The 69,550-nt window shown below is 59.0% G+C and overlaps 1 protein-coding gene and 1 long non-coding RNA gene across 2 annotated transcripts in view; one reads left to right on the forward strand and one right to left on the reverse strand.

Moving 5' to 3' along the window:
• Window positions 1-476: 476 nt before the first annotated feature.
• On the reverse strand, window positions 477-21,067 carry LOC101946627 (protein jagged-2-like). The gene is made up of 13 exons (XM_065571473.1): window positions 20,765-21,067; window positions 18,186-18,488; window positions 10,443-10,506; window positions 9,906-10,160; window positions 9,610-9,670; window positions 8,652-8,782; window positions 8,058-8,177; window positions 7,025-7,138; window positions 5,887-6,000; window positions 5,041-5,087; window positions 3,941-4,117; window positions 3,328-3,430; window positions 477-2,660 (listed from the first exon to the last, which is right to left on the reverse strand). Exons 1-13 carry the CDS (start codon window positions 21,038-21,040, stop codon window positions 2,347-2,349), a joined length of 2,079 nt encoding a protein of 692 aa, XP_065427545.1. The 5' UTR covers window positions 21,041-21,067; the 3' UTR covers window positions 477-2,346.
• A 42,030-nt stretch (window positions 21,068-63,097) lies between these two features.
• The window catches only part of LOC122173062 (uncharacterized), an 8,763-nt gene continuing 2,310 nt past the window's right edge, over window positions 63,098-69,550 (forward strand). Inside the window, exons 1-2 of the long non-coding RNA XR_006173592.2 lie at window positions 63,098-63,475; window positions 66,965-67,145. This is a non-coding gene — a long non-coding RNA (uncharacterized LOC122173062). The remainder of the gene's footprint in view (window positions 63,476-66,964; window positions 67,146-69,550) is intronic.

Here is a 69,550-nt window from a genome sequence, read left to right on the forward strand (position 1 = left end):
TGAGGCAGTGCTTTCCTCAGCATCGCAGGCCATCTCTGCCCACGTTGGGCCTTGTGGTGCTTCATGTGCCATGGCTGCAGCTGGGTTAGAGCCCAGATCCCTCAGCTCGGAAAAACCTCTTGAGCCACCGGCGAATCCCCATTTGCAGTACAGGGGCTATGACACGCAGCTCAGCAGTTCTGATGCTAACCAGCAGAGGTCAGTGGGGTACCATGCTGGACCAAGCCATCAGCAAGACAGGCCCTTGGCTGAGGCTGCAGCTTGTGGTACAGTTGAATCTCAGCCTTCATTTTAAAAAAAAAATGTTTTCTAGCCACAACAGTTGGGATGAAAAGCCAGGAGTCCTGACTCTCGGGGGCTAATCCTCTTCTCTCTCCTTTTCCATTGTGCTCAGCCATCTCTCAATCTTCCTCCTGTTTGAGTGTCCCCCTCCCCCCCCCCCGCCTCAAGACAAAAAGTCTCACAGCCTTGGGGTGAGGCTTGGAAAATATTTATTCGTGGTTCACACTGTTCACCCTGAGCGAGCTCGTCTCACGCCGGGGGGCGGGATAGAACCTGGTACAAAAAAGCAAAGAGGTCACAAAAACTCTACGAAGGAATCTGTACATATCATACAACATAGATACATTCAGCACATGCACACACCTGCCACCAGGGGGTGCTGCAGTACACACCCCCTCCCCTCAATGCTGGGGGATGCGCCTTGACTCTGGCACAGAATAATTTATTTTTCCTAATCACAGGCCTGGTAGGAAGGCAAGGGAGGCCGTGTGTGTGTATGTCGGGGTGGGGCTGGGGAATCTCCAAGGGGTCCCCTAGATAAAGAGCTGATTGAAAATGGGGTGGGGGGTGTTTCCCATGGAAAATGTTGATTTCTGGCAGAAACTCCAAATACTGCAATAGCGTGATTTGGAAATGTTGCTGCGGTGCATCATGGGAGATATAGTTCTGTTGCTACATGCTCCTATTTACCTCTATGGCCTGGGCTCCCCAACTGGACTATATCTCCCATGATGCATCATGGCAACAGATTCCCCATGATACAACCACCTGGCCAAGAGGAGAGGTCATGGTGCATCATGGGAGATGTAGTCCAAGTGCCATAAGCTCTCAATCTCTATTCTCCAGACTCCCCAGCCAGACTCCATCTCCCATGACACACCATAGCCAGGGGCTCCTCAGATGCAACTGTCTCTCCATGAAGGAACTCTGTGGTGCATCATGGGAGATGTAGTTCCCATTGCCTCATGCTCCCTTCTCTGTAGTTGTTGTACTACCTCTCCTATGATGCAGTCCCTGGCCATGGTGCATCATGGGAAATATATTCCAATCGCAAAGCCCAGCCCATAGAGAAGAGAAGCATGAGGCAACTGAACTACGACTCCCATGAGGAACTGGGGTGTCACATCTAAATTGAAATATTTTGGTGTCTGGGTGTTTAATTTTTGTGGCATCTTCCCTGGGGAGCAGGTGCTTTTCAAGACAAATTTCCTTTGGTCGAAAATCCAATTTCCTTCCCAGGTGGGTGGCTCGAAGATAGAGGGGCCTAGCGCGGGACCAACGCACTTCTCAGAACAGAAGCAGACGGGGCTGGGCTGGGTGATGGGCGGGGGTGGATGGTGGGGCTCAGAGCTCCTGGGAGTGGACAGATCTGGTCTCCGTTCATGGAGCACAGACACCGGAGTGAGGGCTGAACAGGAGGGATACGGAGACTGGTCCCGCTAGGAACAGGGCTGAGTCCTGCAAACTTGCTTCACGCTGACAATGGGAATGAATTTCAGGGGGAACGGAGCTGGCGCCTCTAGAGGGGAAAGGCCCCGTGTCCCATCCCCCAAGCCAGCCAGTTGCCCACAATATACCAGTTGAGTTTCCCTTGCGCCCATTCCACTTCCATCGTGCAGCTCACTGGCCAACGCAGGGAATCCTCGCCAGCCAGCCTGTTACCTTGCGCTGGAGCAGCTGGCAGGGGGACAGCGCCCACCCCCGGCTGCAGATCGCTGGCAGGCCAGGCTCCTTCGAGGTGGTGACCCAGCTACCACGGGCATCCGGTTCCCCTCCCCGGGCGAGCTTCCACCTGTGTGATGAACTGGGGCGCCTCAGCTGGCTGATCTGAATTACCCCCCCTCCAGGGGGCGCCCCTCTGGGTTTGACCCACGCTGGCCTGGTGGGGCGAGGAGAGCGAATGTGCTCCCCTGGCACGGAGGGGCGGTTAAGGTGCTTTAGCAGAGCTGGGGGGAATCAGGGGGCATGAGGGTCCCCAGTGCAGGGCCGAGCCCCACCCCGGTCCCCTTATACCGCGGCATGGGGGGGCAACGTGGGTCCAGCCCGCTCTCCCCCCACGCTGGATCAGAGCTTGGGCTCCAGGCCGGCCGGCACGTTGAGTCCGTTGAGCTTGGCTCTCTCCAGGTTGGAGATGTCCGTCTTGGGGAGGCCGCGGGGCGGGGGGAAGGGCAGCCCCCCCTTGTCCAGGGACTGGCCGTGGTCCCCCCGGGTGGCATTGTGGATGAGGTGGGGGGCGTTGTTGGCCAGCAGCTCCTGCGGGGGCAGCGCCCGGCCTTTCCGGCGGGTCCACAGTGCCAGGGGGGCGCAGAGCAGGGCGGCCAGGAGAGGCAACAGCACCAGGGGCAGCAGGGCATAGAGCAGGGTCTGGCCGGCGGCCTCTGCGGGAGGAGAGAGCGGTGAGCAGGGAATGCCAGGCCCACAGTGCCAGCCGCCCCCTGTAACCACAGCCCCGGGCCTTTGCCCCATGCCCAGCCTTCCCCCCACCCTGAGATAGCTCCTCGATCCATCCCTCCCTGCCACGGCACCAGCCGGGTCCTGTCGTCCCCTCCCCAGCCCCCACCCCCTCAGGGCCGGCTCCAGGGTTTTGGCCGCCCCAAACAGCCCCCCCCCCCCAAAAAAGCCGCGATCACGATCTGCAGCGGCAATTCGGCGGAAGGTCCTTCGCTCCCAGCGGGAGTGAGGGACCGTCTGCCGAATTGCCGCCGAATAGCTGGACCTGCCGCCCCTCTCCGGAGTGGCCGCCCCAAGCCCCTGCTTGCCAAGCTGGTGCCTTGAGCCGGCCCTGCCACCCCCGGCGCCAGCCTGGAGCTCCCTGCCCCTCTGCCTGGCATGGTGCCCGCCCTCCTCCCCCTGCCCTGGGATGTGCCCTGGCACCATTCCCAAAATTCCCTGCCCCCTCCCACATCCGAACCTCCCTTCCCCTCCCCCGCCTGTCACGAACCAGAACTGCCCCTTCCCCTCCCCCCCCCCCCCCCCCGCACCTATCCCCATAGTAGCTGCCAATAAGGAGCAGGTTAAACCCCCACTTCCCACGCCCGGCCATACCTGCGCAGCCCCCCTCCGGGCAGGAGCACACGTAGCTGCCTGCCCCACCCAGGCATGAAGCCCCTCTGGGGCAGGGGTTCGGGGAGCAGAGATCCAGCCAGACCTAGGGACAGGGAGAGCAGAGCTAGCACGACCTGGCTGGCACCACGCTGCGGGGTGGGGGTGGGCAGGGAGATTGCCAGGCCAGGGGGCCTGTGGTCGGTGCAGCCCAGTGGCCTGATCCAGTTTCCCTCCCCCCACCCCAGACTGGATTTGGCCCACTGAAGCCGTACAGCCTGCGTGGGACCAGATCACGGTCCCCGATTTGTAGAGGGGGGAAACAGAGGCACAAAGGCGGGTTTTTTGGGGGTGGGAAGTGACTTGCAGAGGGTCATGTGGGGGAACCAGCGGCAGAGCAATAGAACCCAGGAGTCCTGGCTCCCAGCCAACGCCCCCGCCTCCACACATTAACCCACCAGACCCCACTCCCCTCCTAGAGCTGGGAATGGAACCCAGGAGTCCTGGCTCCCAGCCCCTCCCCCTGGCTCTAACCTCTAGCCCCCACTCCCCTCCCATCTCTGACATGGCTCCTGCCTCTCCTCACGGCACCCCCGCGAATCCCGACGGCCCTCACCTCGCAGAAGGGCCCGCTGAGGCCAGGCGGGCAGCTACACGCCACCCCCTGCCCTGGCGTCTCCTGGCAGCGGGCTCCATGCTGGCAGGGGGTGCTGGCGCAGCCGCCCAGCTCCGTCTCGCAGGCCGTGCCCGTGTAGCCAGTGGGGCAGGAGCACACGTGCCCGGTACCCACCGCCTGGGGGGGACAGTGGAGAGGGGGGAGGAGGAGCATTGGCATAGCAGAGACCAGCTCCCCATGGCGACGAGACTCCTCAGCAACATGGCAACGGAGCCTCCCAGGCCCCAAGGGGCAACCGGACAGTCACGGGCCACTAGGGCAGGAGGGGACTCGGGGCGGTGGCAACACCCCGACCTCAGGGGCTGGGGGGTGGCCAGTTCAGGGCAATGCACATTCACGTTCCCACCCCCCAGCAGCAGGGGGATGGGGCACCATGAGTATCCACGGCCATCAGCCTTTGGGGTCCCCCCAAATCCATCCCCTCTCCCCCCAGCCTTTGGGGTCCCCCCAAACCATCCCCTTCCCCATCACCATTTGGGGTCCCCCAATATCCATCCCAACCCCCCACCAGCATTTGGGGTCCCCCCGTGTCCATCCCCTTCCCACCCCAGCCTATGAGGTCCTTCATGTGTCTGTGCCCTCTTCCCCGAGCCTTTGGGTTCCCCCATGTGTCTATCCTCTCTCCACACCAGCCTCTGGGGTCCCCCCAAATCCATCACCTCTCCCCCAAGCCTTTGGGGTCCCCGGTGAGTCCATCCCCTCTCCCCACCAGCCTTTGGGGTCACCCCCAATATCTTTGCCCACCCCCCACCAGCCTTTGGGGTTGCCCCTGTGTCCATCCCCACCCCCCACCAGCCTTTGAGGGCCCCCCAGTATCCATGCCCCTCCCTCATCACTGTTTGGGGGCTCCCCGTGTCTGTCCCCTCCCCACGGGGGCTCTGCACATTCTCTGGGGACTCTCCGTTTCCCTGGCCCAGGCTGCAGTGGGAACATCGCTGTTCTGCTCTTGGGGTGGGGAGCTAAGGGGGGAGGTGCTGCCTCCAGACTGGGAGGGGAGGGGTGAGTCCTGCGGCCGGCGCGTCCGAGGGGCGCACACCCACCTGGCACTGCCCCCCATTGCGGCACCGCCCCTGGCAGCCGTCGTCTCCTGCAGGTGGAGAGGAGCCGGGGGTCATGGAGAGACAAGGCAGCGCTGGGGGGGGGCATCCTGGAGAGCACCCCATCTGCCTTGCAGCCCCAGCTCACCATGGCAGGGGTATCAGCTGCAAGCCATCATCATGGGGCCCCGGGACCCACCCCCTTGGTCCCCAGGCTTCCAGCAGGGCTCTCCCACTGCATCCCAGCCGGGGGCGGGGGGTACGGACCAGCCGGCAGCTTTGGGCCCCTACCGGCTAGGGCAGGATTCAAACCGGCAACTCACACGCCCCATCCAATCCCGTGTGTGTGTGTTGCTCTCTAGTGGTGGGATCGATTAGCACCAGCCAGGGGCAACGGCCTGGGGGCTTGGGAACAAGGGGCCCGATTCTCGGTCACGCTCAGGCCCCCTCCCATAGCGGAAAGGAGGTGGGAGCGGCCCCCTGGAACCCCCTGAGCTGGTGAGGAGTGGGTGTAATGGCTCTGATCCTAGCACCCTGGTGCAGGGGGGTGGTTGCGGCGCACGGCGCTGGGGCTATTCCCTGCCCCCCAAGGCCCATAGGGGCTGCTCCAAATAACCCTGAGTCCAGGCAGGACCCAGAATACGGGGAGAGCAAAGAGGGAGTAAAGCCCTCTGCACTTTCATGGCCCGGTCCTGCCCCCTCCTGGCCACAGCCCAGCTCTGCCCTCTCTTGGCCACGGCCAAGTCCCAGCCACCCTCTCCTGGCCACACCTAGGCTGTGCCCGCCCCCCCGGCTCGGCCCCTGCCCCCCGCCCCCACTGCAGCCAGGACCCACTGGTCGCTCTCTTACTGGTCTCGCAGTTGGGGCCACCCCAGCCCTCCAGGCAGTCACAGAAGTAGCCCCCGATGAGGTTTTTGCAGCCCCGGGCGTGCACGCAGGGCTCCCGCTCACATTCGTTGGCATCTGTGGTCAGGGGGCTGGGGTCAGGGCAGAGCGCGGTCGAGAGGGGGCTGCTGGCCCCTCGTGGGATCGGCGTGGGAAGGCGGGATCAGTGGGTCGGGCCAGACGTGTCCCTCCCCCCCGCCCCCACTCCTGTCCAGTCCTTGGCTCGGGGATTGGGGATCGTGGGTCCTTGTCCTGCTGGGAACCCCCGACTCAGTGGGCATTGGCTTTCAGCCCCCCAGGGCCCGGCGCCCGGCTCAGACTGGCCACCATGAAGTGAGCAGCCCCGTGTGCCAGCCACGCGGCCCGTCTCCCGCCACAAGGCTGCTGCAGCTTCCCCTAACCCCCCCCACCCGCGCCTCTATGGCCCTGGGCAGGGTCGGAGCTGCCAGTGGTCGTGGGTCCTTGGATCTGCATGGCTGGGGGCAGGGGGATGGGCACATCCAGCCCTGGGTCCCGTTTCTGGGGAGAGTTCTCTGCGCCCTGCTGCACATTCACAGGAAAGGGGGGGGGGGCAGTACTCACAGCACAAGGGTATGGGGGGCAGAGGGGAGGTGACTGGGGGTGGAGGGCTGTGTCAGCATGTGGGGGCAGGAAGGGGTCCAATGGGGCAAGGGACAGTGTCAGGGCATGGGAAGCAAGAGGGGGTGCCATGGGGCAGTGTCAGGGTGTGAGGGGCAGGAAGGGGTGCCACGGGGCTGTGTCAGGATGTGGGGAGCAGGAGGGGGTGCCATGGGGCAGTGTCAGGGTGTGGGGGGCCGGACGGGGTGCCATGGGGCAGGGGCAGGGCATGGGGGGCAGGAGTGGGGTGCCATGGGGCTATGTCAGGGTGTGAGGAGCAGGAGGCAGGTGCCATGGGGCAGTGTCAGGGTGTGGGGGGCCGGACGGGGTGCCATGGGGCAGGGGCAGGGCATGGGGGGCAGGAGTGGGGTGCCATGGGGCTATGTCAGGGTGTGAGGAGCAGGAGGCAGGTGCCATGGGGCAATGTCAGGGCATGGAGGGCAGGAGGGGGTGCCCGAGCTCAGTGCCCCGGGCTGAGCCTCACCCAGCTGGCAGGTTTTACCGGTCCATTGAGGCGGGCAGGTGCAGCTGAACCCGTCCGGGAGGGGGTGGCAGGTTCCGCCGTGGGCGCAGGGCTCCGGCAGACACTCGTCCAGCCCTGCCAGGGAGGGAGTGGTTAGGGAGGGCGGGAACCCGGGGACCCCCGCAGTGAGTGGGGCGGGCTGAGCCAGGCCCACAGGGCCCCCCCGCCGGGCCGGTGCCCTCCCTCCAGCCATGGCATCATGCCAAGCGATGCTGCATGTCTGGCTGGGCGGGGGGCCCCTGGGAGCAAGGCCCGGTCCTGAGGCAGGAGCCCCTTCCCTCCCAAGGCCGGTCAGGGACAGGCTGGGTCAGGGATCCTGCCCCACGGTGCTTTGGGGCAACCTGAGCTTTGGGGGGATCCAGCGGGGTCAGCCCTGGCCCCCAGCCCCCCAAGAGCTGCCTCCACCCCACCCCCACAGCTTCCTCTGCTCCACTCACCCCCAGTCCCTCTTCCTGGTCCCCTGCCCGCCAACTGAGCCCATCACTTCCCCCTCTCCCCAGCCACTCGACTCCCCACAGCACCCCAGGACCCCAACAGGACCTCAACCCTTTTCCCCTAGGGCACCCTCAAATCCCTAGCAGCATCCCTGGCCCCCATCTCCCTTTCCCCATGGCCTATAACAAGGCCCCTTTAACCCCCAATATTACCCCCATGCACCTTGTTTCCCTCCCCCTGGCCTCCCTACCTCTGTAGCTCCATCCCCCCCAGGCCTCTTTTAAGCCCCTATCTCCTTCTCCCCTGGTCCCCACCAGGGGACCCTCACCATCCCCCCAAACCCCAAATCTTTCCCCTGCAGGTTGCCAGCCACTGCTGCTGGGCCCTAGAGCCTTCCTCTCAATGGGGCACCCAGGGACCAGCTCCCCGCACCCCGTGGGTGCCCCAAAGCTCACGAGAGCAGCCGTGGGGACAGGTGGAGAAGCCGGGGTCCTCCCCAAGCCATTCCCCTCCCCCTCACCTCATCCCACCCCCTGTCCAGCACCCGCTGCCCCCTCACCCCTCTCGCAGTCCCGGCCCCGGAAGCCCGCGGGGCACAGGCATTGGTACTCGTCCGGCTCTGCGTTGGTGCAGGTGCCGCCGTTCCGGCAGGGCCGATGGGAGCCGCAGTAGTTCAGGTCTGCGGGGGGAGAAGGGCTTGGCTCAACTCCAACCAAACTCCACTGACCCCAGGGCTGCCCCACCATCCTGCCAGGGAGAGAGAACCCAGCCAACCCACCACAGGGGGCGCTGTGGGGAGCGGGGCAGGAGCCGGCTATGGGGGGAGCTCCCGGCTACTCCAGCCCTGGCCTCTCCCAGCAGGGGGCGCTGTGGGGAGTGGGGCAGGAGCTGGCTGTGGGAGAAGCCCTCGACCACTCCAGCCCCGGCCTCTCCCAGCAGGGGGCGCTGTGGGGAGCGGGGCAGGAGCCGGCTATGGGGGGAGCTCCCGGCTACTCCAGCCCCGGCCTCTCCCAGCAGGGGACGCTGTGGGGAGTGGGGCAGGAGCTGGCTGTGGGAGAAGCCCCCGACCACTCCAGCCCCGGCCTCTCCCAGCAGGGGGCGCTGTGGGGCGGGGGCTGTGGGGCAGGGCACACCCAGCCACCCAGCTGCTCACCCTTGTCACACAGCAGCCCTCCCCAGTTGGTGTCGCAGTCGCACTTCCAGGGCTCGGTGCAGGTCCCGTGCAGGCAGCCGGGGAAGGGGATGCACTCGTCGCAGTTGGAGCCCGTCCAGCCGTAGTGACACCTGGGCAGACAGACCCGGGGTGGGGAGAGATGGACGCACATCGGGGGCGGAGGGGGGCAGCCTGGCACGGAGCCACCCTCAGCAACAGCCACAGGTGTCTGGTCCTCTGGGGACCCCGGGGACGTCTGTGTGGGGGGAGGCTGCCTCTGCTCATGACCAATCCCCTCCAGCAATCTCCGCCCCTGGGGGTTCCTGGGGTTTGGGATGGGCGGAGCAGGGGGCAGCTGGAGCCCCAAGGGGGCAGCAGAGAGTCAGACGATGCCATATGGGGGGTTGTTGGGGAGGGAGCTGAGCAGGGAGACAAGGGTAGCTCGCTGAGTGGAGTTGAGTGGTTAAATGGCAGGGGCTGGGAGCCAGGACTCCTGGGTTCTATCCCCAGCTCTGGGAGGGGAGTGGGGTCAAGTGGTTAGAGCAGGAGGGCTGGGAGCCAGGACTCCTGGGTTCTATCCCTGGCTCTGCATGGGGTGGGGCGGGTTTGCCTGGGCTGTTTCCCTGCCCTGCAAAGCCCCCAGGCCTTGTCAGCGAAGGAAAAATGCCTTCCCTGACCTGACGCGAGCGCTTCCCCCCTCCTGGGCCCGGCCTAGACGACTGCTCCCTTCCCCAAAGGGCAGGAGGCAGCGGGCAGCCCTGGCCGCTAGTGCTTCCTCCAGTCCTGCCCAGGGGAGAGTCTGCCTGGCAAACCTGGGCTGGGAGGGGACCCAGCAGCCCCTGCCAGGGAAGCCACACAATCAGCCCCCCCATCCCTCTCCACTCTCCCTCCATCCCATCCCTGGGGTTATGGGGGGGGGTCTGGGGAAGGGGGCAGATGGGGGCCCCCTCTCACTCACTTGCATTCTCCAGGCTCCTCGCAGAAGCCGTGTAGCTCGTGGCAGCCCTGGTGGCAAACGGCTGTGATAGAAATAACGGGGTGTGGGGGGGTTAGGGGCAGGGAATGCCCCCTGTCACCTCCCCCTTCCTCTGTCTGTGGGCACCATGCCCCCCTCCTTGGCCCCCTCCCATTCCCCTGGGCACCGTGCCCCCCTAAGCGCCCCCTTCTGTTCCACCTCCCTCCCATTTTCATGTGCCTCCCATCTCCTGCCCTTCCCCGTGGGCACCGTGCCCCCCCACCTGCCCTGGCACGTACCCCGAGTGCACTCCTCTCCCGTCCAGCCATCCAGGCAGACCTTACTGCCAGCGGCGTCGCAGCCGTGGTGGCCGAAGAAGTCGTCGCGGGGCCGGCACAGGCGGTTGCAGGCGGGGCCGTAGTAGTGGTGGGCGCAGCGCACCCGCAGCCGGTACTCCAGCGCCGTGCCCCGCCCGTGGTGCCGGAAATCCTGCCAGCCCTCGCCCGGGTTCAGCATCCCCGACCGCGTCACCCGCTCCACCAGGGACCCCCCGCCTGCCAGAGAGGGGAGCCTGTCACTGCCCTGCCCCAGCCTAATGCGCCCTGCACCAGCTGCACCCCTCCCGGGCGGGGAGCTCCAACCCAGGCTGGCTCAGAGAGCCCAGGGGCGTTTCCTCTCTAGGGGGCGCTGGCTCCGATCTGGCCCCAAAGTTGGGGACTGGCTGGCTCAGGGAGTTGGGGAATGGGACACGGGGCCTTTCTCCTCTAGGGGCGCTGGCTCTGATCTGGCCCTAGGACAGGGGGGTGGGGGGAGCTGGCCAACTTGGGGTGCCTCACCCGGGGTGCCAGGGCCGGTGATGTTGTCAGCATCCCAGGCTTCCAGGATCAGTGAGTACGAACGCTGGGGGATCAAAGCACAGGGTTAGAGGGGCCAGGTGTCACTGACCGACCCCCACCCCCCAACTTGTGACCCGATTGTTCCAGGGCTGGGGAAGTGGGCAGGGGGTGAGACTGACCAGCTCTGCAACCTAATGTCTCCTGTTTCAAGGTCTATGAGCTCTCATGGGTGGGGAGCCTTAACCCCACTGCACGGTTGGGGAAACGGAGGCACACAGAGCTGGCATCCTGACTCCCAGCCCCCCCCCTGGCTCTAAACACTACTAGACCCCACTCATCTCCCAGAGCTGGGGATACAACCCCTGACTCCCACCCCCCCCTGCTCTAATCTGCTAGACCCCCACGGTCCCACCCCTGAGCTACGGCTACCACCCAGGAGTTCTGCCTCCCATTTGCTGCAGGGAGGCCATGCCGATGAATTCCTGTCCACTGTGGGAGGAGACTGATGATTGCTGGGCATTTTCAGAGTCCCTTCCCCCAACCCTTTGTTGTACGGCAATTGTCTCCTCTCCTCCCCAGAGGTGGCTGCACTGTTACTTAGGTGCCCTGCCTGCTGTGTGCGGCGTGGGAGCGCAAGGTGCTGCACGAACGGAGGACAGCATGGGAGACAGCCAATAAACCACAACAGTCCCCAGGGGGTCAGCGTCATCATCCCCATTTCACTGATGGGGAAATTGAGGCACGGCGGGGGGGGGGGAATGGGACATGACCAAGCTCTCCCAGCAAGCCAGCAGCAGAGTTGGGAGCAGAGCCCGGGTCTATTCATGCCAAGTGGGGGGTGGAGGGGTGGGTTAGCAGATGGAGGTTGCCATTCAGGTCCGGCATCCGGGAGATGTCTCAAAGGGGCGGATCCTGGAGTTCAGGGCGCTGGCGAGGTCCGTCTTGGCTCTCCCATGCCACGCCCTTGTGCCAGCGCTTGGGCCCAGAGGGGCGGCTTAAAGGTGTCTGGCTGGGGCCCGGGCACTGAGAGGAGACGGGCAAAGAGGAGGGTCCCCCTCGCCACGCCAGTCTGGTCTGGAGTCGCTCTGGGGGCTTTTATTCGAAGAAATCCCCGGCTGCCTCCTGCCGCTGCTGCCGCCTGCGCCAAAACATTCCTTCTGCCCACGTAATGTTCCAGGCGTGGCCCACGCCGGGGGGCTCCCTGCCCCCACCCCTGCCAATGCCCCCCGGGGCCCAGTGAGGGCGTCAGCCAGAGACGCTGCCTCCTTTAGCCAAACTGACTAAGCGGATTTCCCTTCTCACAGGCGGCTGGGCACCGAGCCACCACCCCCTCCCGTGGACACTGCATGTTCCCAGCCCGACCCACCCTATGGCCCCATCTATGCTTACGCTCAGAGGCTGGGGGGGGGGTCCCCCGTCCCCTTGGGGCTTCTGTAACACTTGGGGGAACAACCACACTGGGGACAGAGGTCAGCTGCTGCATATGCCATCCAACTAAAGGAGACTCCCCGCGAGCTGCTAGCAGTGTAGGGGCTGTGACACGCAGAGCAGCGGGTCTGATTGAACCCAGGAGAGGGCAGTGATGCATGCGCACGCACAGGCGGTCTCCCTGGTGTTTCAGATCAGAGCAATGGGTCCATCCAGCCTGGTATCCCCCCCCCCCCCACTCTCTGAGAGTAGAAGGGGTGGGAGCACCATGCTCCCTTCCCCTCACCCATACCCCAGGGACCCCTGGACCAGTCCCCTCCCCCCACAAACATCCCCTTCCAACAGCATCCTGGCCCTGTAGCAATCCTGCCTGACTCCCCCGTCAGTGCCTGGTGGGAGGGGGGAGCCCTGTGTATGGGGGGGCTGCAGCAGACCCCCCCCCCAGGCTCTTCCCATGCCCAGCAGCCTCGCCCCAGACAACTCCCCTGTGGATCCAGCCTAGCCTCTTCCACCCTGGAAGGAAAGGGGGCTGCCCCATATGTGATCACCCCTCGCACCAGCTGCTGCCAACCCTCCTCCCTGGGGTTCCACCCCCCCCACCTCCCCATGGATGTGGGGAGACCTGGGATGTGCCTGTCCCCGGTTGGAGGCTGGCAGGGGCACGATGGGGGCGGGCGTGAAACCCCTGCTGGGGCAGGGCTGGGGCGGGGAGGCGGCTCCCAGGCCTGAGGGCTGCCTGAAGGAAAGGCAGGGGTCAGGCAACCCAGGGGCACAAGTGAGACGAGCTGTCAGGGCTCAGCTCCAGCCCAGCAGGGAGCAAGAGCCCCCCCTCCCCTTCCCTGGAGCCGGGACTATTGGCCCGATGGCGGCACGATGCCAGCGCAACTGGGTCTGTGCGGCCCAGCCTCAGGGAGAGCCGCAGGCAGAAGGATACAAATGGGGGGAGGGGGCAGTGAAAGGCCCCTAGAGGAGGACGGATATGAGCGAGGTGAGTAAAGGGGTCCCTAGAGGTGGAAGGATACAAGGGGGGGGGGGAAGTGAAGGGTCCCTAGAGGTGGAAGGATATGAGGTGGGTGGGTGATATGGTCAACATGTAGGGCCAAAGCGGGTGCAGTTTGTCCTGGGCCCCTCCCCCCGATGAGCCCCCTTCCCCCCACGTCAATTCTCCAAACACCCCTGCTGCTGAGGCAGCCCCTGCCCGTACTGGCAGAGATCCCCCCCCCCCCGCAAAGGGGGCATGTGACAGCAACCAGCAGGGTCCCCACCACCGCCCCAGGCATACCAGATGGGGGCCCAGGGAAGGCTGGAGCAGAGGATGATGGGTAGCTGTAACCCACTGCCCTGTCAGCGCCAAACTGGGGGCTCCGGTGCTGTGAGCTTCCCCACAGCAGTGCCCTGTCCACGCCCAACCAGGGACTCTGGTAGTGTGAGCTTGTTTCCAGTGAGTCTTATCTGGCATTTACCAGGGCGCCGCTGCGGGACAGCTCACCGCACCTGAGGCTCGGGCAGGGGCACTGCTGCGGGGAAGCTCGCCACACATACTCCGCTAGCCCGGCCTATAACAGCTGGTACATCCGCGCCCCTGCCGGCTGGCTCGAGGGTGCGGGATGGGTGCAGGGTTAAGTGTCTTCCTCGTAATTAGGGAAGTTATTTAATTAAGTTATTTACCTTCTGCTTCCCCCCTGGGTGTGGGCGAGGGATGGGGGCGGGGCCACAGCCCCACACTTCCCGGGCAGCATCTGGCACACAGGCCCCGTGGGCTAGGTGTGACGGGCTCCACTTCCCACTGCTGGCATCTGCCAGAAATCCTGTTTCATGCAGGGCCGGGCCTGCCTGGCGCTGCAGAGGGCCCCGGGCTCCAGCCCCACCCAAGGTCCATCAGCAGCCCCCGCCACAGTGGGGTGGCTTAGAGGCTGGGGGTGGGGTGAGGGGCATCATTCTATGGGCAGGGAGGGTCTTCTGCTCCCCCAGGGCAGGCAGATCTTGCAGCTTCTGTCCTCCCAAGGGATACCCCTCCTAGCCTGCTGCATCCCCCCGCCAGCTCTGCCTATGCCCCCCAATCCTGACCTGCAGCCCCCTGCTAGCCCAGCCCCGGGCTCCCCTCCTCCAAGCTCTGCTGGTGCCCCTCGGTCATGATGCAGAGAGGACCCTGCCTCTGGGAACGAGAGGGGAAGTCCGTCTCCCCAGCCCAATGAATCCCTGGCCCCTGCTAAGTCTGCCAGCGGTGCAACCCCCGTTACCCCAGCTGAGACACCCGCTGGGAGCCGCTCGACTGGCAGAGTCAAGGAGGGGCCCTCGCTCCGGATGAGCCCCACCCCCTCCCTGTGGGGCGTGGGCAGCCTTGGCCTGTCTCACACGCGTGTGCGCTGACATGCGTGTGCTCACAGGCTGGCCCTGCACTGAGCCGTCACAAAGGGACACTGTCCTACGGTGAGGTAGCAGTTACTGCTATAAAGGCAACCTCCAGCCGGGCACTAGGGGGTGCTGTCCCCCCTCACCTGGCCACACCCCATGTCTCAGCACCTCAGCCGGGCACTAGGGGGCACTGTTCCCCCTCACCTGGCCACACTCCATGTCTCAGCACCTCAGCCGGGCACTAGGGGGCGCTGTCCCCCCTCACCTGGCCACACCCCATGTCTCAGCACCTCAGCCGGGCACTAGGGGGCGCTGTCCCCCCTCACCTGGCCACACTCCATGTCTCAGCACCTCAGCCGGGCACTAGGGGGCGCTGTCCCCCCTCACCTGGCCACACTCCATGTCTCAGCACCTCAGCCGGGCACTAGGGGGCGCTGTCCCCCCTCACCTGGCCACACTCCATGTCTCAGCACCTCAGCCGGGCACTAGGGGGCGCTGTTCCCCCTCACCTGGCCACACCCCATGTCTCAGCACCTCAGCCGGGCACTAGGGGGCGCTGTTCCCCCTCACCTGGCCACACCCCATGTCTCAGCACCTCAGCCGGGCACTAGGGGGCGCTGTTCCCCCTCACCTGGCCACACCCCATGTCTCAGCACCTCAGCAGGGCGCTAGGGGGCGCTGTGCTTCTAGGCCCCATCTCCGGCTCTTCTCCGCGGCCCCCTCCAGCCCATGCCCCCCATCTCAGCCTGTAAACATCCGTGACTCAGCGCTGGGACCTGTGGCATGAGGGCGCCGGGCAGCGCCGCCAGCCAGTATCTCGGGCACACGCTAAGGGAGGTTGGGGCCCCGCGCTAAGCAGCGGCCATGGCCAAGTAGACGGCGACGAACTCAAACCCGCGCCGGGGGCAGGAACCCGGGGCACAGCTAGGGCTGGGTGCTGGAAGTGGGATGCAGAGGAGGGTTCTTTGGGGAGGGGGTATTGGGAGTGGGGTGTGGGGGGAGCTTCTGGCTACTGCAGTCCCAGCCTCTCCCAGCAGGCGGCGCTGTGGGGGAGTCCCTGGCCTCTCCCTGTGGCGGTGGGGAATGGTGGGGAATGGGGATGGCACGTGGGTGCTGCGGGAGCCCGGGACCCCTTCCCGGCACGCTGGGATCAGCGAGCGGCGTTGGATCGCAGCCCTGGGAAAGGTCACGCAGGGCGAGCCGCTGACCCGCTGGGGCCGAAGCCCGGCCAAGGCTCCGGGAAATCCCATGCCACCAGGGCGGGTCACGGGCTCCCAGAGTCCCTCGGCCGGAGGTGCCTGGGCCAAGTGAGTGGGCAGAATGGGCCTCTCTGCATACAGATCAGCTGGGCCCTTTGTGTGCATTCATCTCTGCCCGGCCCTCTGCCCACAGCTCCACCGAGGGTATCTGAGAGAGCCGGATGGAGATACCAACTCGGGGTCAGGGGGGAGTGGGGTGTAGTGGTTAGAACAGGGGGGCCGGGAGCCAGGACTCCTGGGTTCTATCCTCAGCTCTGGGAGGGGAGTGGGGTCTAGTGGTTAGAATGGGGGGGGGAGGGAGCTAGGACTCCTGGGTTCTATCCTCAGCTCTGGGAGGGGAGTGGAGTCTAGTGGTTAGAGCAGGGGTGGGGGCTGGGAGCCAGGACGCCTGGGTTCTGTTGCCACGTTTGCAAGTACAAGATGGTGTCAGTGGCTCCCCTAGCCCAGTGCGAGGAGGATGCAGAGAGCTTGGGGGGGGGCGGGGCGGAGGGGGTGTGTGTGTGTGTTCATAGTCTGTTCCTTTGGCAGCTGCAAGTGTCTTGGGGGGGGGAGGCTGAGGGGAGTCCCAAAGCAAGGGTAGCAGGGAACCCCCCCAGCTTCCCCAGAGAAGGGGTGAGGGCAGGCAACGCACAAGCAGAGAGATCGATCCAGCCCCTGTGATGGGGTTCAGCTTCTCTTGGCCCAGGGAATGGGCAGTGGGCTGGGAGCCCTGGGTTCTGAGCCACTGCCCTGCTGTGCCTTAGTTTCCCCTCCTCACTCTTTGTGCATTCAGCCTGCGAGCTGCATAAGGCAGGGACTGTCTCAGGCTCTGTGCCGGGGGCTGCGTGCGACACCTGATAACGCTGCCCGACGGAAGTGGTTTTGGAATGGAAGCGGGAGAGCGAAGGGCTGGGATGCCCAGGGAGGCGGGAGCTGGACGGAGCCCAGGATCGATAAATCACAGAGCAGACGGGGCCACCCGCTAATTCATACAGATGGAGAGAGATTTAGCATCTGTCACAGTCTCCCAGGGAGCCGGGCGAGACGAGAGACCAGACACAGCACCGTCCGCAGCTCCACCCCACCCTCTTCCTGGGGGCCTCCTCGCACCATTGCCTGAGAGCTGAGCGACATGGCCCCGCAGTCCTGATACCCAGCGCTAACCACTAGCCCCCACTCCCCTCCCAGAGTGGGGATAGAACCCAGGAGTCCTGGCTTCCAGCCCCCCTGCTCTAACCACTAGACCCCACTCCCCTCTCCACATCTGTTGCTCCCATGACAGCTCAACAGGCACCTTCTGTGAGCCCTGGTCGGCTTATAGCAAGGATCACTCTCCCAACCTGTCCTTGCTCTGAATGGAGCCTCTGGAGGGGACCCCAGGCCTAGGCATGATGGGTGGATTGGGGCTGGCAGGATGGCAGCCCAGGTGGAGAGCTTGGGAGAACCCCAGGGGCTGTCTGCATCCAGCAGCCTGGATAAACCCCGCCCCTTCACACCCAGACCAGATACCACCCTCAGCACACCCAGGCCAGATAAACCCCGCCCCTTCACACCCAGACCAGATACCACCCTCAGCACACCCAGACCAGATAAACCCCGCCCCTTCACACCCAGACCAGATACCACCCTCAGCACACCCAGACCAGATAAACCCCGCCCCTTCACACCCAGACCAGATACCACCCTCAGCACACCCAGGCCAGATAAACCCCGCCCCTTCACACCCAGACCAGATACCACCCTCAGCACACCCAGGCCAGATAAACCCCGCCCCTTCACACCCAGACCAGATACCACCCTCAGCACACCCAGGCCAGATAAATCCCGCCCCTTCACACCCAGACCAGATACCACCCTCAGCACACCCAGGCCAGATAAACCCCGCCCCTTCACACCCAGACCAGATACCACCCCCAGCACACCCAGGCCAGATAAACCCTTGCCCCTTGCACACCCAGGCCAGATAAAACCCACCCCTTGCACACCCAGGCCAGACAAACCCTCCCCCCTTGCACACCCAGGCCAGATAAACCCTTCCTCCTTGCACACCCATACCAGATAAACCCCGCCTCTTGCACATCCAGGCCAGATCAACCCTTCCCCCTTGCACACTCAGACTAGATAAAACATTTCCCCTTGCACACCCAGACCAGATAAACCTTTCCTCCTTGCACACCCAGGTCAGATAAACCCCACCCCTTGCACACCAAGGCCAGATAAACATTGCCCCTTGCACACCCAGGCCAGATAAAGCCCACCCTTCAGACCCCGGCCAGATAAACCCCTCTCCCTTGCAAACCCAGGCCAGATAAACCCACCCCTTGCACACCCAGGCCAGATAAACCTTCCTCCTTGCACACCCAGGCCAGATAAACCCCACCTCTTGCATATCTAGGCCAGATAAACCTTGTCCCTTGCACACCCAGACCAGATAAACTCTTCCCCCTTGCACACCCAGGCCAGACAAACCCCACTTCTTGCACACCCACACCAGATAAATCCTTCCCCCTTGAACACCCAGACCAGATAAACCCCACTCCTTGCACATCCAGGCCAGATAAAACCCATCCCTTGCACACCCAGGCCAGATAAACCCTCCCCCTTGCACACCCAGACCAGATAAACCCTCCCCCTTGCACACCCAGCTCAGCCCAGAGCTGCTGCCGCCTAGCCTGACACCACAGCCCCCCGCCCGCCAGTGGAGGAGCTCAGGGGCCCTTACCGGCCAGGCGAACTGGAATGGCATGGTGATCCTGCCCGCATGCTCTGCGCCCCTCCTGGGCTTGGCCGTGAAGGTGTTGCCCCCCAGCACGGGAGTGGCGCCGGCCCCCAGCACGCAGGGCCCCCCAGGGAGGACACGCAGCTGATACTCCTTCAGACAGGCCCGGAAGTAAGTCCGACATTGCTCCCCACCGGGACACGGCGGCTCTGCCCCGCCCCGGCAGCAGCGCCCGTCTGCCAGCACCCCCTGCTCGTTGTGCATCAGCCGGATCTGCAGCTCGAAGGTGCCAGCTGCTTCGGGGACCTGGAAGTGGAGAGGAGCCAGTTACAGTGGGTCAGAGCCCCCCCACCGCCGCATCTCACCTCCTGCTCGCCGTGAGCTCAGAACCCCCCTGCTCTGAAAGCCCATTGTGCTGCAGGCGCGAAGGGAGAATCCCTTGCCAGCTCTGAGCAGTACAGGGCCCATGACACACAGTGGTGCTGATTCCATCCAGCAGAGGGCGGCGGCATGTCCATGCCCTTTGCAGTAACAGCAGCAGCCCCTTGCCCGTTGCCAGCCCCTGCTGTCGTCCGGGGTGAATTAAGCCTGTGATCCGGGGGGCGGGGAGGAGGGGGTGTCACGATGATCTCGGACCCCCAAGCAAACAGCAGTGAGGGGTGAACTCCCACTGGGCATCACTACTAGGGATTGAGGCTGAGTTGGGAGCTGGACCCAGCCCAGGGAATTCAGAGAGACGGCTGCCAAGTTCTCTCATAAGACCTGGCTTCACCCTACAGTTCTGGGGCTTTGCGACAGCTCCATGGGGATGCAGCCACCTCTGGGGTGGAGGGCGGCATCCAGGCAGCACGTAACGCGGGGGGGAACACCGACCCTGACACCCAGGCAGCTCACGAAGTACCTAAGGACCCCGCCCCAGGACAGTGAATGCCTGGAGCACCCCCTACAGAGCCCCCCCTTCCTCAAGGGCTGGGGTGTGGGTCTAGGCATTCTGCACCCACTGCTGCGCCCCTCACGTCAGCCCCTCCATCTCTGATCCCAGGCAAGCCCCGAGCTGAGTGTGAGGAAACGGGGTGGGGGGGGCAGGGAATGTTCCCACCCCACCAGATCTTGCCCTGCCCCAGGGCGCCAGGGCCCCACCACCTCGTTGCCGGAAGGAAAACAACCTCCCCGGGAATAGCAGGGCGTTGCTGGTGTATTATGAGCCTGGTTTACCTCTGCTCTGCTTTCCTCTGAGGGAGGGGCACCTGGGCCTTTGATGGAGTCTCAGCAGCTCCACCCCCCGGGGTGTCTCCCATCCCCCCGCAGACCCACCTGGCCGGTCCCCAGCCTGTGCAGGAGCCGGGGCTCAAACCCTGATCTCCCAGGGAGATTGGCTCAGAGGAAGGGGGGATTGGGACCAGGGACCTTTTCCGGCTCAGGCCAGGGAGACGCCAAACCCAAGATCCAGACTCCAGTGGCGCCCCCCCCCCCCCCAGCTCAGCCTCCAAGCCCAGCCCGAGGAAACAGAATCCATCGTTAGATGGAGTAGCAGGCCCAAGGCAGCAAATATCCAGAGAACCCTCACCCAGCGCTGAGATGCAGCCACCTCTGGGGTGGGGTGCAGCCACTGTCTAACAGCACTGGACTGCCCGGAAGATGCCTCCATCCAACTGAGTCCACAGCGGGAACGGGGGGGGGGGGGGGAGGAAGTCGAATGGAATCACTGACAGTGGATTTAGCCAGCCGGACGCCTGGGGTCACATTTGCAACGGGCAGGGCGCTTAGGTCACTAAGATCTTGGTTGATCATCTCATTCGAAAGCCAGCACCCTCCAGGAGCCCAGCCCGACTCCCTGCAGCCCCCTGCGTTTCCTCGGACGTCTCCCGTCCAAGCACTGAGCTAGCCCAGGTGTGGCAGACAGATGCCGGCTGGAATGTACCAGAAGAGCTGCCCGGGCAGGGCCCAGACCCATGGGCAAGGAGCGGCCTGGACACGGAGGCGTTGGCCCAGCCACCCCGCCGCCCCCCCTGCTCTAGGCAGAAACAAGAATTCAGGGGCCCCCTTTCCCCAGCACCGAATTCCCTTCAGTGTCCCGAGGGCGAGGCAGGGCCCAGGTGCCCCACGGAGGGCTGGGCCCACTGGGTGGGATGGGTGTGGACGGACCGAAGGGGAGCGGGGAGGGAGGACTGACCCATTGGATGGGCTCCAGCAGCCGGGGTTCCCAGCATTCGCCCTCATGTCAACTTTAAATCCCACCACTGCAACTTACGCCACACCCCATCTGGGGGGGGGCACAGGATTGGGGGGACGAACCTCAGCTACCCCCCCTGGAGGCCACCCACTGGGGTGCCCGCCTGGGCCAGCGACCCCCTTGCTCCTCGCCAATTCCAAGCGCCCCATGGGCAGGGGGGGCGGCCTTCCCAGGGACCCCCGCTGGGCTGTGGGGGATGTGGGCTCCCCCTGCCAGAGGGATCAGCCCCCCAGGGTACCCCCCAAGCCAGGGAAGGGCTGCCCCATGGACCCAGGCTTCCGAAGAGTGGCAAGTTCCCAGACAAAGGGCAGCCCCCGCGGGGGGGGCTGGGGTTTGGGGGGGGACTCACCTGGGGCCGCATCTGAAGCAAGAGGAGGACGCAGACGACCCAGCAGCTTCCCAGCCTCATTGTCTCTGGCTGGCTGCCTCCAGGCGCGCTCGCCCCCCCGCCACACCTGCCCCTCCGGCCGGCCCCCCCGCCGCCGCCCGCCCCCCCAGGACCGGGGCGTCCCAAGCGCGCTGCTTGCGGGGCATAAAGGAGGCACTGGCCGCCTCCCCAGCCGGGTCCCCGCGGCGCTGAGCGGCTCCCAGCCGGGTGCGTTCGCCGGGAGCCGCCTGACATCATGCAGGATGGGGTGGGGCCAGCCCAGCCCCCGGCCAAGTCATTAAGAACTTTCCCTGCTAATGAAAGGAGGAAACCGGTTTCCTCCCCCCGCCCGCCCTCGCTGGCAGGAGCGGGCAGGGGAGGAGCGGGGGGGGGGGGGGTTAGGGTTCTTCGGGAAACTGCAGGATCAATCCACGCCCCCCCACACACACATCGATCCATCCATCCCCTAACGCATCCATCCATCTATCCCTCTACCCATCCATCCATCCATCCCCCCAACGCATCCATCCACCCCCCATGCATCCGTCCATCCATCCATCTCCCCAACGCATCCATCCATCCCCCATGCATCCGTCCATCCATCCCCCCTACGCATCCATCCATCCATCCATCCATCCATCCATCCATCCCCCAACGCATCCATCCATCCCTCTACGCATCCATCCATCTATCCCTCTACCCATCCATCCATCCATCCCCCCAACGCATCCATCCACCCCCCATGCATCCGTCCATCCATCCATCCATCCCCCCAACGCATCCATCCATCCCTCTACCCATCCATCCATCCATCTCCCCAACGCATCCATCCATCCCCCATGCATCCGTCCATCCATCCCCCCTACGCATCCATCCATCCATCCATCCATCCATCCATCCATCCCCCAACGCATCCATCCATCCCTCTACGCATCCATCCATCTATCCCTCTACCCATCCATCCATCCATCCCCCCAACGCATCCATCCACCCCCCATGCATCCGTCCATCCATCCATCCATCCCCCCAACGCATCCATCCATCCCTCTACCCATCCATCCATCCATCTCCCCAACGCATCCATCCATCCCCCATGCATCCGTCCATCCATCCCCCCTACGCATCCATCCATCCATCCCCCAACGCATCCATCCATCCATCCCTCTACGCATCCATCCATCACCCCATGCATCCGTCCATCCATCCATCCCCCCTACGCATCCATCCATCCATCCATCCATCCATCCATCCATCCATCCAGGCATTCAACCCCCCATGCATCCATTCATCCATCCCCCCATGCATCCATCCATCCCCCTACGCATCCATCCACCCATCCATCCATCCCCTTACGCATCCATCCATCCCCCCAACGCATCCATCCATCCACCCACTAGGCATCCATCCATGCCCCCTATGCATCGGTCCATCCATCCGTCCATCCATCCCCCTACACATCCATCCATCCCCCTCATGTATTGGTCCATTGCCCTCCACGCATCGGTCCATCCATCCTCCCCACTATGCATCAATCCATCCCCCTCTTACACATTGGTCAATCCATCCCCCCATATGCAAAGGTCCACCCATCCCCCCCCCCCCACTACGCATTTGTCCGTTCATCCATCCCCCATATGCATCAGTCCATCCCCCCTATGCATTGGTCCGTCCACCCATCCATCTCCCCCCAATACACATTGTTCCATCCATTCATCCCCCCTATGTATCAGTCCATCCATCCACCCCCCAATATGCATTGGTCCACCTATCCATCCATCCATACACACCCCCTTCCACACGTATCAGTCCATCCTTCCATCACCCTTCCCATCCCCATCCATCCATCCATCCCCCATAGGCATCAGGAGTCTTCTTCACTTCCTGTCCTAAACTGTCATGCAGGGGAAGGGGTGTCAAACAGCTGCCCTCCCCCGCCCTAGAGGTGACTGTGTTTTAACGCTGGGTGAGCAGTCTTGGTCGAAACAGCTGCCCTCTCTCAGCCCAAAGAAATGAGGACAATAGGTGTGCGGTTGAAGAATAAGCTGCCACATCTCACCCCAGAGGTGGCTGCATCTCAGTCCTGGGTCAGGGATCTCTCGGTGTCCCTGGTTAGGTGCTTTGGGATCCTGAGAAAAACACAGCGCTTCCCCGAGCAAGTATCCTGTCAGTGGTGCCCGGGTGAAGACTCCAGCGCTGCGAGCTTCCCCACAGCAGTGCCCTGTCAGTGCCCAGCTGAGAACTCTAATGCTGTGAGTTTGGTGGCCAACTGGGGACCCGGCTGCGGTGAACTTCCCCACAACAGTGCCCGGCCAGGGAGCAGTCACTGCGGCAGCTGGTGCCCCCGGCCAGTAGGATTGTCTTCCCAGCCCCTCCCCCACCCCTACAGCCATCCCCGCCCCCTTCTGCGCCTTCCCAGCCCCTCGGGAAGGATTTCACAGCTCAGCATCTGTCCCCCCATTTCTCCCCCCCAACCCGGCCTCACGCAGCCAATTCCCTGACGCATCCCCCAGCGCCCTGCAGAGACAGAGCTTTGCTCCTGGCTCCCCCTGCTGGTCATGTGTGGCATGGACCGCGCCGGAGCAGACTCCCCATGGCTGTCCTAGAGGGGAAAGGCCCCATATCCCATTTGCTGCCCCCCTGGCCAGCCAGTCCCCCACCCTGGGGCCGGATCAGAGCCGGAGCCCCCTAGAGGGGAAAAGCCCCGTGTCCCATTCCCTGTCCCCCCACCCCAAGACAGCCAGTCCCCCACCCCGGCACCTTTCTAGTAGCATTCCCCAATCCGAATGCCACTCACGGCCCCTAATCCCGCTGTTACAATGTCACTGACATCGCCATGGAGCTCTTATTGCTAGGCTCCCGCTGGGTTCCCCTTCCCACAATGCAACGCCTCGCGGTAGGACATTACCCAAAATCCCCTGCTCTCAGCATTGGCGCTGGGCAGTATGGCTGGGATGCCCCAGAATTCACTGGGGCGACCGTGGCGGTGGGCCCCTGTGACACAGAGCCCCTGGGTGCCAACTGGCAACTCAGACCTGACAAACTCGCTACACCTAATACACTGCTTTCACGGTATTCATGCACAAGGGGCAGCAATTGGGGTCTCAGCTGGAAGCCAGTAACTTACCCACGCTCATAGTTAGGGCCCTACCAAATTCATGGCCATGAAAAATGCATCGTGGACCGTGAAATCTGGCCTTTTGTGTGCTTTTATCCTTCAGATCTGGGCGGCCGGAGAGTGGCAGCTGCTGAGTGAGGGCCCAGCAATGCAGGCGGCACGGCAGGAGTAAGGGTGGCAATACCATACCAGGCCATCCTTACTTCTGCGCTGCCGCTGGCAGACGCTCTGCCTTCAGAACTGGGCTCCCGGCCAGCAGCCGCTGCTCTCCAGCTGCCCAGCTCTGAAGGCAGTGTTGCCACCAGCAGCAGCACAGAAGTAAGGGTAGCAGTACCACCACCCTCCTCCAATAACCTTGCAACCGGCCTCCCCCACCCACAACTCCTTTTGGGATCACGACCCTACAATTACAACATTGTGAGATTTCAGATTGAAATAGCTGAAATCATAGAATCTTCGAATCTCAGGGTTGGAAGGGACCTCAGGAGGGCATCTAGTCCCACCCCCTGCTCAAAGCAGGACCAATCCCCAAGTAAATCATCCTGAAATTTACGATTTTTAAAAATCCTATGACCGTGAAATTGATCAGAATGGACCGTGAATTTGGTAGGGCCCCACTCATAGTCATTGTGAGATGTGCATGCGGATGATAGTTAAGGAATAATGTAATTGTCCAGGAAATTATGCCCTGCGAATGAAAGTGTGTCACCAGGGGATGAGAGGTCTCGGGGAGGGCCCAGTCGAGCGGGAGGGAATTGCCCCCCGTCGCTGGCTAGCCCGTTACAGAATGTATCGCTCGACTGTCCACCCTTGAAAAGTCAACAGAAAGCCATCAAAGACAGACTACGAACATGGCAACCGCTTGGAAGTGAAAAGGAAGGAAAGGACAGGGAGGGGATCGCCCCGGCTGTGAATAAAGACGAAAGAGACCAGATCGGGAGAGGGAATATCTTTTACTGGCCCAGTCTCTGGTGGTGAGAGAGACCAGCTTTCGTGCTTTTCTCCAGGGCTGGGAAAAGGGGCTCGGAGCGGCACAGCCGAATAACAGGCAGAACCGATTGTAAGGAGTGTTGCAAGGGACCAGGCCAGGGGAAGGAGGCAGCTAACACCTCAGCAATCGTAGGACAAAGGGGGGTTAGTGGGTTACCGACTGTTGTTAAGAGCCACAGACCCAGTCCATGAGTTTTGGTGTCCAAAAAGCTGGTCCAATCAAAGAGATTCCCTCCCCGACCCAGCCTCTCTAATACCCTGGGACCAACAGGGCTACAAGCACCCAGCAAACAATAAAGACTGATCTGGTACAGTGCAGGGTGGCGGGACCTGAAAGACGGGGTCCTGGCTCCTGGGGGCCAGCAAACGCTGCGAAAGGCTGAACGTTGGGGTGAGAATTGGGGGTGACTTGAGGCGCCGGGAAGGGGAATTAGTGCTAAGCGTCGGCCCTGGTTCACCTGTCACGCTTTGGCTTTGTAGCTCATCGTTTGTTCCCGTCGCTCGCTGGTGTTCCTGGCTGGATCTCTAGTCGGCCTGAAAAGAAATGTCCTTATGGAATTGACGGCAAGAACCATGTGTGATGCAGGAGCGGTGGGCTAGGGGGGCACTGGTGTACTGGGGAACGCGGCTCCTTTGGGACCAGGAGCTGGGGTTTCTGTGGGGATCCGGTGATCAGGGGGCTGGGTACCCCAGGAGGATGCTTGGAAGGGATTCACGGGCTGGGCAAAGGCAGGGCTGGTGGAGCCCCCTAACAGGACGGGTCTCAAACAGCCTTATGTCAGTGCATAGGGCTCGACCAACGCTCCCATCAACCCGTTTGTCTCTCTAGGGAAAGGCCGACCTTGGGGTTCAGCTGCTGGAGAGAGGCCAGACTCTTGGGACGTAGGTCCAGCTCTGCTGGTACCCGTGGGTGAATCATGTCCCCGCTCAGTGCCTCAGTTTCCCCCTCCCACCCTTTGCCTGCCAATGCTCCTTGGGGCAGGGACTGTCTCTCATTCTGTTGGTTGACGTTGCTGTAACACAAATGATTTATTCTTGATGGTAAATCAAGGGGCAGACGGGGCTGGAGCCTGGCTTTGAGCCAGCTTCTCCTTACATGTGGTTGGGCCCAGCCCCAGGGAGAGCGTTCAGGCTCCGTGGCCCCTTCAGGATGGTTTGTGGCAGGCGACGCGAGGGAGACCCAGCAAACTCGTGACGCGGGGGAACCGTCAGACTCCGCCCCTTCCCACTGGATCGGGATGGGAATCAGACCGGACGTCAATTTCACCAGCACGAAATAGACTTGGAAAGAAATGTGATTTCTCCAGAGCAAGGGGGCGCGTTCTCAAGGGAGCTTCGTCTTCCCTGCAGCGGGGTCCCCCCGATCTCCCCCTTATTTTAACTCCTGCATCCTCCTCCCCACACACAGCCCCCCCCCGCCCCCCGCAGCCTGTTTATTTAATGGAAATGTAAACAGAAGCCCTTGGCCCCCTTCCCCTGCCAGGAAGCCGGATAAAGCCTCTTTGTGTTTGCTAACCCCGGGGCGGGGGGCTGTGTCCCATGGGTGGGAGCGGGCCCAAAAGGACAGGAGGAGAGAAGAGAAAAGAACAGCTTTCCCAAGAGGCCGGGGGCACGCAGGGCTGAGCAAACTGAAAAGGGCTCATTGCTGGCAAGCCGGGCCGGCTGCTCGGGGTTAACCCCCGCCTCGCGGGAGGCCTGTCTGGGCTAGGGAGGCAGATCAGGCCCCGCTGGCGAGCTGGGTGGGGATGGGGCCCTGCTGCGCTCAGTGCTACACAGACGTGGGGAGGGGCTCTTGCTGCCAAAGGACACAGAGGAGATGGCCGTGCTGCTAGCCAACCTCTGCCCCAATCCCCCCAGTGCCACCCCTCGTGCTCGGCTAGGAATCCAGCCGCTGAAATGATCTACCCTGCCCGGTGAGCCGTCTACATTAGTGTCCGAGCCAGGGCACCACTCTCCTCCCAGACCTGGGCCGGGAGTCCTGACTCCCAGTGCCCCCAGCTCTAGCCCCCGGACATGCTGCCTCCCTGCTGTATGACGGAGCGGGCCGTTTTCAGCTCCAATTCCCCTGGGACAGACGCAGCCTGCCCCCCCTCCCCAGCACCAGCGCCGCCTTCGCCTTCGGCATCACCAGCCTGCCTAGGGCTGCCCATGCCTTCGGGGTGGTCCCTCCCCTCCCTGGGATTGTGGTGCTGGATTCAGTCACTGCCCCCGGCCAGGGCACCTTGATATGAGCACGGATTGTTAAAATGCAACAGGCGCTGCCTTTAAATCTCTTACTGGCCCCCAGCCATCCCCCTTCCCAGTCCTGCTCCGTGCCCTGCACTTATCTAGTGCTGCCTGCAGGGCACACGCATGGCAGAGCCGCAAGGCAGTGAGAGTGAATGGTTAGAGGGGGGCCGTGAGTCTAGGCTCCCGGGTTCTACACCCAGCTCCATGAAGGGAGTGGTGTCTAGTGGTTATAGCCGGAAAGGCTGGCGATCAGGATTTCTGGGTTGTATTCCTCACTCTACTGGGTGACCTTGGGCAAGTCACCTACAGTCTTAGTCCCTCAGTTTTCCTATCTTTACAATGGAGGCTTCTGCTGCTGACCTATTTTGCTGTGAGGCTCAATCAGCTAATGTTCACCAAGGGCTCCAAGTCCTCATCTGAAAGGAGCTAGAGCAAGCCAAAAGGTCTGACTCCGCTTTCCCTTAGAGCAGGGCAGATGCGGAGTCACGCCCCTTAACCCTGGTGTAAATGGGAGGAGAACCTGGCCCAGAGGAGTGGTCGCGGCTCGGCTGTAACATTAGCATGAGATCAGGATCAGCGCGTTGGTTATTAGGATTATTTGTATGGTGCATATGGGACTCAACAGAACTCGGAGATGGAACCCTGACGCGCCGGGCGCTGCCCAGACATGCAGTGACCGAAATCGGGGCCCCGTCACGCCGGGCGCTGCCCAGACACACAGTGACCGAAATCGGGGCCCCGTCACGCCGGGCGCTGCCCAGACACACAGTGACCGAGATCAGGGCCCCGTCGCACCGGGCGCTGCCCAGACACACAGTGACCGAGATCAGGGCCCCGTCGCACTGGCCGCTGCCCAGACACACAGTGACCGAGATCAGGGCCCCGGCACGCCGGGCGCTGCCCAGACACACAGTGACCGAGATCAGGGCCCCGTTGCACCAGGCACTGCCCAGACACACAGTGACTGAGATCAGGGCCCTGTCGTGCCGGGCGCTGCCCAGACACGCACTGACCGAGATTGGGGCCCCGTCGTGCCAGGTGCTGCACAGACACACAGTGACCGAGATCAGGGCCCCGTTGCACTGGGCACTGCCCAGACACGCAGTGACCGAGATCAGGGCCCCGTCGCACCGGGCGCTGCACAGACACAGACTGAGAGCCAAGAGACAATCCCTGCCCCAAAGGCTGTCTGGACAGACAGAAAGCAGGAGGAAAACTGAGGCCTAGAGAGGGGAAGGAACGTGCCCTAGGCCATCCAGTGGGTCAGGTGGGCAGCCCGGAAAGGAACCCAGCAATCCTCATTGCCAGTCCAGTGACCTGCCCACTACACCACACCCTTCTGCTCCCTAATTCTGCCATCCCCTTTCCTACAATCCCCTGCAGATCCCCACCCTAGGGCTTATCTGTGTGTATTTCTCTCCCTTACCACATCTGGGTCCTATTTCTGTCCATCATCCTTCTTTCCTTCTCTCCCATTCAGCGCTCGCCCCCGTCCATCTCTCCAGCTCCCCCGTTCATCTCGCTCTCTGGGACCCGTCCCCCTTTCCAGGGTTTTTCTTCTGCCTGTGACTCCCCTCAGACCCAGCCAGTCCTTTAACCCCAACGGGTTAACATGCGGGACGACCCCCACTTAGTGAGCTCGCTGGACCAGATAGTTCTGCCCCTTCTCCACTGGGTGGTGCCATGCACCGCCCCATTCAGAGGGGGAACCCCTGCCCTAAGGATCTGCTTTCACCAGGCAGGTGAAGGTGTCAGTGAATTGGGGGCCTGAGTGGAGCGTGTTCGTCCCTTGGCGTCTGGGGAGAAGCTTTTATGCTTCGAGGGCTGGACACTCCTGCGTGATGATGGCTCCGAACCAGCCCTGATTTCCCCCCAGTTCTGGGACGCGCAGAGCATTGGGGACGGGCTTGAAGCCCTGAGCGGTGCCCTCTGGGGTCCCCAGGGCTCAAAGACCCATCCTGGGCATTGTAAGACATGAGGGAGCAGAGCCCCAAGGCTCCCATGGCCCTACTCAGCCAGGGCCAATCCCACTCTCTCCCAGCAGGGGGCGCTGTGGGGAGCAGGGGCAGGAGCTGACACTGAGCCTTACCCTTTGCATGCCCGGGATGACGGCTTTTATGGCTGGGATTCCTGTGGGTGCTCTTTCCCACTTTGGCCAGCAGGGGGCGGTGCACGCCCGCATATGGCAGGAGCCTCCACTCAGAGAAGAGATGGTTGTAGCCCAGGTACCTGTCTCTGGGGTGCTCTGAGCTCGGGCAAGGCCGAATGGCGCCTGATAGAGAGGAGTTCTAAGTCAGGGCCGTAAGGGGAGGGAAAGACAATACAGAGGCCACATTATGTTTAATGACAGGTTTCAGAGTAGCAGCCGTGTTAGTCTGTATCCGCAAAAAGAAGAACAGGAGGACTTGTGGCACCTTAGGCCTTGGCTACACTTACCCGCAAGTTCGACGGCTGGAAATCGAACTTCTGGGTTCGACTTATCGCGTCTAGTCTGGACGCGATAAGTCGAACCCGGAAGTGCTCGCCGTCGACTGCGGTACTCCAGCTCGCCGAGAGGAGTACCGCGGAGTCGACGGGGGAGCCTGCCTGCCGAGTGTGGACCAAGGTAAGTTTGAACTAATTCGAACTAAGGTACTTCGAACTTCAGCTACCTTATTCACGTAGCTGAAGTTGCGTACCTTAGTTCGAATTAGGGGGGGTAGTGTAGACCAAGCCTTAGAGACTAACAAATTTATTAGAGCATAAGCTTTCGTGGACTACAGCCCACTTCTTCGGATGCATATAGAATGGAACATATATTGAGGAGATATATATACACACATACAGAGAGCATAAACAGGTGGGAGTTTGGCCAACTCTGAGAGGCCAATTAATTAAGAGAAAAAAAACTTTTGAAGTGATAATCAAGATAGCCCAGTACAGACAGTTTGATAAGAAGTGTGAGAATACTTACAAGGGGAGATAGATTCAATGTTTGTAATGGCTCAGCCATTCCCAGTCCTTATTCAAACCGGAGTTGATTGTGTCTAGTTTGCATATCAATTCTGGCCGTCCCTTAGTAACCTGAGACCCAGGAGGGGGAGGTGACGAGGTGACTCTTGGCCTGGGAAGTGAGACAAAGGCCGGAGGAGAAGCAACGGGCAGGGCAGGGGCCAGGCAGCTGGAAGCGAGTCAGTCTCGGCTGGCTTGGGGTGCAAGGGGAGGGCCAGAGCCCTGGCTTTGGGCTTCCCTCCCCCCAAGACGGACTTGGCTGAAAGTCATTGATTTCTGTGCTAACCACCTCTGTCCTATGCTGTGTTCCTATCAACTAATAAACCTTCTGTTTTACCAGCTGGCTGAGAGTCACGTCTGACTGCGGAGTTGGGGTGCAGGGTCCCTCTGGCTTCCCCAGGAGCCCCGCCTGGGCGGACTCGCTGCGGGAAGCGCATGGTGTGGAAGGGGATGCTGAATGCTCCGAGGTCAGAGCTGTGTGAGCTTCCTGCCCTAGAGACAGTCTGCTCAAAAGGGAGGAGGGTCTCCCAGAGTCCTGACTGGCTTCGTAGGGAGTCGTTCCAGAGCGTCGCCCGGGGACTCCATGACAGTCTGTATGAAATTGTAGTTTGTACTGGCTTTGCTAGCGCTGTTTATTTAGCCTGTTGTAAAACGAGGCAAATATCCAGAGGAGGCGATGTCACCCCTGGAAGGCCTCCGTGTGCCCCCAGGGCTACGGGCGCCCCTGGTAGAGAACCACTGCCGTAAACTGTTCTCTACTGCACATGAACTCCCCTTATCTTAATTAAACTCCCTTGATCGGCACCACTGAGGAAAGCTTCTCACGCTCGCTTTCCGTTTTCAGCCTCGGTAAGCCCTCTTGTGCAATCCTTGTTTACTGATCTGAGCCAAGCTTCAATGAAGACAGATTTGCCTGGGCGCGATGTGTTGGCTTCTCTACTAGAACAATTCTCCTTTGGCTGCTTTTCCGCTGACAATCCGTTTGCTCGCTGACCATTTCAATATTCCTGTCTCTGCCTTCAGCCGCTGTCCGGGTTTTGTGTTTTACAGGCCACGCAATGTCCTTACTTTGCTACCGCTTGATTCCACCTGGTGTCTGAAGTCTTTTGCCCTTTAATGGCAGAGACGAGGCGGGGGAAGTAACATCTCGTATTGGACCAACTTCCACTGGTGAGAGAGAGACGCTTTGGCACTCCCCAGAGCTCTTCCTCCGGTCTGGGGACAGCAGGCAGAGGGTCATAGCTAAATACAAGGTGGGACAGATAGTTTAGCATAAGTAGTTAACACATAATACGAGGAACCATTCAAGGGAAGTGACCCATTAACACCCCTGCAGTCATAGGACAAACAAAGGGGGGACAGGTTTCAGAGTGGTGGCCCTGTTAGTCTGTATCAGCAAAAAAACCAAGGAGTCCTTGTGGCACCTTAGCCCACGAAAGCTTATACCCAAATAAATGTATTAGTCTCAAAGGGGGTTAGTGGGTACCAGATAGAGCCGGAAATCCAGGTTTATTAAGACAATGATTTTCAGCCAAGCTGAAGTTACGACTGGGAACTCCCAGGCTCGCCTTTTGGAGGAGTGGGGGAGGTTCCTTTGAGCAAGAGGACGGAGGGGTCTTGTTAATTACAGTTTATCTTTCATTACAGTTGATTCCCCTCACCTTTCATTCTTGCTGTGCCTTTCTCACAGTTTGCTAATAATTCCCTAGATCCGTGGTGATTTTTCCTCTTGTTGAGTTGCACTGATCTTCCTGAGCATAAAAAAAACCAGGAGTCCTTGTGGCACCTTAGAGACTAACAAATTTATTTGGGCATAAGCTTTCGTGGGCTACAGCCCACTTCATCAGATGCATGGAGTGGAAAACGCAGGAGCATGAATAAATACATGAAAGGCTGGGGGTTGCCTTTACCAAGTGTGAGGTCAGTCTAACGAGATAAATCAATTAACAGCAGGATACCCAGGGAGGAGAAATAACTTTTGAAGTGGTAAGAGAGTGGCCCATTACAGACAGTTGACAAGAAGGTGTGAGTAACAGTAGAGAGAAATTAGTATTGGGGAAATTAGGTTTAGGTTTTGTAATGACCCAACCACTCTTTATTCAGGCCTAATCTGATGGTGTCCAGTTTGCAAATTCATTCCAGTTCTGCAGCTTCACGTTGGAGTCTGTTTTTGAAGTGTTTTTGTTGAAGAATGGCCACTTTGAGGTCTGTTATTGAGTGACCAGGGAGGTTGAAGTGTTCTCCGACTGGTTTTTGAATGTGATGATTCCTGATGTCAGATTTGTGTCCATTTATTCTTTTGCGTCAAGACTGTCCGGTTTGGCCAATGTACATGGCAGAGGGGCATTGCTGGCACATGATGGCATATATCACAATGTGGTTTTTACTTCATACATCTGATGAAGTGGGTTCTAGCCCACGAAAGCTTATCCCCAAATAAATTTGTTAGTCTCTAAGGTGCCACAAGGACTCCTTGTTCTTTTTGCTGATACAGACTAACACGGCTACCACTGAAACCTTCCTGAGCATGACATTGTCTGTCCTCCTTCAAGGCAGCGTCCCTTTCGTGGCTGTCCCTGGCCTGGTCTACACTACAGGGTTAGGGGTAAGCTGCCTTGTGTCGACCGAGCTGTGGAGGTGTAGGCACCAATTTTCCCTCTGCCCAGCGGGTGCTTGACCCGCCCCCCGCGCCCTTGGCCCTGCCCCTGCACCCCCACCCTATTACACCCCTTCCCCAAAGTCCCTGCCCCACCCAACCTTTTCCCAACCCAGCCCCGCCCCCTTCCCCCAGCCACTCCACCCCCTTCCCCCAAGTCCCCGTCCCACCCCGCCTTTTCCCAACCCAGCCCCGCCCCCTTCCCCCAGCCACTCCACCCCCTTCCCCCAAGTCCCCGTCCCACCCCGCCTTTTCCCAACCCAGCCCCGCCTCCTTCCCCCAGCCATTCCACCCCCTTCCCCCAAGTCCCCGCCCCACCCCGCCTTTTCCCAACCCAGCCCCGCCCCCTTCCCCCAGCCACTCCACCCCCTTCCCCCAAGTCCCCGCCCCGCCTTTCCCCAACCCAGCCCCGCCCCCTTCCCCCAGCCATTCCACCCCCTTCCCCCAAGTCCCCGCCCCACCCCGCCTTTTCCCAACCCAGCCCCGCCCCCTTCCCCCAGCCATTCCGCCCCCTTCCCCCAAGTCCCCGCCCCACCCCGCCTCTCCTCCGCCTCCTTCCCTGAGCACACAGCTCTTCCCCCTCTCTCCCGGAAAGTCCTAAGTGCTCCCAAACAACTGCTAGGCGGTGGGGGGGGGGGAACACTGGGAGAGAGGGGGAGGAGCGGGGATGCAGCACGCTGGGGGGGGGCTGAGGGGGGAGCTTGGCTGCTGGTGGTTGCAGAGCACCCGCTAATTTTTCCCCGTGGATGCTCCAGCCCCGGATTACCCACGGAGTCAGTACCTAGGTAGGTCTTTCTTTAAGTTGGGCTCTCACCGACATAAGTGTCCCTCTTTGCTGATTATGTAACGCCCCGTCTCCGAGCGACGGAGAGTCCCGGGCGATGTTGTGAGCTCAGCGCCGACGCTGCTTGCTTCCGCCGACTGTTGCTTATGCAGGACCCGTCCCACGATGCCCCATCCTGCCGGTACAGTCAGGACCAGCGCTCCTGGTGAGGCCGGCCGACACAAGGAGCCTCGGGCACACACACGCAAGTGCTGTAAGAACCGCCGGGGCCGCGTGCCGACGGAATTGGCGCCACAGAATGTGGTAGCGGAAACATGGCTTATCTCTGCATGCGGCGCAGTGGGTCCCTGGGAAACTACCTCCGAGAGTCCCGTCCCCAACACGTTGTTTAACCTAAGGAGTTAGCCCCGATTTCAAGGGCCTGTTAACAGGCTGGAAGAAGAGCTCTGGGGAGCTCCAATTCTTGTCTCGCTCACCAACAGAAGCTGGTCTAATAAAAGATAGTCCCACCCGCACCTTATCTCCCTGCTCTCTCTGTCTTTCCTGCCCTAGACTTTCTCCCTTTCAGCCCTGTGCCTGGCGCCCCCCTGCTGACGTGACTTGGCCACCAGCCAAGCCCCTGGCTCCCCACTGACTGCACCCCAAACTTTCTGGTGCCAGCTGCTGCTTCCCTTGCTACCAGCCCCCCTCTCTCTGCCAGCGCTGGGCAGCCTCGCGCCAGGCTCCACCAGCTGGTTCTGCACCAGCGCTCGGGGGCAGTGGGGGAGCGGGCGCCTGCTCTCCCCTGCTGTTTTTTTCTCCTTCCCTTTCCCGCAGAAAAATCCATCCCGGGCTGGTTCTCACCCCCACTTCACCTGACCCGGGATCCTGGCCATTCTCCAGACCCCCAGAGCCGCTGTTGAAAAGAAAGGTGGGAATCAGGCACCTCCACTACAGGGGACGAGGAGTTCCCAGCCATCACTGGGCTGCACCGGCACCGCCTGCCAATGGCCATGGGAATTGGCCGTGAACGTGAGCAACGCCCGGGCATTGAAGGTGAAGCCCCCTGCTGCCCAGCAGTGTCCACGTGGTCTGCGCCACAAGGAGGAGCTTAATCCAGCGGGAAGGGAACGCCCGCCGTCCGGCTGCAGCCTCCGGCGGCCGTCACAGCCCCGGAGAGAGATGAGCTCTTCCCCTGCCGGCTCTGCCGATGAGGACGGGTGGGGGTGGGATCGTTGTTGGAGCCTCAGCTTCGCCCTTGCCGCCTTGGGCGACCCTGCCAGGAGGGCGGGCCTCCCGCCGGCGGCGCGCTTGGGATCATGGATGACCTCTCGAGGTCCCTTCCAGTCCTATAATCTATGAATCTATGAATCTATGGGAAACACACGAGCTGCTCCGCCGCGGTACGGTCGCGATCCACTGGGGCAGACTGGGGGAATTACAGCTGGGGGAATTACAGCACTGCTGCCCTGCTCCCCACAGCGCCCCCTGCTGGGAGGGGCCAGGACTGGAGGAACTGGGAGCTCCCCCCACAGCCTGCGCCCCTGCCCTGCTCCCCACAGCGCCCCCTGCTGGGAGAGGCTGGGACTGGAGTAGACAGGAGCTGCCCCTGCCCTGCTCCCCACAGCGCCCCCTGCTGGGAGAGGCCAGGACTGGAGGAACTGGGAGCTCCCCCACAGCCAGCGCCCCTTCCCTGCTCCCCATAGCGCCCCCTGCTGGGAGAGGAGATCCAGGCTTGCAGGGAGGCCCTGAAGTAGCAGGGGATGGCAGGGTGGGGGAATGGAGGGAGGCAAGGAGCCCGGATGGTGGAAGCGACGTTGGGGTTCACCCCAACTAGTAAAGGGGGTTCTCCTTTACTGCAGGCACCACCCTAAATGCATAAAGGTCTTACCCCGGCTGCCACCAGCCCAATCACTAGGGTGACCCCAATAGGCTCCCCAAATCCGACGACCCCCCCCAGCTTATAACTACGAGGCACTCAGCCCTTTCCCCCTTGGCGTGTTACCCCCGCCGGCACGAACCCTGCGCTCCACGTGATCAGGTCTCTTTGGAAGCCAGGAGCCCCCAGAGCGCTGGGCTGGCCTGAGGTTTCTGGGGCTTTTTGCATCAAGGAGCCAATGTCACCCCTTTCCTCACCCGCGTCCCCCGACTGACTGCCCCCCAGTCGAGCTGTGCAGGATCGGGCCCTGCAAGGCCGGCCCCTTTTCAGGGGCCAGACAGCCCAACCCAAGCGGGGAGGGGTCGCTGTCTGTTGTTTGTTTTTTCAGCCGACCAAGACATAAATGACAGTGAAAAAGACCCACAAAGTCAGGCCGAGTGCATAGGCGTGGGAAGTAGGGGTTTGGGGGGTGCTGCAGCTTTCATATGGGGCAGCCTGCCCCACGCCATGCTCCCCAGCTGCTGACTCCGACAAAAACGTGGGGGTGCTATGCCCTGGCCCAGGCCTCCGCCCGCACCCCGCTCCCCAATCCCTAACCTCACCCGGGGCTTGGGTCCTGGCTGCCGGTGTCACTCCCCGGCCACTGGCCCTGTGCCTGGCCCTGTGCCCAGAGCTCTGCTCCTGGGGCCCCAGCCACCAGTCTCACTCCGTGGCCACTGGCCCTGTGCCCGGGGCCCTGCGCCCGGCCCCTCACTCCCAGGAGTCCCAGGCTCTGCTCCTGGCCCCACGGCCCCCCAAGCTGTGGCCTCAGCCCCATTATCCCTATCTGGGTCCCCCTTCCCGGAGACACAGCCCTGCTCCCAGCCTCAGTGGGGGGTGAGGGATGGACAGGGGCAAGGGGGCTGGCTTTCGGCGCCCCCGCTGCTAAAAATGTTCCAGACCCACTGGCCGATTGCTGGATTTTGCTCCTGATTCCCCCCCCCTTCATTGTATTGACACAGACAGAGGCCAAACCAAACGCGCCCCAACAGGGGAACTCTCACAAGCTTGAGAAAAGCTTCACCCCTTTGGCGCCGACATCAACACTACAATGAAACTGCCTGAGCCCTGGGAACCCGGAGTCGACTGGCACCATCCAGCCGGAGTTTTTTCTTTACATCTTAGTCATCACCTAAGACTGCCGAAGCACGCGGTGAGAAACTTTGCTTGGAATGGACAGTTTGCTAAGTTAGGCATTAGTGAGCGTTTGAGTTTTGATGTTCTTGGAACCAGTTCTGACTTTTATCTGTCCTCACTTAAAATCTAGCTCTCTGTAATGACTTGACTTCTTTTATCTAATCCAGTGTGTTCAAACCGAAGGGTCCGAATAAGTATTTGAGATCATAACCAGGCATATTGTTCCCTTTAAGGAATGACAGCCTTAAAATATTTTGTACTGACCAGGAGAGGGCTGGGCAGTGCAGGACACACATTTCTGGGGTGAACGCTGAGACTGGGGGTGCGTTGGGGTCACCCTCAGTATAACCCAGGCTGGTGACAGCCAGTGTGTGGCTGGCAGGCTGCAGTTCCATACAGACCCTCCAGGTAAGGTTTGCACGCTGGATGGTTGTTTCCAAGCAGTCCAGGGGGGAGTGACTTTAGCAAAACATTGTAAGGCACCCAAGTTTGCAGGACAGGGGTGACACAGCCCAGCCCCCTACCCAGGTTTGGATTGTGCCCTGGTATGTTCCCCCTGAGAGTTTTGAGTAGAACCCAAGTTCTGCTCCTTTTCCCTGTTCTATGCACATTGCCACAAAGGAAAACAAAAAGGAAGATACGGCTCGTATCATATAGCACCCCAGTTGCTAAATATACTTTAATAACATTCATTATAGCACAATTAATCTTATTATATTAACTAAACAAGATCCCAAGCACCACGAAATACTAAAAAAATAACCAAATATTAAATCTCAAATAATAATACAAAATACAGAAGAGAGAACAAGCATTTATGGAGCTGAATATCAAGAATTCTTTCTCCCCCAGGGAAATGTTTCCCCCCTAGGAACAATAGGTCATTGAACCGTGAAGCCAATGACTGAGAACCTGCATTATTACACACATCCTGAGGATACGTCTACATGTCAAACGCTAGAGAGGTGCAGCTGTAACTGGACCATTGGAGTGCTTCAGTGTAGACGCTACCTAGGCTGACGGGGGGTTCTCCCATCAGCGTAGGTAATCCACCTCCCTGAGAGGTGGGAGCTAAGTCGATCGAAGAATTCTTCTGTTGACCTAGCTCTGGTTACACCGGGAGTTAGGTTGGCTTAACTACGCCACTCAGGGGGTGGATTTTTCACGCCTCAGAGAGACGTAGCTCTACTGATGTAAGTTCCTTGGGGAGACCAGCCCTGAGCGTCCTCCCCAGAGGTATACAAGTCTTTCTAATAGCCGAGATGCAAGAAAGGTCCAGAAGTAAATATTGCTCCCGCAGCGATCCAGTCAGGGGGAGCATGTTTTGACTTCGTCATCCCATTGGTGCATACGGGTCTAGGCCAACACAGGGCTGGAAGGGAACCCCTGGGTTATGATGTCCAGACCCTGCTAGGGCAGCCATCCCATCCATAAACTTCTCAAGTGCCATCTTCAAACCAGTTTGGTTGTTTGCCCCCCAGTCCTGTTCCAGGCCCTCCTTCCTCTGATGCTCAGAAACCGTCTTTTAGTCTCCAGCTCGCGCTGATCCCTGTTTCGTTTATCCCCAATTGGTCTTGGGTCAACCTTTAGCTTCGATAGCTCTTATCCCTCCCTGGTGCTCCTCGCCCCCAACCAATGTATTCATGTCCCCTCTCGGCCTTCTTTCTGCCGGCCAAGCTCTTCCAGTCGCCTTTCATAAGCCCCCCATACGTTCCCCCCCGTCTGGCCTGGGAGCTCATCTCCGCACCTGGTCTGGTGTGAATTCAACCATCTTGACCAGAGGTGACCAGAACTGGAAGCAAGACATCAGGCAATTCCTCGCGCCTTGCACTTCCCTGGCTCCTGGAAATGCTTCACCTGGGATCGTGTTGTGCTTGCCACACCTGCATCCCTTGGGTGGCTCATCATCACCCTGCGATTGACTAATCCATCAGATGGGTGCCTGCCCAATCTGATCGGTGCTTCAGAGGTGTGACGAAGTGGGGGATTTTCTTAGAGTTTTGCATGAATACCTTGCAGTGTCAGTTTCCCTGTGTGCTGCGTGTGTAACGAGGTGGTAGGAGAGGGTTTGTTGTTACAGAGAGCCAGGTGTGAACTCGCCCAGCAGCTGGGACCCCGGACAACAGCCTCGAGATGGGCGACCCTAGCGACCGGGTGATCGGATGCAGGAGAGACTTAGATGTGCTTTGCTAAGCGAGGCCAGGCCCGAAGACCTCGAGAGTTTCCTGTGCTGGGTTCAGACGCTCAATAAACCCTCCTGTTTTACGCTGTCTGAGAGTCACTCTGGTCTAGAGATCAGGGTGGCATTATTCCCTCTGGGCGTGTAGGGCCCGGGGGTCCAGAGCGCGTGGACTCCCTGAGGGGGCCCACGGGGAGAGGCAGGCGTGCTAAGGCTCAGAGAGGTGCGGTTCCAGGAGGCAGAGGGGCTTAACCCCCGAGAGAGAATGGACCCCCAAGAAGGGCTGTTGCTCTGAAGGGGGCTCCCCCCCAGGGACCATACGGAGCCGAGAGAGAGCACGAGTCCCATGAGTCCATGACAAGAGGTAAATCCGAGGGAGTTACTTTATGCTGAGTTATTAACTCAAACCGGAAATGATCTGGGGGCAGTTCTCGGGGCTGGTTACACAGGAGGTCGGACTAGATGATCATGGTGGTCCCTTCTGGTCTTGGAATCTAGGAATCTACTGGGGTGCAGCCATTCGAGAGGCAGAACTTTGCATGCGCCCTGGGATTGGCTAACGAGTCACCAGAAGTGCACAGGCACCACTTACAGCTAAGGCGTTCAAGAGCCAGGCTTACCCCAGTCAGCACATGGACCAATGTTCACTCTAATTTTTTACATCCATGTGCAGAGTGAATTTTATTATATGCACCAATATGGAGGGGATGTGTGGCAGGGGTGGGGCCAAGGGGTTCGGAACATGGGAGGGGTCTCAGGGCTGGGATTTGGGGTTGGGGGGGTGAGGGCTACAGCTGGGGGTGAGGGCTCTGAGGTGGGGCCGGGGATGAGGGGTTTGGGGTGTGGGAGCGGGTTCAGGTCTGGGGCAGAGGGTTGGGAGGGGTGAGGGCTCTGAGGTGGGGCCGGGGATGAGGGGTTTGGGGTGTGGGAGCAAGCTCAGGGCTGGGGCAGGGGGTTGGGAGGGGTGAGGGGGCTCTGAGGTGGGGCCGGGGATGAAGGGTGTGGGATGTGGAAGTGGGTTCAGGGCTGGGGCAGGGGGTTGGGAGGGGTGAGGGCTCTGAGGTGGGGCTGGGGATGAGGGGTTTGGGGTGTAGAAGCGGGTTCAGGGCTGGGGCAGGGGGTTGGGAGGGGTGAGAGCTCTGAGGTGGGGCTGGGGATGAGGGGTTTGGGGTGTAGAAGCGGGCTCAGGGGTGGGGCAGGGGGTTGGGAGGGGTGAGGGCTCTGAGGTGGGGCTGGAGATGAGGGGTTTGGGGTGTGGGAGCAAGCTCAGGGCTGGGGCAGGGGGTTGGGAGGGGTGAAGGCTCTGAGGTGGGGCCGGGGATGAGGGGGTTGGGGTATGGGAGTGGCCTCAGGTCTGGGGCAGAGGGTTGGGAGGGGTGAGGGCTCTGAGGTGGGGCTGGAGATGAGGGGTTTGGGGTGTGGGAGCAGGCTCAGGGCTGGGGCAGGGGGTTGGGAGGGGTGAGGGCTCTGAGATGGGGCCGGGAATGAAGGGTGTGGGATGTGGAAGCGGGTTCAGGGCTGGGGCAGGGGGTTGGGAGGGGTGAGGGCTCTGAGGTAGGGCCGGGGATGAGGGGTTTGGGATGTGGAAGCGGGTTCAGGGCTGGGGCAGGGGGGGGGGGAGGGCTCTGAGGTGGGGCCGGGGATGAGGGGTTTGGGATGTGGGAGCGGGTTCAGGGCTGGGGGCAGGGGGTTGGGAGGGGCGAGGGCTCTGAGGTGGGGCCGGGGATGAGGGGTTTGGGGTGTGGGAGCGGGCTCAGGGCTGGGGCAGGGGGTTGGGAGGGGCGAGGGCTCTGAGGTGGGGCCGGGGATGAGGGGTTTGGGGTGTGGGAGTGGGTTCAGGGCTGGGGCAGGGGGTTGGGAGGGGTGAGGGCTCTGAGGTGGGGCCGGGGATGAGGGGTTTGGGGTGTGGAAGCAAGCTCAGGGGTGGGGCAGGGGGTTGGGAGGGGTGAGGGCTCTGAGGTGGGGCCGGGATGAGGGGTTTGGGGTGTGGGAGTGGGTTCAGGGCTGGGGCAGGGGGTTGGGAGGGGTGAGGGCTCTGAGGTGGGGCCGGGGATGTGGGGTTTGGGGTGTGGAAGCGGGCTCAGGGCTGGGGCAGGGGGTTGGGAGGGGTGAGGGCTCTGAGGTGGGGCCGGGGATGAGGGGTTTGGGGTGTGGGAGCGGGTTCAGGGCTGGGGCAGGGGGTTGGGAGGGGTGAGGGCTCTGAGGTGGGGCCGGGGATGAGGGGTTTGGGGTGTGGAAGCAAGCTCAGGGGTGGGGCAGGGGGTTGGGAGGGGTGAGGGCTCTGAGGTGGGGCCAGGGATGAGGGGTTTGGGGTGTGGGAGCGGGCTCAGGGCTGGGGCAGGGGGTTGGGAGGGGTGAGGGCTCTGGCTTGGGCCCCTGGGGGGGCTGAGGCCAGGACCTGTTCCTTCGCTTGTGCCCACACACTCGGTCCCCGTGGCTCCCATGCCCTCTCTGGTGCCCACCTCCAGAGTCCCTGCCTCTCCCAGGCCCCCCACCCGAGGACTCGTCTCCCCTGCACTTCACCCAGTGTACCCAAACTGTGCCCACCCCTCCCTCCATCCCACAGCGCCTCCAGCTCCCTGCTAACCCCACCCCTCCCCCCTGCTGAGGCCTCCTGCCTGGGGGGGCCTTGTCTTCTGATTCATCCGTTTCTTCCTGCGGAGAGACAAAAGGAAAAAGAGATGCCGGTATGATCGAGATTGGGGGGGTTCAGACCAGGGGCGCTGTTGGGCTCAGGACTGTAGAACAGGGATGCACGTCCCATGGGAGGGTGCGGGACATGGCAGATCTCCCCCCGCCCCCCCAGCTTTCCCAACAATCTGCGGTTGGCGGTGGTGCTGGGATACGTGCCGAGAAGTCAGTTGCGCCCGGCGTGCTGGAAGTGGCTGAGACCTCAAGACCATCACAGCCCTCATTAAAGCCAGTGCTGAGCCACACATCCTCCCTCAGGCTCCACCGCAGAGCAATCAAGCCCCTTTATGTTGGAAAAAGAGCTTCTGACAATGGAGGTGACCGTCCAAGGCAGGGGTCGGCAACCTATGGCACGCGTGCCGAAGGCGGCACACGAGCTGATTTTCAGTGGCACTCACATTGCCCGGGTCCTGGCCACCGGTCCGGGGGGCTCTGCATTTTAATTTAATTTTAAATGAAGCTTCTTAAACATTTTAAAAACCTTATTACTTTACATACAACAATAGTTTAGTTGTATATTATTGACTTATAGAAAGAGACCTTCTAAAAACGTTCAAATGTATGACCGGCACGCGAAACCTTAAATTAGAGTGAAGAAATGAAGACTCGGCACACCACTTCTGAAAGGTTGCCGACCCCTGATCCAAGGCCTCATGATACATCACAACTAGTGGGGCTTGAAAGATTTCCCCGTCTGCAAGTGGTGGGGGTGGGCAGCGAAGAGCCAGGGGGAGAAGCAGGTGTCTGATCCCGAGAGAGGAAGCAGATGGACAGGGCTTCTTGGGCACAAGCCCACTGGAAAGGGGGGCGTGGGGATTCCTGAGCCTGCGGCTCCCCCTCGATTTCTCGTCTCAAGAGAGGCAGCCCCGCGAGGCCCTGGGTGCCAGAGGCCCTCTGGGCGACAGGTTGTACAGCGAGTAGCTGACCACGGCTGTGGGGCCCTGGGTCAGCACGTGCCGAGATCAGTGTGGTTGGTGGGCGTCTGGAGGGCAGACACCGGGGAACTAAACCAGGCTCCCCACAGCGCCCCCTGCTGGAGAGGCTGGGACTGGAGTAACCAAGTTTTCCTCTCTCCGGGAATTCCTACTTACTCTTTCACCCGGCGCCGCTGAGAGAGAGCCGGATCTCTCCGCAGCTGGGCTGTGGGGACAGGCTTTCTTGCTCTTTCGTTTGTTGTTCCGCTTGGGCTTTATGCTGAGGTCTTCGCCGCACTCCTGCGTTTTCTGATCGTAGACTTCGAAGCCGCAGCAGTCGTAAGTCGGGCTGGGTTTTTCCATCACCTTCCAGTATGTCATGTTCATGCAGCAAATATGGGTCTGGATATTATAGAAGTCAGTCCCGCATGGTTCCTGCTTCACCGCCTCCTGGCACCCAAAGACGTGGCACAGATCTGGCAAGAAAAAGACATGGGCAGTGGGTTCTAACACCCACACACATGGGCACAGAAGAGGGGCCAGTTCTGTGCAGGTGTGGCATAGGACGTGGTTGCCCCATAGTGCCCCCTGCTAGCCGAGTGGGGCACTGCCAGCACACCCTGCCTCAGTTTCCTTCCTAAAGAAGGGCTCTTCTCAGCTCTCCCCACCTCCTGGTCTGTACTGGAGATGGTCTTAGCCCTGCTGGCCTAGTTGCAACCAATGTCACCCCTTCCCCAGCAACAAACGTCCAGCTCAGAAGTCCCCATCACAAAAAGGTTCTGGTGCCCTTCAGGCCAGCCATGGCCTGGGTAAGCTCCTAGTCCCTTCTGGGTCACCTTTCACCGGCCCTGCAGCCAGCAGGTCCACACCCAGCCTGAGCGCTCGCAGCCTTTTTATAAGGCCCAGCTGATCTGTCACCTGACCACCTGAAGTCCCACCCCCTCGGGCTGGGATGCACTTAATTACGGCACAGGTGGGCTAATTGAACAGGGCTGAGCTGGCACCAGGCATCCTAGCCCTTAGGTTACCCCGTTACAGCTCAGATTCCAGACCAGTGATGGATTAGAGCAGCCCAGGGGTCACTCTAATTGACCACCATCTCCCCAGGTAGTCAACAGGCAGGATCACAGCTCAGAAACTCGCTGTGGAAACACCTGTCCCCCCCTTGGCTGCTCCCGGTCCTACACAGTCCCTTTACAGTGTTTTGGGGGTATAGGGGTCATCGTTTGTTGAGACAGCATCATTTCCATTGATTTGATTTCAAGTTTTATATTAAACTATTAATTGGATGTGGTATATAATATACAAAGTATCACGTTCATATTCACCTAGCGGGCTACATATATAGAACCTCAGAGTGGTCTGCATACAGGAGAACCTCCGAGTGCCCAACACCTCGGGAATGGAGGTCGTTCGTAACTCTGAATTGTTCATACGTCCGAACGCAACGTTAGGACTAGGCTTTCAAAAGTTTACAACTGAACATTGACTTGATACAGCTTTACAATGCAGAAGAAACACGCTGCTTTTAACCATCTTAATTTAAATGAAACAAGCACAGAACCAGTTTCCTGACCTTGTCAAATCTTGTCTTAAACTTTCCCTTGATGTTTTTAGTAGTTTACGTTTAACACGGCACTGTACTGTATTTGCCTTTATTTTTATTTTATTTTTTGGTGTCTGCTCCTGCCTGGCTCCGAATGAGGTGTGTAGTTGATTAATCAGTGGGTAACTCTGAGGTTCCACTGTATTTATATACTATTTAGTTCTGGAAGGATTCGAGTTTTATCAGTCAAGGCCAATAAACATCAATTTCACTGTAAACACCCAAATCACTGAAAAAAATGTTTCCCTCAGTGGGGGGTTTCTTGTTTTTTTCCAATGCTTTGCATGCAAAGGGGGTGGGACTCAGTTTCCCTGAGTGTTACTGATTTAACGATGGGAGAGGGAGTTTGTTGTTACAGGGGACCAGCAACGGAATTTGGGACCCCAGCCAATGGCCTGGAGAATGGAGACCTCAGCGATTGGTGACCTTGTGACCTGGAGGCCCCACTCAGGATTCACAGCCGGTTCTGGCCAGTGGGAGGACAATGGGCTGCGGAGAGAGGACCCCGGTGACCTGACCAGTCGGTTCCAGCCAGAGGGGGACAAAGGACGGAAGAGAGGAGAGGAGGCCCAGGCGACCCTGTTTACCTGGATAGAAGACAATGGACAGAGGCAGGGCTTGGGGGAGGTGATCTCAGATGCCCATCTGGGAAGCAGGGGGGCTCTGGGCTGGAGAGAGAGAGCAAGTAGAGCCCACCTGGATGCAGGGGAGACTTGGATGTCCTGTGCTGAGGGAGGCCAGCCCTGAGGCCCTGAGAGTTTCCTGTGCTGTGTTCAGACGCTCAATAAACCCTCCTGTTTCACGCTGGCTGAGATCACTCCGGGCTAGAGAACAGGGTGGCATTATTCCCTCTGGGAGTGGAGGCCCCGGGGGTCCAGAGCGAATGGACTCCCTGAGGGGGCTCACGGCGAGAGGCAGGCGTGCTAAGGCTCAGAGAGGTGCAGTTCCAGGAGGCGGAGGGGCTTAACCCCCGAGAGAGAGTGGACCCCCGAGAAGGGCTGTCACACTGAAGGGGGTTCCCCCCAGGGACCGCACGGGGCCAAGAATGGGCACGACCCGTGAGTCCGGGACACCTCAGTACTAATCAACACTAACAGATAGGCAAAGTAAGAAAAACTGTTCTTGAGAGATGATTAGAGACCATCCTTAAATAATCGTCTGACCTCCCCCTAATTTCCTGTGAAAATTTAAAGGGATAGAAATCAAAATAAATGCCTAAAAATAAACATTGATATCATCGGTCACAATCATTAAAGAAAACCCACCAAATTCCGCCAAGTTTAATACTATTTAATATTATAGTTGGAACTGGCTGGAAAATTGCCAGCGATTTTCCCTGGGAAGGTGCCAGTTTCATCGACGTTTTGTTTTGGGGGAAAGAAGTGGCCAAAGGCGTATTGTTAAGATCGAAAGACTCCGCGTTTTCCGAATGGAAGCTTTCGGCTAGGTCCTGGCCAAACGCCTTTCCCTTTTGAGATGGATCGTGTGCTAGGAAAGCGTTAACGAGCATCACCGTGGCGTTTGGCGGGACATTTCAAACTCGGGCGTTCCCATTCCCATTCCCGCTGGGGGAGTCAGTGATTCTCTGCCTCAGGGGTGGGTCTGAAAACTTGGGGAAAAAAACCAACTCCGGTCGACTCAAGTCTGAATTTTTGGTGAATTGGAAAACTTCATTTGGCATCCGTTCCACACCAGGGATTGGAAGCGGGGGCTGCCCCATCATAGGGACAGGTGTTAACCGCTGGGATAAAGGTTAATTCAGAAAAGCGGGCCAGGTGGCACCCCCCCACCACTCCCTAACGCAGTGGTCCCCAAACAGGGCTGGAGCAGAGTTGGGGGCAGAGTAGGGCTGGGTGGCACTCCCTTGTGGGGGCTGTCCCGCCCCCCCCACATTCCTCCATGCCCCCTAGGGGGGCACACCAACAGTTTGGGGCCACAGGCTATGTGTGCATGGCCACTCCTTGTCCTCTGGCCGGTTTGTGAATAGCTGAATCTACTTGTGTCAAATTTGCGAACAGCGTCGGATTGACGGCGGGTGTATTGTTCATCAAATTTAAACAATCTGTCCGAAAAATTTCACCCACCTCCAGTTTCTAGATTCTGAACGAACCAGGTTTGGAAGGGCCGGGTCCTGCCCACTCTTAACTCATTAGAGTCTAGACAGAAGGAAGGGAAAAGTCCCTCTCGGAATGAAGAATTTCAGATTGTTCCTTTGGTGGGAAATTTCAAATTTTCAGCTTTTTCACCCCCCGCTTCCCCTCGGAAGTGTCCGAATATCCCTGACACTTGAAATGCATGTTCCGTCCCCACTGGGGTCCCCATTCATTGCCGCGGGAGCATCATCTCTCCTCAGCTAAGTTCCGTCCATCTGAGCCGCTCTCCGGGAGCCACAAATTACAGCAGCTAAGAACTGGCAGAAATCAGCCTATATTTCCGGGAATCAGGGACGGGCATGGAGCCCAGCGGGACAGGAGAGGCACTGCAGGGGGCTCACGCTATCTGGGTGACTGCCTCGTTCCTCGCCTCAGTTTCCCAAGCTGTACAATGGGGCTGTTGCCGCTGCCCTCCTTTAGATCTGCTGCTAAGGGCGAAGGCTTGTTGTTACATTTTATATTAATGGTTATTTTTCTCGGATAAACTTTTAAGTAACTTTTCTCCAGCGAGATGGAAATTTTGCAAGAGAAACTGGCTGACCTCTCAGCTGATTCTGCCACATAACGTTTCTCGAGAGTTGTCTGGGGCCAATAAAAAACAGGGCCGTCTGCACATATGCTGCACAGAGGCGTGTTTCCCTCGGCGGACACACCAAACGCTGAGTGGCTGCTCGTTGCTAAGTGGGTTTCGATTTTCATAAGGATATGCGGATGGATCTTCCGTAAAGTGGTGGCATTTTTCGTCCGGCCGCCATCGTGGCGGCTTCCTAAAAGGGGGCTCTGCTCTGTATTTTGGAGATATTTTTGGGGGGTCACCTCGGTGGGAACAAATATTTGCTTTAAATTGCTGGCTTCAGGAGGACTTTCCCCCAAATTCTGGTTTCCACAGCTACGTCTCCGGCACCTGTCAATCTAGCACGCCTCACGATCTTTGTGGCGTTCCTTCTCCCAACATATCAGGAGAAACTGAGGCACGGAAACTTGGCCAAGTTCACAGAGGGAATGGAGCCCAGGTCGACCCCTTCTGTTGGCTCACATCCTAGACCACCGGGCTGATCTGTCTCTCGCTCAAGGGCTGCTCACGACCTATGTCCAACCCGAGTGGCCCATGTCGCGTGGTGCCCAGCCGCACCCCTGGCTGCACCGAAGGCCTGGACGCGGTGAAGCCAAATGGGAGAACATTGGAGATGGCCTCGCCCGAAGAAAGGGGGTGCCCCAGAGCCCCAAAGCCGGCTGCCTCGGGGAGAGAGAAGCCAACAACTCCAGCAACCAGGCGCCACCTGTCTCCCTGAACCCGACGGGAACCTGCTAGTGAAATTGCACGGCCGCGCCAGGGGAGTCCCACGGCCTCAGAGCTGGAGCGAGAAACCCTCCCGGCTATTGCAAGTATTGTACCGCCCTGTCCGCTGCTTTCTGTCTGTTGTTTACGTTGGCCGACACATCCCAGCCTTCTTCCTCCCTCCTGCTAGGAGGTGAAAGGGGGTTTAGGGGCCCGCCAGGGAAGGCGCCAGAGGGAAAACCCCTGGGTTGAACCAGCCCTCGACCGTCTCAAAGTCGCTGATCCTCCAAGGTAATTAGGGAATTCGGTGCCTAAAATCCCTTTGGCCAAAGCCAGGGCTTCAGACGAGCTTGCATTCTGCCTGCCCTACGCAACCAACAGCTGCCCGCAAGCGGGCCGACTTCTGCAGAGCAGGGCCCCGATGGCCATCTCTCTGCGGGGCAGGGAAGGGTTAACCACCGCACTGGCCCTACAGTCAAACTGTTTTTCAACTGGCTCAGGGCTGCGGTTTGGACACTGCGCAATAATTTGGTTTCTCCAGCCAAAGAATTCATCAGCAACCATCCCGGATTCGACTGACTTTGGTGAAGATCGGAGGCTCGGGGCTGCCAACGAAACGGGCAGATGATCTTGGGCTCCTGCCCGCCGTGGTGGAATTCGTTGCATGGATCCGATTTCCTGATTTCGTTCCCATGCAACGGATTTGCCCTGGACTGGCTGGTTGGAGCGTGGGAGTTTTAGCTCAGTGGCTGGTTGGAGCGCGGGAGCTTTAGCTCAGTGGCGCTCCGGGCAGCTCCGTTCCGGGGATCGGCTTCCGGGGGTTTCTTTGGGGTCGGTCAATCGTTTTAATACAATTTCTAAAAGTGAGGCGGAGTCATGTTTCTTTCGATAAGTAACACGCGTCCGGAGCCGTGGGACCCGGGTGAGACCAGCCCATCAGCCTAAACACTCAACCAGGGCCCGAATAAGCCTTTGGGTCTCACAGGGAGTGGTTATTGCAGTCCCGAGCTCCTGGTACATAGCTTGGCTGGTGCCCCCCACTCCCAACTCGCAGCCCCCTGCTATCCCAGCCCTGGGCGCCCCCCAAGCTCTGCCGGTGCCCCTCAGCCCTGACCTGCAACCCTCTGCTTATCCCAGCCCTGGGCGCCCCCCAAGCTCTGCCGGTGCCCCTCAGCCCTGACCTGCAACCCTCTGCTTATCCCAGCCCTGGGCGCCCCCCAAGCTCTGCCGGTGCCCCTCAGCCCTGACCTGCAACCCTCTGCTTATCCCAGCCCTGGGCGCCCCCCAAGCTCTGCCGGTGCCCCTCAGCCCTGACCTGCAACCCTCTGCTAATCCCAGCCCTGGGCGCCCCCCAAGCTCTGCCGGTGCCCCTCAGCCCTGACCTGCAACCCTCTGCTTATCCCAGCCCTGGGCGCCCCCCAAGCTCTGCCGGTGCCCCTCAGCCCTGACCTGCAACCCTCTGCTTATCCCAGCCCTGGGCGCCCCCCAAGCTCTGCCGGTGCCCCTCAGCCCTGACCTGCAACCCTCTGCTTATCCCAGCCCTGGGCGCCCCCAAGCTCTGCCGGTGCCCCTCAGCCCTGACCTGCAACCTTCTGCTTATCCCAGCCCAGGGCGCCCCCCAAGCTCTGCCGGTGTCCCTCTGCCCTGACCTGCAACCCTCTGCTTATCCCAGCCCTGGGCGCCCCCCAAGCTCTGCCGGTGCCCCTCTGCCCTGACCTGCAACCCTCTGCTTATCCCAGCCCTGGGCGCCCCCCAAGCTCTGCCGGTGCCCCTCAGCCCTGACCTGCAACCCTCTGCTTATCCCAGCCCTGGGCGCCCCCCAAGCTCTGCCGGTGCCCCTCAGCCCTGACCTGCAACCCTCTGCTTATCCCAGCCCTGGGCGCCCCCCAAGCTCTGCCGGTGCCCCTCAGCCCTGACCTGCAACCCTCTGCTTATCCCAGCCCTGGGCGCCCCCCAAGCTCTGCCGGTGCCCCTCAGCCCTGACCTGCAGCCCTCTGCTTATCCCAGCCCTGGGGGTCCCCAAGCTCTGCCGGTGCCCCTCAGCCCTGACCTGCAACCCTCTGCTAATCCCAGCCCTGGCGGCCCCCAAGCTCTGCCGGTGTCCCTCAGCCCTGACCTGCAACCCTCTGCTTATCCCAGCCCTGGCGGCCCCCAAGCTCTGCCGGTGTCCCTCAGCCCTGACCTGCAACCCTCTGCTTATCCCAGCCCTGGGCGCCCCCCAAGCTCTGCCGGTGCCCCTCAGCCCTGACCTGCAACCCTCTGCTTATCCCAGCCCAGGGCGCCCCCCAAGCTCTGCCGGTGTCCCTCAGCCCTGACCTGCAACCCTCTGCTTATCCCAGCCCTGGGCGCCCCCCAAGCTCTGCCGGTGCCCCTCAGCCCTGACCTGCAACCCTCTGCTTATCCCAGCCCTGGGCTCCTCCCAGCACATTTAATTTTTCCAATGCGCCTCAACCCCGACCAGCAGCACCTGCCACTCATGCCTTCCCCAGACACCCCTGGGCGGATACACACCTCCCTCCTCACCTCAGAATGCCCCATCTCCAGCCCTCCATGCAAAGCCATCTAGGGACCATCTAGGGTGACCAGATATCCCGATTTTATAGGGACAGTCCTGATTTTTTGGGGTCTTTTTCATATACAGGCTCCTATTACCCCCCACCCCCTGTCCTGATTTTTCATACTTGCTGTCTGGTCACCCTAGGACCATCAGCTGGGGTCCTCCCAACAGAGCCTTAGTTTGCTAGAGGCTCAATGAAAGACTGCAGAAATCGAGCCCCTGACCACTGTGGGGCTGGGGACCCCCCCCCCCAGAGATCCTGCCCCAATACGGAAAGGGGGGAGGGAAAGGGACCTGGGAATCTCTTTGCTCCCTGCATCTTACCTGGGTTCCAAGGCCAAGGCAACGGTATGTCCTGGGTCACGTTGGTCAGGACGGTGCCGAGAGCTAAGGGGGGGAGAAGAGAAGAGGGGTGAGTGCCACGGCCCCGTTGAACCCTGCTCCCTGGGGCCAGGAAGGCGGGCTCCACCAGCAGTGTTTACCTAGGATCATCAGGACCTGGGCCATGGCTGTGTTCTCCGAGCCAGGCAGGCTCCCTGTGGAGATCTGTAGCTGGCAGGCAGCTCCCTGGCTATATATTGGCAAATGCCGAGGGTGGGTCCTGTATCTCCACCCAGGATGGTCCCTCGTGGTTGGACGTTTTAACTGGCGGTTTCATGACATGACATAATTGCCAAGGAACGATTCATTCCTGGAGACTCCAGGACAATCCTGGAGGGTTGGCAACCAGAGAGCTGAATCTCCCCCCCCCCCCCCCCCCCCCCCGTTTTTCCCTTCCCAGTCTCTGTGAGCTCATCCCAGCGCTGCCTGCCAGGGATCAGACTGGGGACGCATGGACTGGACCCAGCAGGCTGCTCCCAGAGGCTGGGCTGAGGTATCTGGCGACACCATGGGGGGTGGGGAAAGGACAGAGTGTGGTTCGAGGTGGAACGCCAGGGCACAGGTGCCCCAAATCCTGCCCAGCCGGCCCATGGGGGACCCAAGGATTAAGGATGCAGGGAGGGGCCAGAATTGAGGGCCCCTTGCTGCAGGTGCCGCCCACCCCGAAGCTGGCCAGAGAGTTGCGTCTGCGGTGTCAGTCCCCGCTTGGCCGATGGGGAAACTGAGGCAGGCGCGCGGCCAAGGTGGCGCTTTGACAGCAGCGTCCCGAGCCCCGGCGGGGCCTGAGGGAAGCAGCCGTTTTGGGGGGAGCGGAGAGGGAAGGGGCTGAACTGGAGCTGAACGGCCAAGAAGGGTCATAGAACCCGGAGTGTCCGACCTTCCCCAGCTGGAGTCAATCGGCGTTCGCTCCAGTGGTGGAGCCAGGCCGATTTACACCCACTGAAGCCCTGGCCCGGGAGATGTTTTGTAGCTGGCTTTAACAGCTGTGGCTGGACTGGACCATACCGGGATCCCGCAGTGCAGGACCTGTTGGATTTCACGTCAGTTTCTGATCCACCAGCAGGGCTCAGAGGTGGCTGGCGAGTCGGGGTGAGGGGGTGGGGGGGGGGGGAATGCACGAGTATATTTAAAGCAGTGAAAGCCCTCGAGAGCGCTGCCCAGCCTCGTGACCCCAGGGGACAGCTCCTTTGTGACAGTAGTGCCCGGATAGCTAGCTGCTGACCGGTACCAATCATAGAATCAGAGAATCTCAGGGTTGGAAGGGACCTCAGGACGTCATCTAGTCCAACCCCCTGCTCAAAGCAGGATCAATCGCCAACTAAATCATCCCAGCCAGGGCTTTGTCAAGCCGGGCCTTAAAAACCTCTAAGAAAGGAGATTCCACCACCTCCCTAGGGAAATAGTGTTTCCTAATAGCCAACCTAAACCTCCCCCACTGCAACTTGAGACCATTGCTCCTTGTTCTGTCATCTGGTACCACTGAGAACAGTCTAGATCCATCCTCTTTGGAACCCCCTTCAGGTAGTTGAAGGCTGCTATCAAATCCCCCCTCACTCTTCTCTTCTGCAAACTATAAACAATCCCAGTTCCCTCGGCCTCTCCTTGTAAGTCATGTGCTCCAGCCCCCTAATCATTTTTGTTTCCCTCCGCTGGACTCTTTCCAATTTTTCCACATCCTTCTTGTAGTGTGGGGCCCGAAACGGGACACAGTACTCCAGATGAGGCTTCACCAATGCCAAATCCGGGTGGAGAGGGGCGAGCTTCCAGGACTGTGGCACTAGTCAGTCCCAGGGGCCCAGCAGTGGCTCTCCACCGAGGGAAGCTGCCCCAGGAAAAGATGGAGGAGAAGAGGCTGGTTGATTTCATCCCTCGTTCTGCCTTGGCTGCCCGACGTCTGATTCGCTTGCGTCAGCCTGTTTCTACTCATCCTGCCTCGGCGTGGGGTGAAGGGCGCGGCGCCCCCGTGGGGGCCCTCCAAGCCCCCCATTTCCGTGCAGATCGGCCACGCTCCCTCCCCTTCGCGCGGCTGGGCGGAGTTCCTCTGGGCCTTGGCTTCCTTCGCAGCGCAACAGGCGTTGTGCAAGGTTCTGCGCTCCGTCCCCCATGCTGGAGCCCTGACGTTGAACCTTTGACCCTCACCTGTTTTTTTCCATTTGCTGCCCCCTACATTCGGTTGACCCCCTGCTTTTGTTTTTTTCTGGCCTTCCTCGGCCCTTTTTCTGTTTTGTACGGCAGGACCAAACAGCTCCAGTGTGGAATTTCTGGCAGGCATCCCACAATGCACAGCGTGGGAAATCCCAGAGTGCCCCCAGAGCCCAGCAGCGCAAGGCACCCTAGGAATGTCTGACTGGAATGCCGAGCGTTTGCTTCGCACCATCGCTGGGCAGCGGGGGCTGCAGTGAGCAGGGGCGGCGCTAGCTTTTTTGCCGCCCCAAGCACGGCAGGCAGGCTGCCTTCGGCGGCATGCCTGCGGGAGGTCCCCGGTCCCGCGGATTTGGCGTACCCGCCGCCGAATTGCCGCCGAATCCGCGAGACCGGCGGCCCTCCCTCAGGCAAGCCGCTGAAGGCAGCCTGACCGCCACCCTCGCAGGGACCGGCAGGGCGCAGCTTGCCGCCCCAGGCATGGGCGTGGTGCGCTGGTGCCTGGAACCGCCGCTGGCCGTGAGCCGGGTGAGGGCAGCTTTGTGGGGGGATAGAATTGCAACGTGGATGCACGGCTCACAGGGCACTTGTTGCAGGTCCCTGTGCACTGAGCCACCCAACCAGCACCGGGTTTCAAGTGTAAACACATCTGGGGCTGGAGCTGGTTTAGTTTTGCAGCTATGCCAACATGTCCCCTCTCCCGGCTCCTCGCCGCCAGCGTCTGGCTCAGAAGCAATTCTGCGTGATACAGCTCAGAGAGATGGAACTTCTTTTTCGATGGTAGCTTGGTGTTTGGACTCAGGGGAATAGCACATCTAGCCGCTGGCTGGGCTTCAGCGTGACTCAGAAAAACAACATTATTTGTGTTTGTATTATGGCAGCGATCCCACATGAGATTAGGGCTCCGTCACTCCGGGTGCTGCCCAGACACACAGTGACCGAGATCAGAGCCCCGTCGTGCCGGACACTGCCCACATAGTGACCGAGATCAGGGGCCCGTCGCACCAGACGCTTCACAGACACAAAGCGACCGAGATCAGGGCCCCATCACCCCGGGCACTGCCCACACAGTGACCGAGATCAGGGGCCCATCACGCCGGGCGCTGCACAGACACAAAGCGACCGAGATCAGAGTCCCGACAGGCTGGGCGCTGCCCAGACACACAGCAACCGAGATCAGGGCCCCGTCGCGCCAGGCGCTGCCCAGACAAACAGTGACCGAGATCAGGGCCCCATCGGGCTGGGCGCTGCCCAGACAAACAGTGACCGAGATCAGGGCCCCGTCGCGCCAGGCGCTGCCCAGACAAACAGTGACCGAGATCAGGGCCCCATCGGGCTGGGCGCTGCCCAGACAAACAGTGACCGAGATCAGGGCCCCATCGGGCTGGGCGCTGCCCAGACACACAGTGACCGAGATCAGGGCCCCGTCGGGCCAGGCGCTGCCCAGACACACAGTGACCGAGATGAGGGCCCCTTTGGGCCGGGCACCGCCCAGACACACAGTGACCGAGATTAGGGCCCCGTCGCGCCGGGCGCTGCACAGACACTGGTGACTGAGATCAGGGCCCCGTCGGGCCGGGCGCTGCCCAGACACACAGCGACCGAGATCAGGGCCCCGTCGCGCCGGGCGCTGCCCAGACACACAGCGACCAAGATCAGGGCCCCATCGCGCCTGGCGCCGTACAGACACATGGTGACCGAAATCGGGGCCCCGTCATGCTGGGCGCTGCCCAGGCACACAGTGACCGAGATCAGGGCCCCGTCGGGCCGGGTGCGGCCCAAACACACAGTGACCGAGATCAGGGCCCCGTCGCGCCGGGCGCTGCACAGACACACGGTGACCCAGATCAGGGGCCCGTTGCGCCGGGCGCTGCACAGACACACGGTAAGGGTGCCGGGCGCTGCCCAGACACACAGTGCGAGACAGTCCCTCCCCTGAAGAGTTTCCAGTCTGAATAGACAAAGAAAGGCTCCAATGTCCCCATTTTACAGATCAGAGAGAAGGGGTGACTTGCATCACACAAGGCATCTGTGGCAGGGCTGACCCCAGTGCTTCTAAGTCACAGCCCAGAGCCTTCCGCGAATCCCTGGAGGATGAAGGGGTAATCACTGGCCGCCAGCATTAATTTACTGTGACATTCCCCAGACTACTATGTGGACTGGTGTATATCTGTGTCCCCTCAATTCTCCAATCTGGGGTGCCCTTTACACTGTTTCATTGTGAGAACAACCACTCCTGGTCTTCCCATACACAGCCTCCCGCATGTAAATCACCTCCAGCTATACTGTATGAGTGGTATCGCCATCCCTCCATGAATTATATTATAGGACACATTTCAGAGTAGCAGCCGTGTTAGTCTGTATCAGTAAAAAGAACGAGGAGTCCTTGTGGCACCTTAGAGACGAACAAATTTATTTGGGCCTAAGCTTTCGTGGGCTAAAACCCACTTCATCAGATGCCTGGAGTGGAAAGTACAGAGGCAGTTATAAAGACACAGCACATGAAAAGATGGGGGGGCGGGTCAGTGTTAACGAGGCCAATTCAATTAGGCCGGAAGGGACCCATTCCCAAAAGTTGCTACATCCACCCTAACTGAATTGGCCTCCCCGGGAAGCTAATATGAGGGGGCAAGGAGTCCAGGAGAGCTGGCTGGATTTTAAAGAAGACTTCTTGAGGGCACAGGAACAAACCATCCCGATGTGCAGAAAGAGTAGCAAATATGGCAGGCGACCAGCTTGGCTTAACAGAGAAATCTTCTGTGAGCTTAAACTCAAAAAGGAAGCTTACAAGAAGTGGAAATTTGGACAGATGACTGGGGAGGAGTATAAAAATATTGCTCGAGCATGCAGGGGTGTAATCAGGAAGGCCAAGGCATGATTGGAATTGCAACTCGCAAGGGATGTTAAGAGTAATAAGCAGGGTTTCTACAGGTACGTTAGCAACAAGAAGAAGGTCATGGAAAGTGTGGGCCCCTTACTGAATGGGGGAGGCAGCCTAGTGACAGATGACGTGGAAAAAGCTGAAGTACTCAATGCTTTTTTTGCCTTGGTCTTCACAGACAAGGGCAGCTCCCAGACTGCTGCACTGGGCAGCACAGTATGGGGAGGTGAGCAGCCCACAGTGGTGAAAGAACAGGTTAAGGACTATTTAGAAAAGCTGGACATGCACAAGTCCATGGGTCCAGATCTAATGCATCCAACGGTGCTGAGGGAGTTGCCTGATGTGATTGCAGGGCCATTGGCCATTATCTTTGAAAACTTGTAGTTATTGGGGGAGGTCCCGGACAATTGGAAAAAGGCTAATGTAGTGGCCATCTTTAAAAAAGGGAAGAAGAAGAATCCGGGGAACTACAGACCTCACTTCAGTCCCTAGAAAAATCATGGAACAGGTTCTCAAGGAATCCATTTTGAAGAACCTGGAGGAGAGGAAGGTGATCAGGAACAGTCACCATGGACTCACCAAGGGCAAGTCATGCCTGACCAACCTGATTGCCTTCTATGATGAGATAACTGGCTTTGTGGATATGGGGAAAGCAGTGTATGTGATCTATCTCGACTTTAGCAAAGCTTTTGATACAGTCTCCCACAGTATTCTTGCCAGCAAGTTAAAGAAGTATGGGCTGGATGAATGGACTATTAGGTGGATAGAAAGCTGGCTAGATCGTCGGGCTCAACGGGTAGCGATCAATGGCTCCATGTCTAGTTGGCAGCCGGTATCAAGCGAAGTGCCCCAGGGGTCGGTCCTGGGGCCAGTTTTGTTCAACATCTTTATTAATGATCTGGATGATGGGATGGATTGCACCCTCAGTAAGTTTGCAGATGACACTAAGATGGGGGGAGAGGTAGATACGCTGGAGGGTAGAGATAGGGTGCAGAATGACCTAGACAAATTGGAGGATTGGGCCAAAAGAAATCTGATGAGGTTCAACAAGGACAAGTGCAGAGTCCTTCCCTTAGGACAGAAGAATCCCATGCACCTCTACAGGCTGGGGACCGATTGGCTAAGCAGCAGTTCTGTAAAAAAGGACCTGGGGATTACAGTGGACGAGAAACTGGATATGAGTCAGCAGTGTGCTCTTGTTGCCAAGAAGGCCAACAGCATATTGGGCTGTATTACTAGGAGCATTGCCAGCAGATCGAGGGAAGTGATTATTCCCCTCTATTCAGCACTGGTGAGGCCACACATGGAGTACTGCGTCCAGTTTTGGTCCCCCCACTACAGAAGGGATGTGGACAAATTGGAGAGCATCCAGCAGAGGGCAATGAAAATGACTAGGGGCCTGGAGCACATGACTTGCAAGGCGAGGCTGAGGGAACTGGGGTTATTTAGTCTGCAGAAGAGAAGAGTGAGGTGGGATTTGATAGCAGACTTCAACTACCTGAAGGGGGGTTCCAAAGAGGATGGAGCTTGGCTGTTCTCAGTGGTGGCAGATGACAGAACAAGGAGCAATGGTCTCAAGTTGCGGTGGGGGAGGTCTAGGTTGGATATTAGGAAACACTATTTCACTGGGAGGGTGGTGAAGCACTGGAATGGGTTCCCTAGGGAGGTGGTGGAATCTCCTTCCTTAGAGGTTTTTAAGGCCCGGCTTGACAAAGCCCTGGCTGGGGTGATTTAGTTGGGGTTGGTCCTGCTTTGAGCAGGGGGTTGGACTAGAACCTCCTGAGGTCTCTTCCATGATTCTATGATTCCATCTGGGGTTCAGGTGACAGCAAGTCTGTTTGCATGGAAAGCCTCAGCTGTTCAGTTGCCAAAATGTAAATTTCTCACTCATGCCCTCCTCCCTGCTAAAGAATGGTCATTTAACCAGGTGATGGTCTGTTTGATTATGTTGACACCTGGCTGAGGTGTTGGCTAGCCTTTTGTCTCTGGGGAACTGGTTTAAAGCAGTTTCCCCAGACTTGGAACATGTCTGATACAGTAGAATTTTATAACTTTACATACAATGTTGCCACACGTATTTTACGAGGACAATAATGATCAGCAAATTATGAGGTTTTTAAATGATACCTCACAAGGCATACTTTGTACCAACTTGATCATAGTCTTGTAGAAAGGGTGAACATAAGGGCACAGACTTTCAGTAATCCCTAGTATGGATTTATTAAGAACAAATCATGCCAAACAAGCTTGATTTCCTTCTTTGGTTTGGTGGATGAGGGGAATGTGTTGGATGTAATATACTTTGATTTCAGCAAGTCTTTTGACACAGTCCCACATGACATTCTGGTAAGCTGGAGAAGTGTGGGTCAACGGAAATACCATTAAGTCGATACATAACTGGTTAAACATCTGCAAACAAAGAGTGACTATTAATGGAACGATGTCGGGTTGGAGGGAGGTCTCGAGGGGGGTTCCCCAGGGATCTGTTCTGGGTTTGGTGTTGTTTAACATCTTTATTAATGACCTGGATGTAGGAAAAGAGAGCAGACTGACCACATTTGCAGATGACACAAAGCTTGCGGGCGGGGAGGTTGCCAACACTTTGGAGGATAGCGCTAAGATTCAGAGGAACCTTGAGAAATTGGAGAACTGGGCTATAGACAACACAATGAAATTCAACACAGACAAACGGAAGGTGCTTCAGTTGGGGAAGAAAAACCAAATGCACAAATGCAGAATGGGGGGTAACTGGCTTGGTAGCAGCACTGCTGAGAAGGATCTGGGAGTTGTGGTGGATCCCACCTCAATATGAGTCAGCAACGTGATGCTGTTGCAAAAAAAGCAAGTGCACTTTTGGGTTGCAATAACCGAGGCATAGCCTGCAAGTCACGGGAGGTGACAGTACCGCTCTGCTCAGCACTGGTTAGGCCTCAGCTGTGTCCAAAATTGGTCACCATTGTATAGAAAGAATGTAGAGAAACTGGAAAGGGTCCAGAGACGAGTGACAAAGATGCTGAGAGCTTGTCTCTGTAATATCCTGGGGTGAATGTGGCTACAACAGTGCAGAGAGATGAGGCATTTCTGCCAACAGGTGGCGCTCAGGACCCATCTGCTGAGCAAAGACCTCTCCATGTGGTGACAATTATAGCAAGTCACTTGCTGACTGCCTGGCCTTCCAGCTGTGCGGCTTATCTACAGGTATGAATCTTGCTGCGGGTGGGTGAGGGCCCATGTTCAACTCCCCAACAAGCCCATTGCTTGACACAAGTTACTGTAAAGAAGACACAAGATGGGCTAAATCCAATATTTAAAAATCTATCCATCCCCATATTCATCTATTTATCCCCATACACCCCCTCTATCTATCTAACTATCCCCATACACCCCCTCTATCTATCTATCTATCTATCTATCTATCACCGTACACCCCCTCTATCTATCTATCTATCTATCTATCTATCTATCCCCATACACCCCCTCTATCTATCTATCTATCTATCTATCTATCTATCTATCTATCTATCTATCTATCCCCATACACCCCCTCTATCTATCTATCTATCTATCTATCTATCTATCTATCTATCTATCTATCTATCTATCTATCATCTCCATACACCCCCTCTATCTATCTATCTATCTATCTATCTATCTATCTATCTATCTATCTATCTATCTATCTATCTATCTATCTATCTATCCCCATACACCCCCTCTATCTATCTATCTATCTATCTATCTATCTATCTATCTATCTATCTATCTATCTAAAGGGCTAGAACGCAAGCCATATGAGCAAAGGCTGAAGGACCTGGGTGTGGTTAGTTGGGAAAGGAGGAGATTAAGGCGGGACAATACTCGAAAGGCTGCCATAACAAAGATGGAGAAAAGTTGTTCTCTCCTGCCACAGGGGGCAGGACAAGGGGCAGAGGTTCAAACTACAGCCCAGCCGATTTAGATTAAATCTCCCTTCGCTGGAAGAACAGTAGGACAATGGAACAGATGCCTCGGGGAGGGGTGGGGGGGTTGTGGAAGCTCCTTCCTTGAATCTCTGGAGGTTTCAAAAGGAGGCCGGAGCTGTGCGGCTTGGGTGGTTTAGACCCAACAAATCCTGCACCTTGGCAGGCAGGGCCGGCTTCAGGCACCAGCCCAGCAAGCAGGTGCTTGGGGAGGCCAAGGGGAAGGGGCGGCACGTCGGGCTGTTCAGCGGCAATTCGGCGGCGGGTCCCTCTCACAGGGAAGCACCTGCCGCCGAATTCCCAGCGAAGAAGAAAGCGGCGCGGTGGAGCTGCCGCCGGAGTGCCGCCGATCGCAATTGCGATCGCGGCTTTTTTTGTTTGTTTGTTTTTTCTGCCGCTTGGGGCGGAAAAAACCCTGGAGCCAGTCCTGTTGGCAGCGGGATGGACTAGAGCGAGATGCGATTCCTTCTAGCCCTCTGGTTCTTATCTCCCCTTGTGAGTGCCACACCCGAGCGCATTCCAGTAGCTCCGGATGTGACTAAGGTCTGTGTCATGTTCTCTCATCGGCTTCCCAGAGGGGCCATGCGGCTAGCGTGACCAGATGTCACAGATTAAATATCGGGACACGGGGGGGGGGGAGGGGGGCCTCCCTCCTGCAGCATCACGACACCAGGGGAGCGGGTTCCCGGGGCTGTGAGATCCGAGGGCCCTGGGCCGGCAGAGGCACTTTCCTGCCCGGCCCCAGCACTTTTCCAGAGCTCGCTCAATCCCCTGGATGGCGGCAGCCAAACCATCCTGTAACCGCTGCTTGGTCTCTGTTAGGGTTACCATTCGTCCGGATTTACCCGGACATGTCCTCCTTTTTGTGCTAAAAATAGCGTCCGGGGGGAATTTGTAAATCACTCAAAATGTCCGGGATTTCCCCCCTCCCCCGGCAGAGCAGAGCGAGCGGCTGGGAGGGCTGCAGGAAAGTCCCGGGCTGGACTCCGGAGCAGCTGTAGAGGAGCTCCTCCCCCCCTGCATTCTGAGCCGGCAGCTCCTCCCCGGCAGCCCCGCTCCAGCAGCACTGTGCAGGGCCAGGGACCGGGTTTTGTTGTGCTGGGGAGCGCAGCCACTTGTCCGGCTCGCACAGAGCCCAACACCCTGTTCTGAGCAGCAGGGTAAGGGGGCCAGGGGGCAGGAGAAGGGGCAGGGAGGTTCTGGAGGGGGCGGTCAAGAAACGGGGGGGTCGGGAGTTCAGGGGGGGCTTTTGGGGGGGAGTGGAGAAAGTTTTGGGCAGTCAGGGTACAGGTAGGGGGTAGGGTCCTGGGGGGCAGTTGGGGGGGGATCTTAGGAGGGGGTAGTTAGGGGACAAGGAACAGGGAGTCTTAGGTAGGGGGTGGGGTTCTGGAGGGCAGTTAGGAGCAGGGGTCCCAGGAGGGGGCAGTCAGGGGACAAGGAGCGGGGGGGTGGGGGGCTGGGAGTTCTGGGGGGGAGCTGTCAGGGGGCAGGAGTGGGGAGAGGGATCGGAGCAGTCAGGGGACAGGGAGAAGAGGGGTTTAGATGGGTTGGGAGTTCTGGGGGGGGGCTGTCAGGGGGTGGGGAGTGGTTGGATGGGGCGTGGGAGTCCCAGGGGTCTGTCTGGGGGTGGGGGTGTGGATAAGGGTTGGGGCAGTCAGGGGACAAGAGGCAGGGAGGCTTAGATAGGGGGTGGGGTTCTGGAGGGCAGTTAGGGGCAGGGGTCCCAGGAGGGGGCAGTCAGGGGACAAGGAACGGGGGGAGGGTTGAGGGTTCTGGGGGGGCGGGAAGTGGGAGGGGCAGGGGCGGGGCTAGGGCGGGGCTCCTCCCGTCCTCTTTTTTGCTTGCTGAAATATGGTAACCCTAGTCTCTGTTCCATGTTCCCCCAGCACCAGCCGCTCTCCTCGACTGTGCAGCGGCCTGGGCAGGAGCCCTCTGGTGCGGCGAGGGGCTCAGAGCTGAGTCCCCTCGTTTCCCTCCTGGGGGAGCAGCCCCCTTGCCCACCCGGTGCCGGAGCTGACTCACCAGCTCCAGGAAGCGCCACCCTCCCTCCCAGGCTTGCGCCGCCATGCTGCAAGCCTGGGAGGGAGGAGGAATTCCACCTGGTTGGGGAAGAGGTGGGGCCAGGGCGGGGATTTGGGGAGGGAGCCAATGGGGGAAGGAGGGGGCGGAGCCGGGGCGCAGCGGGGGGCGAGAGTCCCTCCAGGACGGCAAAATTGCTTGTTTGTCCAGTGTCCCGACCGCACATCGGTCGGGACGCGGGACAAACAAGCCAATATCGGGACAGTCCTGATAAAATCGGGACGTCTGGTCACCCTACACGCGGCTTGGAATTTATACTCCACGTAGAATCGTGCGCTCGCGTTGCTACATGGGCACGTCTGTCAAGTTCACCTTCCGCTTGCAGCAGAGGTGGGGGTGGGCCCTAGCTCACTCCACGGGCTGGGACTGGTCCCCTGAAGACCTTCTGCTCCCGAACAGCTGAGCTGGGCGTAGGGTAACCAGATGTCTCGATTTTATAGGGACAGTCCCGATATTTGGGTCTTTTTCTTATATAGGCTCCTGTTACCCCCCACCCCCGTCCTGATTTTTCACATTTGCTGTCTGGTCACCCTAGCTGGGAGAGGCCCAATGGGTCAGAGGAGCGGAGCTGTCCATCAGTCACCTCCCGGAGGTTTAGATCCCTGGAGCCAGGCTCTGGGGCTCAGGTCCGGGTCCTGGACTCTGTTCCCCATGCGCAGGACAGGAACGATGCGCTCGCAGCAGCTGCTGAGTGGATGCGGCAGCGTTCGGCACCAGCTGGAGTTTCCCAAGGGCTGACGGCTCCATGCCCGGGCCTATGGCATTGCTGTAGCCGGATGGGTAAACTGAGGCCGGGTCATTGTCCACCAGGTGGGGTGGAGCTGCTTTGTGGGAGCTCAGCAGGAGACCACCGGCTGAATTGACCAGTCGTTGGTGTGAACCTTCCCCCAAAGGAGGCTGCACCATGATGAACAACACCTCAAAATCCTTCCCTCTGCCCTCCAGCATCGCCTCTGCCCAGTGGCAGATTAACGGATGGGGCCCAGGGGCCCTGGCAAATTTGAGGGCCCCAGGAGTGCCGGAACCCGTGTAGAAGTGTGGATGGGGGCAACTGTGGCCCCGCCCCCTGCTCCTCCTCTTCCCCCCCAGGCCCTGCCACCAGGCCGAAAGCCGGAGCCGGCCATGGTATGAGCCACCCAGGAAGCCACACACCCACTGCCTGCCCTGGGGGTGGGGACATGGGCCGGGGGCTGCTCTTTGGACCCCCCGTCCAGTGCAGATGGAGGGTCCGGGGCTCCCCACAGCAGCCCAGGCTCCTTAGGTGTCTCTTTATAGGGGTGCCATTTAGGAAGTGCAGAGGAAGGCACCTGTTTCCTACCGCAGAGGAGTGCAAACAGGAAAGTGAGCTGCTCCTCCGTGCTCTGGCTGCGAGAGAAACCCTCAGCCCTTAACCGGGCTCTGAGTCAGAAGTTGTAGTTGGCTGCCTGTCCCGGAGGAGCTGGAGCAGCTGTTTCCCCCCAGCACCTCCACTCCAGGCTGTGGGAAATGTATATTCCCCGGCTGCTCCGTGCCAGGAGCGGGGAGCTGTCTGTCCGTCCCCACCCCTGTGCAGAGGTTCCCAAATCCCCCCTCCGTCCCGGCGACTTTGGGCTCATTAGCACCCCCTTGCCAGCAGCAGCGCTAGCCCCGGCACCAGAAGGGCACTCGAAGCACTTTATGCAGGTAAATAGCTCCTCGTGGCCAGGCTGGTGGGATGAGAGCCAGGAGAGAGCTGTTGAGTGCTGATCTCCTTAAGTCTCTCCCACAAAGCTGGTCTGTTTTATGTTCAGTGTCACAGCCTTATCCCTTTCACGTCCCTTACCCATTTCAGTACCTCCTGCTGGAAATCAGAGGAAGTTATTGGCCAGAGAGTAGCTAGCACCTCAGAGGTACAAACACCTTGGGATTGGAGGCTGTTCGTAACGCTGACATGTTCATAACCCTGCACAAAAAGTGACGGCTGTTCTTTCAAACGGAAAACAAAAACGTGTTCTTTCTGGAATTAGTCTATGGACCCCTGGGACTGTTTTTGGTTTCCTGTTACAGTTCCTGGAGGGTTCTTAATCCTCCCAGGTTGTTACAGCCTGGGAACAGGTCTGTTTACTGACTTCCTTAATATTTGAGCGTGCCCTTGAAATGACATTGCTTAGAGGGGAAATTTTCTTAAAAACCTTTAAGACGTATTGTGTCCTATTACATTTTCATTAAGGCACAGTTAAGAATCGTCACGGTAGATGCATACTCAGGATTGCTATATTACGTTCTACAGCTGAACATTTTCCAAGGGCTAAAACAGGCTTTGAGATCAGTCTTTTGTAAATGCAAGTTCAATTTTTTAAATTCATTTTTATGTTTTGAGTCTCCACATCTTTAGTACCTTGAACTGGAGGGTGGTTTCATTGGTGCTGGAGATACATCAAATGTATTGTGTAAGTGTTATGCCTACAGGCCTCAGTCATCAGCAGGCAGGATCAAACCGGGAGCTTAGTCCATGAGTCTCTACCACATGAGCTAAAAGCCAACTGGCTGTTAGTTAAGGAGGTACAGCAGACTCATTAATTGCTCTCTAAGTGGTCTCAGTGCCACTAGATGGAACACAGCACCACACCCAGAATGCCTGTCGCCGCCGAAATCCCGCCGAGAAGCAGCGTCATCCAGCGAGGGCTGGTGCTGAAAACCGGCGGCATTTTGGCGGCAACGCCTCTGGATGACGCTGCTTCTCGGCGGCATTTCGGCAGATGCTCGTCCGCCGGCCAGTACGCGGGCGCACTTAGACGCCCCGGCGGGCGCCATGGCATTGGGGACCCCTGCTCTACTGCATGAGCTAAAAGCCAACCGACTGTTAGCTAAGGCAGGGCTGGCGCACCCACGGGGAAAAATTGGTGGGTACAGCCAAGCTCCCCGCCCTGCCCCCACTCACCTCCTCCCCTGAGCATGCCGCGTTCCCGCTTCTCCTCTCAGCGCTTGCCGCCGCAAGACAGCTGTTTCGCGGCCTAACAAGCTGTTGGAGGAAGGGGGGAGGAGCGGGAACCTGCAGCACTCAGGGGAGGAGGCGAGGCCGGGGCTGGGATTTGGGGAAGGAGTCCAGTCAGGGCAGGGAGGGGGGGGGAGTTGGGGCGGGGACTTTGGGGAAGAGGTTGGAATGGGGGCAGGGGCGGGGCAGAGGTGGAGTCGGGGGGGGGCCGGGGGGGATCGAGCACCCACCGGCGCCAGGAGAAGTTGGCGCCTATGAGCTAAGGTTGTAGAGCAGACTCATTTAACTCTCTCTTTGAGTGGTCTCGGTGCCACTAGATGGGACACAACACCACACCCAGAAGGTGAGTGGGTTACACAAACAGAATATAATGTTTAAGGCTTTATTTCTAATTACTGAGTAACTTAATAGGAAAAGAAAACACATTGCCACTGGAAAAAGGGATAGCGTTTTTATATACTGAAAATAGACAATTCAAGTGTGATTGGAAACCCATGCTGGCCAATCTACTGTCATATTTTCTTTCCAATGATCACTTTAAAGGCTTTTTGTCTTTCCTTTTTTTAAACTACTGCCAAAACAAATTTGTTCTCTAATTTGTTCCATTATTCCGTGCTTTAGAACAGGGGTGGATAAACTTTTTGGCCTGAGGGCCACATCTGGTTATGGAAATTGTATGGCAGGCCATGAATGCTCATGAAATTAGGGTTTTGGGGTGTGGGAGGGGGTGAGGGTTCCGGCTGGGGGTGCGGGCTCTGGGGTGGGGCCAGAAATGAGGAGTTCAGGGTGCAGGAGGGGGTTCTGGGCTGGGGCAGGGGGTTGGGGTGTATGGGGGGGTGAGGGCTCTGGCTGGGGGTGCAGGCTCTGGGGTGGGACCTGGGATGAGGAGTTTTGGGGGGGAGGGTGCTCCAGGCTGGGATGAGGGGTTTAGAGGTTGGGAGGGAGATCAGGGCTGGGGCAGGGGATTGGGGCCAGGGAGAGGGTCAGGGGTGCAGGCTCCGGATGGCACTTACCTCAAGCAGCTTCCGGAAGCAGCGGCATATCCCCCCTCCCGCTCCTACGTGGAAATGCAGCCAGGTGGCTCTGCGCGCTGTCCTGTCCGCAGGCGCCACCCCTGCAGCTCCCATTGCCCGTGGTTCCTGGCCAATGGGAGCTGCGGGGGCGGAGCTTGGGGCAGGGGCAGTGTGCGGAGCCCCCTGGCTGCCCCATGTGTAGGAGCCAGAGGGGGGACATGCCACTGCTTCCAGGAGCGGTGCTGGAGCGCTGGAGTGGAGCAAGCCCTGGACCCCACTCCCCGGCTGGAGCGCCGGAGCGGGGAAATCCCCTGGAGCTCGAGGGCCGGATTAAAACATCTGGAGGGCTGGATGCAGCCCCCAGAACATAGTTTGCCTATCCCTGCTTTAGAAGAACGTTTGAGGGGAAACTCAACTACTTCCAACTTCATAACTGTTTAACGAGAAAAGAGATATACAAACTGAGTGCATATGTTTGCTTGCTTATAATTTTCCAGAAGGGAATAAAAAAGGTATGTCTGTGGGTGTTTGAGGGTGACTGATGGGACGCTGTAAGAACAGTGATGTCGTGCCAAAATCCTGCATGAATTTTATTTACAGGTTATTAGTTCTTGTATTAAAGCTCCAAAATTGACATAGGAAAGTAAATGCAAAGTCATGCACATTGGAAAACATAATCGCAACTGTACATACAAAATGATGGGGTTTAAATGAGCTGTTACCACTCAAGGAAGAGATCTTGGGGTCATCGTGGAGAGTTCTCTGAAAACGTCCACTCAGTGTGCAGCGGCAGTCAAAAAACCGAACAGACTGTTAAGAACCGTTAGGAAGGGGATAGAGAAGATAGTAAATATCATAATGCCTCTGTATAAATTCATGGTACGCCCACATCTTGATTAGTGTGTGCAGATCTGGTCGCCCCATCTCAAAAAAGATATATTGGAACTGGAAAAGGTACAGAGAAGAGCAAGAAAAATGGTTAGGGGTGCGGAACGGCTGCCGTATGAGAAGAGATGAATAAGACGGGGACTTTTCAGCTTAGAAGTGAAAAAGGAAGTGTTATTTACTCTTTCTCATAACACGAGGACTAGAGGTCACCCTGTAAGGTCTGCAGTAGGACAGCAGAAACCATGAGCTAAGAAGCAGAGAATCATGTCCTCACATTCCATCTAAATTGCAGCAAAACAATGTAATATTGGCCTTATAAGAATCATAGAACCATAGAAGGATTAGGGTTGGAAGAGACCTCAGGAGGTCATCTTGTCCAACCCATCTAGTCCAACCCCCTGCTCAAACCAGGACCAACCCCAAGTAAATCATCCCAGCCAGGGCTTTGTCAAGCTGGGCCTTAAAAACCTCTAAGGATGGAGATTCCACCACCTCCCTAGGGAACCCATTCCAGTGCTTCACCACCCTCCTAGTGAAATAGTGTTTCCTGATATCCAACCTAGACCTCCCCCACTGCAACTTGAGACCATTGCTCCTTGTTCTGTTATCTGCCACCACTGAGAACAGCTGAGCTCCATCCTCTTTGGAACCCCCCTTCGGGTAGTTGAAGGCTGCTATCAAATCCCCCCTCACTCTTCTCTTCTGTAGACTAAACAAGCCCAGTTCTCTCAGCCTCTCCTCGTAAGTCCAGCCCCCGATCATCTGATCAAGAAGGCGATCCTTCCCAATAGTACTCACCGTCATCAGATAAGGAAACAGATCTTAAGATGTTTAGAGAAAACTTTGACAGCATTCTGTCTGGCAAGAAACCACTGATCAATGGCTGTGGGTATGAAATCTCTACTTCATTATTGTTTTGTTGTGTATCTGTTTGGTTTCTGTCTGGTTCTTTGATTGTTTCTGTCTGGTGCATAACTAATTTTGCAAGATTTAAATCAACTGAGGTGGTGGGGTCTGACTGGTTAAAGAATTGTTTTGTAATGGGCTGTGATGGGTGAAAAATACTGATTTGTAGCACATTAGTGTCAAATGATTGGTTACGGTTTAGCTAAGCAGGAGGCAAGTTTTACATGTATAAACTGGGGTCCAAAGAGAAGTTATTTGAAACCTAAATCCAGGGCACAGCCAAGATCAGAGCTGCCAGACCTCAACATCCTACTGATCATACCATGCAGAAGCTGGAGCCCCGGAAGATCTAATCTTGACTGGCCACTAAAAAAAGTTGGCTCCCTTGGTTCCAGTGCCCCTGGGGTGTGGGGGGACCCAAATTTTCTTTGTGCCCAAGGCCCCAGTAAATCTTAATTTGCCTCTGCCTTGCTTGGAGTCAGCTTTGCCCAGCTGCCCTTCATCCCGGAGCTGATCTTGGCCAAGTTGTCTTGGTGGCAGCGGTGTGATCATAGGTGCTAAGAGAACGGTGCATTGGCTGCATGTTGCTGGCCCTTCCACCGGTGTCGTCTGACCGGTTCCCCAAGTGATGGCATGTAGATGCTGAATAGGACTTGGGTCTCCACAAGCAAGGGGTCTAGATGTGGCTTCCTGTCGCTGCTCGTTGGCTGCGTCCCTTCAGGAAGGAGTCAAGCCACGTTAGCACATTCCGCTGGAGCCCTGCCCCCTCTCCCAGGTGAAATAGCAGGATCCCGTGGTCAAATGCTGTGGAGAGGTCCAGGAGAATGAGGATGGAAGCCTGCCCTCTGTCTATTGACCGCAGAAAATCAGTCCCCAGTGCCGCTCTGGGTGTGTCAGTTCCATGCCCTGGCCTGAATCCAGATTGAGCTGAGTCCAGCCTACTGGCTTTAGGTACATGATTTAATGGCTGGGGGGTAGCGGCCAGCCCCAGAGTGTCAGGACTAGTTTCTGAGCTGAGTCAGGAAACGGATACTAAGGCCAGAGTCGAAGGCAGGGGTCAGGGGTGAGACAGGCCAGAAAGCGAGATCTGTAGCAAGCTGGAGTCTGCGTTGTTGCTCAGACGGTCCCCTGGGGCAACCTCCCGGATCTCACCCTCCAATAACAGTCGGATGGTGCCTGGCTGGCTCCCCAGTGGTGACGTGGAGGTGTTAGTCACCCAGCCCCCACTGCCGCCCCTGGTTCTAGACCCCTGGTTCTAGACCCCTGGTTCCTCATAGAGGAGTTTGAAGTAAGCTGGATGGGGGGGGGGGGGGGCTGACACTGAATCGGGGGTTAGCTAGGTCTGATGGCTCCCGGGGGCTTTCTTCAATGTCAGATCATTGTGGGTGGGAAGGTGTGAATTCCCATGCCTGACAAGCCCAACACCTCTGGGGGCATGGCGGGGGCTAAAAAGGGGGCAGGACTGGCCCCCTGAGAACCTGCCCCCATGCATGGGGTCTCCCTTGGCATACAACGGCATTTGGTGGGACAGCCCCTGGACTTTTGCACAAGGAAAGCTACTGAGAATTGTAGAGTTTAAGGCCAGGAGGGGCCATGAGGCTGTCCAGGCAAGGGTCTCCCAGCAAGGCATCGGGGATGGGTTTGGAGACACCAAGAGATGGGGAACCCAGCACTTCCCTGGGCGGTTTGTTCTAATGGCTAATCACCCGCACTGGTAAAAATCCAGGCCTTGTTTCCGACTGGAAAATGTTGGGTGTCAGCTTCCAGTTCTCGTTTGGCCTGTCTCTACTACGCTAAAGAGCCCTGGGATTTCCTCCCCACGTAGGTACTTAGACACAAGAACCCCCATCTTCTTTGTGATCAGTGACACGGATCTCCCTGTCAGGCAATTTCTCCAGCCTTGAACCACTTTTGTGACTTTTCATAGAATCATAGAATCTCAGGGTTGGAAGGGACCTCAGGAGGTCATCTAGTCCAACCCGCTGCTCAAAGCAGGACCAAACCCCAGACAGATTTTTGCCCCAGATCCCTAAATGGCCCCCTCAAGGATTGAACTCACAAGGCTGGGTTTAGCAGGCCAATGCTCAAACCACTGAACTATCCCTCCCCCTTTTGGTCAGCCACACCCACGACAAATCTTCCACATCCTTTTTAAAACCCGGCATCGGCACCGGGCTCGGCAAGCGGGAAAACCATCTCCCTGCACCTGCTTTCTACTCCCCGGAGAAACACCCAAGGATTGCATTCGCCCTTTCTCTCCCTGCATCGCACTGGGAGCTCGTCTTCCGTTGTTTCTCCACTGTGAGCCTGTAGAGGAGCCGGCCGGGGCTCAACCCTCTCCGGGGCGGTGTGGAGACACACCGGCTCACTGCACACTGCTGGGGTTTG

The sequence above is a fragment of the Chrysemys picta genome, chromosome 17 (genome assembly GCF_011386835.1).
Source record: "Chrysemys picta bellii isolate R12L10 chromosome 17, ASM1138683v2, whole genome shotgun sequence".
Lineage (NCBI taxonomy): Eukaryota > Metazoa > Chordata > Testudines > Emydidae > Chrysemys > Chrysemys picta.

Coding starts and splice junctions, on each gene's coding strand:
- LOC101946627 (XM_065571473.1), bottom strand. CDS start 21,040: ATGATGTCAGGCGGCTCCCGGCGAACGCACCCGGCTGGGAGCCGCTCA. Junction 7,139..8,057: donor GGGCCGGGACTGCGAGAGGG/GTGAGGGGGCAG, acceptor CCTCCCTGGCAG/GGCTGGACGAGTGTCTGCCG. Junction 2,661..3,327: donor CCCGGAGGGGGGCTGCGCAG/GTATGGCCGGGC, acceptor CTCCTCCCGCAG/AGGCCGCCGGCCAGACCCTG.